Source organism: Lactuca saligna, chromosome 5 (assembly GCF_052625555.1).
Source record: "Lactuca saligna cultivar CGN05327 chromosome 5, ASM5262555v1, whole genome shotgun sequence".
Classification (NCBI taxonomy): Eukaryota; Viridiplantae; Streptophyta; class Magnoliopsida; order Asterales; family Asteraceae; genus Lactuca; species Lactuca saligna.
In genome coordinates, this window is record NC_136421.1 from 250820238 (window position 1) to 250892326 (window position 72089).

Genomic DNA, 72089 nt, shown 5'->3' on the forward strand with positions numbered 1-72089 from the left:
TCGAAACTTAGAAAAAAATCATAACTTCCTCATACGAAGTCAGAGTTGGGCGTTCTTTTTATGCACGCTCTTGGTTTATCGAACTCTACGACTTTCGTTTAGATCACTAAGGCTAAATATCACTCTAACAATAATTTCACTTTTTACATCATTCAGCGTTGCCGGTTTTGTCGCGAAACTTCGATAAGTCATAACTTCTTCGTTATAACTCGGATTTCGGCATTCTTTATATATTCGGAAACCTCATTTCAACTACTACAACATTATCCATAGACATAGAGCTTATCTAACATTTCATTTTGATACTTATTTTTATTCTTAGTTCAATAAAGTCACACAGTTAAGCACAAAACACATAATACTCAAATAATACACTTCTATTATTTCAAAACGGGTTACAAAGGTTAACCTAGACTATTTTATCAACATTAATGACAAGCACAAAAACACAGGTGTTACAATTCTCTCCACCTTAGAATGATTCCGTCCCCGGAATCACACATCAACGAACAAATGCGGGTGGCGACTCATCTTGTCACTCTTCGTCTCCCAGGTGAGATTTTGCCCATTCGTGTGTTTCCATCGGACAAGCACTAACTCGACCATCTTGCGTCGCAACTTCTTAGTCTTTCGGTCAACTAATGCCTCTGGTTCTTCAATCAACCTTTTGTTCTCATCGATTCTCAACTATGAAAGTGGAATCATGTTGGGAACTCCTCCCGTGAACTTCCTCAAATAACACACATGGAAAGTGTTATGAATTCCATTCAGTTCTTTTGGTAGTTCGAGCATGTAAGCTTGGTTCCCAATCATCTGAAGAAGTTTAAACAGTCCAATAAACCTTGGACTTAATTTTCCCCTTTTACCAAATCTTATAAGTCCCTTCCACAGCGAGACTTTAAGCAAAACCAAATCTCCAACTTCAAAAGTCATCGGTCTTCGCTTGTTGTCAGCATAGCTCTTTTGACGATCTTGAGCTACTAACATTCTTTCCCTAATTATTTTCAACTTTTCAGCGGTTTGATGAACCATCTCGGGTCCCATAAACTGCTTTTCCCCAGCCTCAAGCCAACAAGACAGCGTATGACACTTATGTCCGTACAAAGCTTGATAAGGTGTCATCTTTATGCTCGAGTGGAAACTATTATTGTAGGAAAATTCTACCAAAGGTAAATGTTCATCCCAATTACCTTGGAATTCCAGGGTACATGTTCTCAGCATATCTTCAAGTGTTTGTATCGTCCGTTCGCTCTGACCATTAGTCTGTGGATGGTAAGCTGTACTTAAACACAACTTGGTACCCAATTCCTCTTGTAGACTTTTCCAAAATCACGAGGTGAAACGGCTATCATGATCTGACACAATCGTTAACGGAACACCGTGAAGCGTCACAATTTCCTTCACATAAGAATTCGCAAGCTTTATAGACCATTTCTCCTTGGCTGCTATGAAATGCGCACTCTTAGTGAATAGATCAACGACCACCCAAATCATGTCATGACCACTTTTCGTTCTGGGCAGTTTAGTGACAAAATCCATAGCAAGTCTTCCCATTTTCCCATAGGCACAAGTAAAGGTTCTAAACTCCCATATGGTTTCTGATGTTTTGACTTGACTCTAGCACAAGTCACACACTTTGCCACATACTTTGCAACATCAAGCTTCATCGTCGGCCACCAGTAGTAGGGTTTCAGGTCCCTATACATTTTAGTGCTACCGGGATGAATCGAGTACATGATCTTGTGAGCTTCTTCCATCAAAAGATCTCTGACTCCTCCTGTCTTAGGTATCCAAATCCGATCTTGGAACACCTTCAGTCCATGACTATTTATACCGAACACCAACATTTTGCCCAAACGTTCCTCCTTTCGGTCATTCTTCTCAGAAGCTTCTTCTTGAGCTTTTTTTATACTCTCCACAATTGTCGAGACAACTTCTATTCTCAACGCTCTTGGCCTCTTCCTTTCAAGATTGACTTTCCGACTGAGAGCATCAGCAACAACATTAGCTTTACCAGGGTGGTAAAGTATCTCACAGTCGTAGTCCTTAAGTAACTCTAGCTAACGTCATTGCCTCATATTCAATTTATTCTGATTAAAGAGATATTGGAGACTCTTATGATCAGTGAAAAGTTTTCACTTCGTGTCATAGAGGTAATGCCTCCATATTTTCAGAGCGAAAACTACCGCTGCCAACTCCAAATCATGAGTCGGGTAGTTCTTTTCATGCTCTTTCAATTGTCGAGACGCATATGCGATCACCTTATCTCTTTGGGTCAAAACACAACCCAATCCAACCCCAGACGCATCGCTATAAACAGCGAAGTCTTCAACTCCATCGGGTAGAGAAAGTATCGGTGCCTCACATAGCTTCTTCTTTAGCTTCTCGAATGCTTCTTTATGCTTATCACTCCAAGCATTAGTAGCTCCTTTGTGTGTCAAAGTTGTTAATGGAGTAGCGATCGAATAAAATCCTTGGATAAACCTTCGGTAATATCCGGCTAATCCCAAAAAGCTTCGGATCTCTGTGGGACTTTTTGGTTGTTCCCACTTCATCACAGCTTCAATCATTGCTGGATCAACCATGACCCCTTCTTGGTTGACCACGTGACCCAAGAATTGGACTTCTCGAATCCAAAAATCACATTTTGGAGAACTTTGCATACAACTTCTCCTTCTTCAACACTTTCAACACTTCTCACAAGTGTCTGCCATGCTCCTCTTGGCTTTTCGAGTAAATCAGAATGTCATCTATGAACACTATTACAAAATTATCTAGGAATGGATTACAAACCCTATTCATAAAATCCATGAATGCTGCTGGAGCATTGGTTAGTCCAAACGACATAACCAAAAACTTGTAGTGCCCATATCGTGTTCTGAATGCAGTCTTCTCTATATCCCGCTCTCTTACTTTCAACTGATTATATCCTGACCTTAGGTCGATCTTTGAAATTTAACTTGAACCTTGTAGTTGATCGAATAGGTCATCAATCCTTGGCAATGGATACCTATTCTTTATCGTTGCCTTATCCAGCTCTCTATAATCGATGCACATCCTCATACTTCCATCTTTGTTCTTCACGAATAACACCGGAGCTCCCCAGAGTGATGAACTAGGTCTAATGAAACCTTTGTCCAATAACTCCTGAATTTGCATCATCAGCTCCTTCATCTCTATCGGTGCTAATCGGTAATGTGCTTTTTCTATTAGTGTCGTCCCTGGTAACAAGTCTATTCTAAACTCCACTTGTCTATCAGGTGGTAATCCAGGAAGATCTTCGGAAAATACTTTCGGATAATCACATACGACAGGAATGCTTTGTTGGATTAATGTCTAAGTCCATAACTATAATTGGTAAGACTTGACCCGACCCGGCATGGTCCATTTGGGTTGCATACCATCATGCACTTGGATAGACTATAATGAGAGAAATAAGACACTTATGGTTATTAATATATTATAAGTTCTAGTATATTAATAATAAGAATAATGAGATTATTTAATTAGTATTGATCAAGAATTAATCTAGGATTAATTAAGTGATCAAAAGAAGACTAATTAAATATATGGGTTGATTGTGTAAATCATCCATACTTGTATAGTGGGCTAATGCTCCATGGATTATCTAGTTGGGCCAAAACCCATATGATGCTCCATGGATGCTCCATGGTATATTTGAACCCATGGATCCAAGGAAATGGAAAGTCATGACAATTAGAGTTTACCCTAATTGTATAACTATATAAGCATCTTATTCTTGAGGAAAATCAGCCACTAGGACTAGTGAGACTAAGAAAGGGCAAGCCGATTTCATGAAGTGTAGAACTCTCTCAAGTTATTCTAAGTGTTTTGATGATTGTGAACCATTTGAGGTGTCACACTTGGGGAAATAGGCACTCAAGCTTCATGAAGACATTCTACATCAAAGAGGTATGTATTCTATCTTGTTATATTGATAGTTTTGTATTCTAGATTAGGATAATACCTTGGATGTTCATATTTGCATGTATAATAGAGAAAACATAGATCCAAGGTATTTAGGGTTGCATGTACACTTAGGAGTGTTAGAATGCTCATAACCCAACAGTGGTATCAGAGCCTAGGCTTGTTTTCTTGTTATACTTGCAAATGGAGCTGAAAAATTGAGTTTTGATGCTGTCAGCCCAGCAGACTCGCCGAGTCCATGAAGGGACTCGATGAGTCCAAGGCAAAATGCATCCAACTCGCCGAGCTTTGTTCATGCACTCGACGAGTTGGACCCCAGACAACATATCATCGAGGTTTTGGCTAGAAATGGACTAGGAACATTACCCTAAGTTGTTTTTGAACTTATAAACTTGTTTTTTATGTGGTAATGTTCATGCTAATCCATTTTCAAAAATAACTGTCAATAGATTCATGTTTTGTATTAGTTTAAAGGTTAGACTAATTACATGAAAAAGTTTGATTTGAATTATCTTGTTCTTATGAGTTGCTTAGATTAATAGAAAAGTTGAGTGAAAAAGTTGTTTTCAATCCAAATTAATCTAAGAGTTGATTCTAAAATGTGTTTTTGTAACTTGTCCTCAAGTTATATGAAAATGTCTCATTTAAGTTTCATAAAACTCATAAAAGTTGGCAAAGGTTACAAAAATGAAGAGTCTAGTTCTAATTAATTGGAGTTATGACTCCATAATTTGTCCTCAAGTTATGGAGGACCAAGAGTCTCTTCATTAAATAAAAAAAATAAAATAATGTAACCTTAATTAATTCCATAAGTTATAAAATAAAGAAAAGTTAATTCTTTATTATTTAAAGTCTTCCATAATTTGTCCTCAAGTTATGGAACTTGAAGAGTTTTTGGATTAAAACTACTTTAAATACATAAGTTATGGAATTAATTAGTTTTGAATAGTTTCAAAACTTGCCCTCAAGTTTTGGAATTTGTAAAGTTTTCTCTTATGAATACTTTAATTCCAAGTTAGCCCTTAGAATTTTAAGAGTTAAAATTCAACCCTTATACTTTATAATATTATAAGTTAATAATAATATATATGTATAAGAGTAAAGTCAGTCTTACCGCTAGTACGCCTCATTCACGAAGCCGGTCTATAAGGTGGGTATAAGGTTGTTGCCTATAAAATGGCAGCTTAATGGGTGTCCACTCTCACCCACCGCTTGCTTGACCGGTGGAGGGTCGTTAGCCGAACGGGTTTGACAGAACTATAATTCTCCCTTCATTAAAAGTATTAATGATAAATACTAAGTAACTAAACTCTTAATAATTCCCAATCTTAGTTACTTAGGAAAATGTGAATAAGGTGCTAATCCATGAAATTACACTTTACACTTTGTCTAAGTCGTTAGTGGAGCGTGTGTGGTTAACCGACACACTAACTCGTATTTAACAAGGTAGGCAAAGGGTAACTTAATGTTTATCATAGTATCGATGGAGCGTGTGTGGTTAACCGGCACATCGATTGAGGGGTAAACACTTAAGGGTACCAAGTAATTTGCATGGTTACTTCACACCTTGTTTTGTGATCCTCGGTATCCCAGTCACAAAACCTGAAGGGCACACTCGAGATTGAAACATGCCATTGAACAGTTCAATGAATCTCAAAGATCTAGGAGTTTCAAAAACCAATTAAAACTTAATAATACATTTCGTTTATCTTGGTGGAAATTGGTGAATCGTCATTCACCTACCTTCAAATATTTTATAGCTTGGATTACGACATACCTCTTCTAAGTTATAAAAATAGTTTGTTGGGTCCTAGCCTTAATATTTCATATTGGGTGTCATATTAAGGACTTTAAATCAACTATCTTGAATATCTCCCAAAACATGTCTGGTTTAGACATTTATGATCTTCCCAAATCTCTTGAAACAAGCTTTCCTAAATGAAGATGATGTCCCATGGAAATCATACTTCTTTCACCTCCTCAAATTATTCTCCCAACCCACAAGTTCAAAGTCACTCAAACCCTATTGGCAAGGCAAGGTCTAGGTGTGATCACATCTTGGAGATGTAGTCACATATTGACAAGCCGGGAGAGAAGGGTGTCAAAGTCTTGAGAAAGTTGGTGGTTCAACTACTTTCTAAGTCACATAGTGAGTTCTTTTGGAACACCTATGAAACAGACTATGACAAGACCCTTAATGATCTTATCTATTTGTTAAGATCAACTTCCTCAAAACTTTTTGGACATTGACAATGGTGACACTGTAAATCCAGAAAAAAAACATTTCTCTTCCCAAGGAAAGGGATTGACCATAGTCAACTAGGTTGACAAAATGGTAAAGAGAAAAGGCCAAGTCTGTAATAGTCCCGTGTACCATTATCAAAGGGTCCATATGTTTATATTGCCAAAGGAAGGTTATTAGTTGCGAAGCTGCCAAATTTACCTAAGGATGTTAAAGTCAATAAATTTGACTCTACTTTAGGTAAAGTCCACTATCTAACTCTGTTAAGTTTCTATTCTGAGATTCCTGATACATGATGTGACTGGGTCACATGGTAATGTTTTAAGAATCAAAGAGAAGTAAAGGAACTTAAAGAAAGAATATGCTGAATCTGATCGCATAGATGGATTTCTATCGCGTAGTTTGAAAATCGGATTCTTGAGCTACTTCTTAGGAGTTATGAGATATTGCTTAGGAATAGATAACAACAAGTTTTCATATGGATTGTAAGGATAAGTTTTTCCGCATAGTTTTAAAATAAAAGAAAATTTTTGATTTTAATTATTTTAAAATATCCTTACAATGGCATTTGAGGAAAGATTGTTGCTTATATGATTCCATTAATAGCAAGAGTGGAAATATGTAATTGATTCTTTCATTTGTGGTAATGTCTAAATTTACCAAATAAGGAAAGATTCTCATCATCCAAAGTCTCAATTGATCCAGGACTTGGAATCATGCAAGTTGTATAGCATGATGAATGAGAACTTTCAAGTATTGGAAAATTAAGACTAATTACTTGTTCACATGGATGTGTGAGTAATGTAATGGACTAAGGGATCGAGTACATAGTCATGTGCACTGATTAAGTCCACCACAAAAGATATAAGGCTATTCGTCATAGTTTACTAAAGCTCAGTAAATATGATTATACTTACAAGCTTAAGTGTAACTCTGAGACATTGGAAAAGGTTCCAACGTAAGGCAGAGCGAATAAGAAGAATCAAATTAGGCAGAAGGATAAAAGTTTCTCAAATCTGAAAAGATGGGAGAGTACTTTAGTATCAGTTTTGTGATCATCTTAATGATTAAGAAACCATATCAAAATTAGTTCTCTAAGGAAATCTTAGTGCATTCTTATGACTAAGAAGAGGAACTTGAATTGTTGAAATGGTTAAATCAAGAAGATGAGTCATACTTCGTTCCAATACAAGTCTTAGAGTCATACTCCAAGATTGTAATTTGAGTGACATGTCTTAAAGAAGGTTTAAAAACACTTATCAAATGTAAGCGTAAAAGTTTCCTACTCTTGTACATTTGAAATTGGTAAGTTGTGATGTTTTGGATAAAACAAAGACCAACTTAGGCCAAATGTGTGTAATGTTTGTCTTAATTAGAATCCACACTGTCTCTTGGATGTTTGACAAGGGAGTCTTATAGGTCAAGAGGACAGTGGGAGTCTTAAAGGTCTTGAAAGTCTCAAGAACTAATCAAGAATAAAACCTAAAGTCATTCACTAGCACACGACTTGAGGTTTATAACCTATCGTGTTGACATATTTGTGCCAATTCCAGTTAAAGTTGGCTTTGCATATGAGTTCTTAGAGTTCTCAGTTTGTTGCACAACAACTTGGAAGCAATGGCAGGCCCGTGAGCTGCCAGGTGGCAAGAAATTAAGATTGAGTTCAGTCCATATGAGTTTGGATTTGTCATTATCCTTGTCTTGTGACTATGGTTTTGACAATTCACATGGATAAGAACACATACACCATTAAATCTAAGTGTCATAAGGTTTCTCTCCGATTCATGAAAATGATGGTGAGGAAACACTTTCACTAAGTAGGTTTTAGTTAGATAGAAATTGTGATATTTGCATTCTCAAAGTCGTTAGTGGAGCGTGTGTGGTTTACCGACACACTAACCTGGACTTGTGAGAAGTGGTAAAAAGGTCTAACCATTATGATTACGGCATCCCTCTTCATAATTGTTTAGACACACATGTGAGCTATCTAAGAGAGGTGTATGATATTGATTAAGTCTTATCAAGGAAATCTAGTATCAGAAATCTGAACTTTGGTAAGAAAGTCAATAAAGTATTGATTTCTAGAAGTCCAACTGATTTCTGAGTACATGTCAAAGCTAGTAGGAGCATAAGTGTTATGCTAATAATCATCATGTTAGTGGGAGCATGATAATTATGATAAAGATTGCAAGTTAGCAATGTTAATTATAGAAAACAAAAGGTTTCAATTGGGAAAAAGTTGTTTTGCTATAATTAAGGGAGAGGAAATTATACTTCATCTCAAATCTATAAGCTTAGATTGTGAGGTTTTAATCATTTAGTCAAGGGTATATATATATATATATATATATATATATATATATATATATATATATATATATGAATTTCATGCTGGAATGGCTCAACATAAGGAAATTCTGTATATGGGTCCATTATTTGCGTTCTAAAATTCGATTATGATTACGACATCCCTTTTTCATAATCTGAATTATGAGAACTTGGCAAATAGAAATGGAAATGTTAAAGCAAAAGACTGGTTTAGTCTTTATGTGAGACATCATGAATCATGTCCCATATGCTTCAGATATAGGATCGATTACATGTGCTATATTCATCCTTTCTAAAATTTTCCAAATGCCTGGGGCGTTAAGAATGGAAAAGGTTTAGAACTGGATATGACTAAAAGGATTAAACAATTGTCGAGGACAATATAAGGTTTACCAAAGAATGGTTGCCTAAGGACAGTTGGAAGTATAGTGATAATTCTGGAAGGACCATATTGACATAATTTGTAAGGAGGCAACTCTTGTTCAGAAGTGATAGTCGAAATGGAATCTGGAAATGTTTCAAAGTTAGAATTTTCAATCTGTGTAAGATCAAGGAAACTTAATGCAAGAAGGATGGTTCCAAGGAGTTGATCTCCTTTGGAATGCTCTGTAATGATTGTTGTCAAGTCTTTCTGACTTTGTACATAACCATTACAAGAGGATCAATGCATATAAGTTTAGAATCTAAGAGATTTCAGTAAATGAAATGAATTTGGAATTCTTGCATTTGCAGTAAGGATTTGGGAGTGTGAAAAGAGAATCATTGAAGTTATGTTCAGTTGATCTAGTTCACAAAGTAAAGATCATAGACAAACATAGTATGCATACTTGGTGTATGGCATGACTAGTGTTTAGAAAACATAGTGTACATGCTTGGAGTATGGGACAACTATTGTTTTAAATTCAAGAATAAAGTTGATAGCTAAAACAGTATACAATAAATAATGTGTAATCCTATGGTGATAAATAAAAGGTGTTTTATTTATATTCATAAGTTCTGAGACCATATTGGATTCAATTATTATTGTGTTTCACTTTGCATGTTTTGACTTCCCGAATAAACTAGGTTATTCTTCCGGAATGACTAAGTTATTCAAACCATCCACAGTCGGTCATATGTTGGAAGTAGATATGAATTAAGACTGTCATGGGTTGGCTTGTAGAGGTCTAAGGTGTTGGACAAGGGTCTACAACACTCATGAGTGCTCATAAGTTTTGAGTATTGGATTCAACCCGCGCTCATTGGAATCACTTCATGGGTTTTATCACGAGTGATCATGAGACGTTAATATCTTATATTCTTCAAACCTAGAGATATGAGTTGTTACTATGAGTTGGTTGTACATTGATTGCACGAAAACGCATTTGGTAACTCGGTGCTATAAAACGTGCCTTTGTGTATGATTCAACAAGTAGTAGAACAAGCCATATGAGTCGAAGTTTATCCATTCCTTTTACCTTCGGGATAAAAGCGATATCTGTGGGCCCCTCGATGATTTGATGATGACAAATGGAAGTGCTCGGCCGGGCCAGGACTGATTTGATTTGTTCAATTAGTCAGTCGTCATAAATCGGAAATCGGGAAACAACAAATGGACAGAGAGAATGATTATAATCCAGGTCTCAGTCCATATGATATCTAGAATGGAGGAATATATGATCCCTTATCTAATAGACAAGTCATTGACAAAGGTCATAGTTTATCGACAAGGTCAGAGTTCGACAGAAGCTTTTGAGAGCTACGATTGCTAGTTGGTTCCTGAAGTCATACGCAATAATAGTTTTAGACTTATCCAAGTGGGAGACTGTTGGATTAATGTCTAAGTCCATAACTATAATTGGTAAGACTTGACCCGACCCGGCATGGTCCATTTGGGTTGCATACCATCATGCACTTGGATAGACTATAATGAGAGAAATAAGACACTTATGGTTATTAATATATTATAAGTTATAGTATATTAATAATAAGAATAATGAGATTATTTAATTAGTATTGATCAAGAATTAATCTAGGATTAATTAAGTGATCAAAAGAAGACTAATTAAATATATGGGTTGATTGTGTAAATCATCCATACTTGTATAGTGGGCTAATGCTCCATGGATTATCTAGTTGGGCCAAAACCCATATGATGCTCCATGGATGCTCCATGGTATATTTGAACCCATGGATCCAAGGAAATGGAAAGTCATGACAATTAGAGTTTACCCTAATTGTATAACTATATAAGCATCTTATTGTTGAGGAAAATCGGCCACTAGGACTAGTGAAACTAAGAAAGGGCTAGCCGATTTCATGAAGTGTAGAACTCTCTCAAGTTATTCTAAGTGTTTTGATGATTTTGAACCATTTGAGGTGTCACACTTGGGGCATTAGGCACTCAAGCTTCATGAAGACATTCTACATCAAAGAGGTATGTATTCTATCTTGTTATATTGATAGTTTTGTATGCTAGATTAGGATAATACCTTGGATGTTCATATTTGCATGTATAATAGAGAAAACATAGATCCAAGGTATTTCAGGTTGCATGTACACTTAGGAGTGTTAGAATGCTCATAACCCAACATGCTTCGCATCTCCTTTTTCTCCTTCTTAGCATCGATCACGAATGCTAGATACGATGTACATCCTTTGGCCAAACACTTTTTGGGTTTCATCAATGAAATGATTCCCGTATTTACTCTGTGTTTATCTCCATACACCATAAACGACTCTTTCCCAGGCGGGTTTACTTTGACTATCTTCTTCTTGCACAATATCTAGACGTCATTGGCGCTAAGCCAATCCTTTCCAAGCACGATGTCGAAACCGTTTAGTTCGATAGGCAATAATTCCTCGTGGAATTTATTACCATTCAAGTCAATTAAGATGTTTTTCATATGATGGCTAACATGTACAAACTTGCCACTAGCAACTTTGACTAATAAGGCATTATCTAGTCTATCAACAGGCAAAGCTAGTTTCTACCAAATTCATGCGATATAAATGAGTAGTTGGCTCCAAAATCAAATAAAATTTGGGCAGACAATTTGTTTACGAGAAAGGTACCTAAAGCGACATCAACTTCATCTTTAGCAACTTCCAGTGTCAACTGGAATGCTCTCGCCTTCAGCTTTGGCGGAATATTAGGTCTAGTTGCCTCCTTCTTCTTCGGGCAATCCCTTGAGATGTGACCTTCCTCACCGTAACCATAGCAAACTTTCTTGGTAAGTGTGCATTCGTTGGCATAGTGCCCTGAATTTCCACATTTAAAACATGTGGCCACTACCTCACATTTTCCATGATGCTTCTTCTTACAATTTTTTGCACCATTTCGCTTCCCCTCCTCCTCCTCTCGAACAAGACTTCGAGAACTTGTTTTTCTTGTTGGACCCTGAAGGTCTATTGAACTTCCTCTTTTCACTAACCTTTATCATTTCCAGACCCTTTTCCTTTTGCTAGGCCTCCACATTCTTAGCTGCTTGAACAACTATTTTCAGAGTGGTTGCCATCTTGACTGTCGAGCCAAAGTCGGCAGGCAGTCCATTTGCGAACCTCTCAATCTTGGAGAGTTATGTTGGCACTAGGTACGGAAATAACTTCATCTTCTCAGTAAATGCAGTAGTATAGTAATCTATGCTCATCCTCCCCTTCTTCAAGTTTTGGAACTCATTGTTCAGATCGATCTCTGAACAATACTGCACCCTTAACTGTTCCAAGAACTCCTCCCATGACATTTTCAGGGCTTCTGCTCGTGGTATAGTATCTGCCAACAACTTCCACCAACTCAAGACTCCAGTCTTTAGTTATCTAACTGCAAAGACAGTCTTCTATTTGTTGCTACAATCGCAACTTTCAAATACCATCTCCATTTCGGAGATCCAATCCATAATCTCAACAGGCTTCGGGCTTCCAGAAAGACTTGGCAGCTTGGCGCCCAAGAAATTTTTGTACATTCGCCCATCCTTGTTGTTTCTCCTTTCCGGTTCATTCCTTCGTTCTCCTTGAGTCCCAACTTGACTCACAATGCAACTATTGTTCCCTTCCTCCGATTGCTCGGGAATCAGTTCGGGTTCCTCAATAGGTAAGATAGGTTCGTCCCTATTATCATGCAACATCTGTCGCATTTTTCCCTTTGTTCGGCTAACATAGCCCGAATCATGGCTTGCACCCCAACCATTGTTATTGGTTCTGGTGCTGCTGCTACAACAGATATTTTCTCAATTACTGGCGGTTGATTCCTATTTTCATCCGCGTTTCCAACGCCACTTCTTGTTCTCACCATTTTTGATCTATACATCGATTAAGGTGAAATTAGATCCTCATTCACAATAGATATTCAAATCATCCTTATTACTCCGAAACATTTACATGCTAGTTCTAATACCATAGACATACGCTTAGAATCCTAAACACATAAAGTTTCCAGATTTAGTCGGCAACAGACCATAGATCCGATGTAATGACCCAATTTTCATAGCCAAAAATTTCATTTTTCAAATCAACACTTTGGAAAACATTTGGGAAATAAACATCATCATTTCATAAACATATTTCATGTCCGAAACCAAAACATAAAAACAACCATAATGTCATAGTACAAATCCCAGAATATCTCGTAGTGCAGAAAACAAAGACCGTGTGTGTGATATGCAGCTCCCGCGCCAACTCCTTCCCCTTCGCTGAAGAGGTACCTGAGACAACAACTGAAAACCGTAAGCACAAAGCTTAGTGAGTTCCCGTACCATACCACATACCAAACAATCACATAACATACATATATTGTCAGGCATATCTGGGTGCCCGACCTACCCCTTCGGTCCTCTCGAACGGATACTGACTAGCATATCTGGGTGCTGGTCTCCCCTTCGGTCCTCTCGACCAGATACTGACTAGCATACTTGGGTGCTGGTCTCCCCTTCGGTCCTCTCGACCGGACAGTGGGGACTATTTCACCCCTACCACTACCACGTAACATGTATCACATAGTCTATCTAACATGGTTGGGCATATCTGCCCCTTCGGTCCTATCGACCGGGATTCTGGGGACTATTTCCCCTACTGCCACTAACACATAGCATCATATCATACTAGCACATAAACATAACACAGGTAGTAGTTGCCCTAGACGAATATCACAGAGATAATCATCTAAACATACACTCCTACTAGTGGGTCGGCATTGTGGCCTTAGACCCACTGCTACTGGAAGGTAACTCACATCGTAGTAGCTGCTGAACTGTGTGGGAATCCTCTGACTGCTGCCGCTCCTGCTGCTTCGGAAATCCTCCGGCTACAATTCCCACAAAACACTCAGTCATAAACTGACATCTATTCTTAGGGTAAAATGACCATTTTACCCCTGACCAAGTCAAAGTCAAAGTCAACTTTTAGTTGACCTGACTCACCAAGTTGGCTCGCCAACTTGCTGAGTCCCTATCCTTCCATTAGACCTAAAACCCGTCTTTACTCGTCGAGCTAGGCGATGATTCGACGAGTTTTCCTTCTAAAAGAACACCGACTGAATCCACATCCGACTCGCCGAGTTGTATGAACAACTCGTTGGGTACCATGAATATTGCCTTGGACTCGTCGAGTCCGTTCGTGCACTCGCCGAGGACTATGAATTCCCAGAACACTTTGCTTAGTCCAGAATGTTGGGTCACTCCCCGGGACTCCTAAAACCCTTCGATGCTAAAGTGGTCCTTATGACCCTCAATGATATGGGACCAAAACCCCCAGACTCGCCGAGTCCAGGAATGAACTCGCCGAGTCTATCTCATTCCTTACCAAGAACTTCGATTTCTGATGTACAACACTTAACCAAATGATAGATCCAAGCCCCTAAACTCGATCTAGCACGTAAAGTTACAAACTTTACGTACATGCATGGGACATAAGAGCTTAAAAGGCTCTAAAATGGTTCTTTTCTTGCATGGGGCCTTCCTTGGTGCAAAAAGCAACCTAGATCTGGCTTGTGGCTCATAATATGACGTGATACAAAAGTCTAAACCACCAACCATGTTTGCAAACATGGTTGGCCACCAAAAATGGCTTAAAAAGCCCTAAACAACCTCAAAGAGGGATCTAACAAATGAATGAGCAAGGTTCAGACTTTATACCTTCCAAAGACTGCAAATGATGAACCAAAATCGAATCCTTCAGTCCCCTCTTGATCCTTCTATGCTCTTCCTTCTTCCTTAAGATCAAAACTCACAAGAATCACTCAAAAAACCTTAGATCTTCACAAAAACGGTTAGGGTTTGCTACGAGGAGCGTTTGGGAGCATAAAGGGGGAAAGGAGGCTGCATAAGGTCGTTTAAATAGGGTGCAAACCCCTGGATAAGGGTTTTTGTCCAAACAACGGCTACTCGCCGAGTCCGAGACCCGACTTGCCGAATCCGCAGCTCAAACCCCGCGCCTCATCCCGCTTCCACTCGGCGAGTCAGTCCTTCGACTCGCCGAGTCCAAGGCTAAAAATGCAAAAATAAAAGAAGACTTAATAACAGAGTACTTACCAAGAACCAGGTGCTACATTTGAACAATTAATATCATATATGGCAACATATAACATTTAGCACATAAAAACATTTTAGGCAACTTTCCTAAAATAAACTAGTGCTCGTGTCTGAAATATAGCAGACACACATCTAACAATCTTCACTTAGCATTCTAAGTTTAAGTCTAGAAATCCTACAAATTCCTAGTTCGATTAAACTAATGCTCTGATACCAACTGTGACATCCTCAAAATCTCGGCCAGAATCATTTATGCTTTTTAAAATAATTTCAGAGTAAATCCTTTTGATTTAAAAGAGTTGCGGAATTTTCACCAACCGACAATAACCCAATTACCCATTCCCGTTATCCTCATTTTATGTCCCTAAAACAACATCTATCTCAAGGGACCTAATCTAGGATTTTCATCGAGACGGACATTACTGCTAAGGGGTTTCCTCAACAATAGATATTCTAAAGGCAACCATAAGAGGGATAGAGTACATCGGTGAACACATCGTTCACAACACTTACATGTTATGAACCTGCTAGCCTTCCACTGGACTGTCTAGAAAGAGTCTGTGGTCGTCATCCATACTCCGCTAGATGACTAGGTCAACAGCAACAACACCGAGGCCTCTCATCTGTTTATCACACATCAACTATCTACCCACGTTCTACCCAACATATTAGTAGATAAAAATAAATATTTTTATACATAGTTTAAAACCAGTATAGCATGTTCAATCGATATATATTCCACATAACAAATGAGGCACACACACATAAACACGTATTTCATAGAGAATAAATCAGATCTATGAGATAGAAGAAAGTGAATATATATTCACACATATAACAACAAAATATACACATAACATGTATTTTATATAAAATACTTCATAATTATGCGTTAGAAGAAAGTAACTACACACTCACTTGATCAGAAGATGATCGGACAACACTACGACTTGTAGAAGTAGTATTCTTCGGGAGATCTGGAAGATCTTCACAAAAACTAGGCTTCTCGCGGGCAGAGCTTTGGCTCGGGAATTGCACTTCTTAGGATCTTTGGGGCTTTGGGACTTGCTTCGGGGCTCGGGAATGATACTAGGGCTTCGGGATATTTCTTGCACGAAAAACGATGCAAAAACGCGAGAGAAAAGGAAGAAATGAGCAAAGAACTCGGCTGCCCTCGACATCCTTTTATAGTGGCCTAAAACCCGATTTACGTTGGGCGTAATGGGGATAAGACCGCTGACTCCCCTCCCCTCCCCCCCCCCCCCCCATTGGATAATATCGGATATTTTTAATTAAATTTAAATACCGAAATAATTAAATAAACTTCAAAAATTCATATCGTCCTCTTACAAACTCCGTTTTCGACGTTATTTATATCCCCACGTAGGTGAGAATATGCTCTACAACTTTTGTTTAGACTCCGTTGGCTAATTTTGAATTTATTTTTATTATTTATTTTTAGTAGGCTATGACAGGAAAAACTCCGTTATAAAATCATAACTTTTTCATCCGACGTCCGTTTTCGCCTATCTTTTCATCGTTTCACTACAATTAACGAGATCTTCGATTCTCGTTTAGATTGTTTCGGCTAAAAACCTCTCGGTCTTAAATCGAGTATTCGGGCTGCATACTGCTAAGTCGAAACTTAGAAAAAAATCATAACTTCCTCATACGAAGTCAGATTTGGGCGTTCTTTTTATGCACGATCTCGGATTAACGAAATCTACGACTTTCGTTTAGATCACTAAGGCTAAATATCGCTCAAACGTAAATTTCACTTTTTACGTCATTCATCGTTGTCGGTTATGTTGCGAAACTTCGACAAGTCATAACTTCTTCGTTATAACTCGGATTTCGGCATTCTTTATATATTCGGAAACCTCATTTCAACTACTACAACATTATCCATAGATATCGAGCTTATCTAACATTTCATTTTGATGCTTATTTTTATTCTTAATTCAATTAAGTCACACAGTTAAGCAAAAAACACTTCTGTTATTTCAAAACGGGTTACAAAGGTTAACCTAGACTATTATATCAACATTAATGACAAGCCCAAAAACCTAGGCGTTACAATGAACCTGGGAAGTGATAGCTTTGGGGCTTATTTGGGAGTGTCCTTGCCTCAAACCTCAATTTTAGTTTGATTAGAGCTTGTTGAGCTTTGCATGCACGTAAAGTTGGAAACTTTATGTGTGAATCTGGCCCTAGGAGTCCAGATCTATGTATTGGAAGCAATGGAATGGCCTGAGATCGTCTGAATGAAGATATTACGTATGGACTCGGCGAGTTTGGGAGATGACTCAGCGAGTCGGGCTTGATATCAGTCTTGAGTCGCATAGTAACTTGGCGAGTCACATGGGTAGACTTGGCAAGTTGTATGAAGATGGGCAGGAACTCGACGAGTTGGAAGAACAACTCGGTAAGTCTGTTGAATATTGTCTTGGACTCGATGAGTCTGGTTGTGGAGTCCTAACCACTTTGGTTGAGCTGTGAATCGGTGAGTCGGGGGGGGGGGATGACTTGGTGAGTTGAGCAGGAAGGGACTCTGAGTTTGTTGGGCTCGACGAGTCTTGGAGCGACTCGACGAGTTGAGTCATGGCATGGGAGTTTCTGAGCATAGGAACTCGACGAGTCAACAGGTTGACTCGGCGAGTAGGGTCAACCAGGAAGGTTGACTTTGACTGAGGACTTTGACTTGGACCAAGGGTTGACCAATTTGACTTCCAAGGGTATGTTGGTAATTAATGGTGTTTATTGGTTTCGGTTATTTGGTAATGATCAGTGGTGGAGTTCGTGCTGGTGGTCGGAGCAGCGTGGTCTTATTTCTTCAAGTCGGCAGTTGCATGTGTGTTATCCTCACTATATCGACAGGGTCTAAGGCATCAAGGTCGGCCCTTCATCGGATGGAAATTCGAGTAGTTGTTATGTTATTGCTTTTCTATATGTTGCATCCCGGTAGTTAGGATGGTATATGTTAGAGACCTGGTTAAGGTCGAAATCCTGGTATATAGGATGATGCTATGTTAGTGACCGGTTAGGTCGGTATCCTGGTTAGAGTGTGCTATGTATGTGATCTGCTGGATCGGTTGATTAGTGATGGATTGCTATATGATTATATGTTTATGTGCACATGGTTGATTGGGGTTGGGTTGAGGTAGGTCCTGCTTTGTGCTGTAGGCCAACATACCCAGGGCGGACCGGATATCCCGAAGGCCCAGCGAGTGATCCGGATAGACTGTAGGCCCCATGAGGGCGAACCAGACGTGCCGAGGCTCGGAGAGTGGACCAGACCGACTGAAAGCCCGATGCGGGCGGACCAGTCATATTGTAGACTCAGAGAGTGGACCAGGTGGGTTGAAGGCCCGGTGCGGCGGACCAGTCACACAGTAGACCCGAAGTGCATGGCTGTTCTTTTATGATATGATATGTTATGTGTATGGTATATGTGGTTGGTATTTTGGGGGTAACTCACTAAGCTTTCAGGCTTACAATTTTCAGTGTATTGTTTCAAGTACTTTAGGAGATCGTGTGACATCCCCAAAATCTCGGCCAGAAAAGACTGATTTTCATTTATGCTTTTAAAATAAATTCAAAGTAAATCCTTTTGATTTGAAAGAGTTGCGGAATTTGTTCCCAAAAACAAAACATGATAAAACAATGTTTTACCAAAGCATTTCATAAAATAAATGTATTTTTCATTATATAGTCAAAACTCGGGGTGTCATGTTCCGATACAGACCAATAAGCATAAACGATAACATTACAAGTCATTCAAAAAATATATACATATACAGACTTGCAAAAAAAAACAACTTGATGGTTCATCCATCTTATGCCCTTGCGCCACTTCCTGTAATACAAATAAAACTGAGTGGGTCAGGCTTGGGAGCCGGGTGAGCTTATAGGGTTTTCAACCCACAATAAATAATTAAATTAATTATTATCAACCAACAATAACCCAGTTACCCATTCCCGTTATTCTCACTTTACGTCCCTAAAATAACTAACACAAGGGACCTAATCTAAGAATATTTTCATCGGGGTGACAACACATGCTGCGGGGGTTCCTCAGCAATATAAGTCAAATAAGGCAACCATGAGGGGGATGGAATACAACGAATGAACACCCAAGTTCATTAACACCTACAGGTTATGAGCTTGCTAGCGTTCCACTGGACTGTCTAGAAAAGTCCGTGGTCGTCATCTAAATTCCGCTAGATGACTGGATCAAAACAACAACGAGGCCTCTCATTTGTTTATTACACACCAACTATCTACCCATGTTCTACCCAACATATTAGTAGATAAAAACATACATTTTTATACATATTTTCAAAACCTGTATAGCATGCTTGATCAATACATTTTCCATATAACAGATGAGGCACACACACATAACACGTATTTCATATAGAAATAATCAGATCTGTAAGATAGAAGAAAGTGAATATACATTCACACACATAACAACAAAATATACACATAACACATATCTCGTATAAAATACTTCATAATTATACGTTAGGAGAAAGTAACAACGCACTCACACATATAAACAACAATATATTTAATACACTCAAACCATACTTGTATTATTATTGTGTTTATGAAAGGTAGTATACACTCACTTGATCAAAAGATGATCAGACAGCACTACGGCTTTTAGAAGTAGTAATCCTCAGCAGATCTGGAAGATCTTTACAAAAATCGAACTTCTCGCGGGCAGAGCTTCGGCTCGGAAACCGCACTTCTCGGGATCTCGGGACTTGCTTCGGGACTCGGGAATATTACCGGGGCTTCGAGGTATTTCTGGCACGCAAATCGAGGCAAAACGGGAGAGAGAGTGGAGAAAAATAGCAAAGAAGCCGGCTGCCCTGGCATCCTATTTATAGGAGGCTGGAGCCTCGGAGTACGCGGGGTGTACTGGTCCGAAATCGTCACTGCGTTCGTCATCCGAAGTCCTCGAGTACGAGTGTCGACATCTTCGCTGTACTCCGGATGAGTCCGGTGACTCGCCTTCGGATAAGGCCGGATTTTCCAATTAAAATTAAATACAAATTATTTAATAAACTTCGGAAATTCATATCTTCTTCATACGAACTCCGTTTTCGACGTTCTTTATATCCACGTGAAGGTGAGACTACGCTCTACAACTTTCGTTTAGACTCCATTGGCTAACTTTGAATTTATTTTTATTATTTATTTTTAATAGGCCGGGACAGAAATTTCATTATAAATTCATAACTTCTTCGTTTGATGTCCGTTCTTGCCTAACTTTTTATCGCTTGGATACTAAAAACGAGATCTTCGATTCTCGTTTAGATCACTAAGGCTAAATATCGCTCTTACGTAAATTTCACTTTTTACGTTATTCAGCGGTGCCGATTCTGTCGCGAAACTTCGACAGGTCATAACTTCTTCGTTATAACTCGGATTTCGGCATTCTTTATATCTTCGGAAACCTTGTTTCAACTGCTACAACATTATCTAAAGATATCAAGTTTATTATACACTTAAATTTTGACGCTTATTTTTATTCTTAATTAATCAAACCACATAATTAAGCAATTAAGCACAAAACACATAATACTCAAACAATACACTTCTATTATTTCAAAACGGGTTACAAAGGTTAACCTAGACTATCACATTGCTAAAAATGGCAAGCCCAGAAACACAGGCGTTACAGATCGTGGCAAGGTGAAGGCGTGATCGTACCGCTCATCGTGTTTTATGTATTTATGATGTGGTTCTGGGAAATACTCTGATAATCAATGAATTGAAAACCTTTTTGTAATGAATTAATGAATATGGGTTGTTTTTGAAAAGTTTAAATTGGTTGAAAATTTTTGGACGTTACAAGTTGGTATCAGAGCCTTGGTTTGAGTGAATTGGAGGAACATTCGTGTGAATCCAATCTCAAATCAAGGAGAGTTTTTAAAGAGAAATTAAAAATGGTTTTCAAAAATAAGTAAAAGAGGACGCAGAGGGTACGATCATCCGGAGCCAGTAAGTTACCCCAAAATTACCATACAAGTTATTTGTTTATGTGATATGTTAGAACAACATGCTAGTGTTAGGCTAGGGATCTTCAGGAATTGCATGATAGAGTTGCCTGATTTGTGATGCCTGCTAGCCTAGGGTCTCCTTTTATGAGAGTTTCAATGTTCCTCTAGGAGTGAGGATTGAGTGCTTGCCATGTTTGTTAGTGCTTGGGGCATTGTGATGATACTTGAGACAAATATGGGTAGGTGTGGAAGGTAGTATTGGCGAACTCCATGATCCACGAGTGTTTGTGCCAGGCGCTTGGCACTGTCAAAAGTAAGTGGATTTGCAGCTATTACGTTCCCTTGGATCTGAGGAGAGAGTCCCCATATGTACCTTTCCAGTTTCTTGCTTTCCGTGGTGACCATCCCGGAACACAGAACAACCAGGTCACTGAATAAGGCAGTGTATGCAGCAATATCAGAGTCCTTTATCGTCAAACCTCAGAGCTCTTGCTCTACCTTTTGCACCTTGCCCCTCGGGCTTCTTCATATCTAGACACATTGTGTTGGCTCCTCCAACACGCTATGTCCAATCCTGAAAAAGGAAATATATATATATATATATATATATATATATATATATATATATATATATATATATGGTGAGATATAAAATACATGCCTTGATTTTTGGTGGAGGATATACACAAACCATAAATATACTAAAAAAAATAATTTGCTATAATAAATGAAGAGTTTTTTTTTCCACTTGTCACACTCTTATTTAATTTGTCAAATGTCATTTTATGGTTATTTTGAATTAATTTTTTTTTCACATATCATTTGTAAGTTTTTCTATTTTTTAAAATTCCACATAATATTTAATAATTGCAATAAATATAGTAATAAATTGATATCAATGTCATTAATGAACTTACCTTATAATTTCAAAATTCTCAAAATTAAATCTACTTAGTTTGTTTATTTATTTATTTAAACTATTTGTTTAAAGTTAAAAGATAAAAAAAAACATTTCCATCATAATAATTCATTATTATTATTTTTTTTTATTTTCTTATAAATTCAAAGTTTTCTAATATTTACATATTTATATTTAATTTTTTTAATTAATACATCTTCTCTAATAAATGAAGGTTTTTTTTGCCACTTGTCATATTTTTATTCATTTTACCACATGTCATTTTGTGGTTATTTTGAATTAATTTTTATTCTATATGTAATTTTGTGGTTTTCCTATTTTATTAAATTCCACTAGGTGTGAGACCCATGTATTACATGTGTTTAATTAAAAAAAATAAATATAAAATTTTAACAAATTGAAAAGTTTGAATTATAAGAAAAATATGAAAATTTTGAATTATTAAAATTAATGAGACTTTAATGTATTGAATACATTACATATATAACTTTTTCTAATAAATACTTTACATATATATTACATTACACATTAAATGTGGAATTTTCATTTAATAAATGAAAAATACAATAAAATGACAAGTGGAAAATAGAAAATTTAAAAATTCTAGAAAATACCATATCAATTTATTATAGTAGACATGTCCAAATGAATGAGAAAAGGACATGTGGCAAAAAAAACCTTCATTTATTATAATAGATATGGTATTGAAATTTAATAATAAATACATATCAATTTCATTAACGGACTTTCGTTATAATTTCAAAATTTTAAAATAAAATCTCATTAATTTGTTTAGATTATTTTATCTTAATGATTTATTTAAAATAAAAAAAAACACTTTAATTTTAGTAATTCAATATTTTTCTTATAAATTTAAATTTCTTAAATGTTTATACATATTTAATTGTTTTAAATACACCCATGTAATACATGGGACATACACCTAGTGTAATATATGATAAAACTAATATACAAATATATATAGTCTAATACCATGGAACTAGAATCTCCACCTAAAACTTCCAAAAGTATTTTTTTGCGAAAATGGAAATAAGAAATGAAGTTTTTGGTCTTTTTATGCGTTGATCAAAACACATCATCATCGGTCAACAAGGCAAATGACTCCATGTGAAGTGCATGTCGTGTTACGTATCTTTGACTTTGAGGCAACATTTTACATGCATGGGAACTAATCAGTTTTTTAGCAATACTTTCCAAATTAGTGAGGATGTCTAAATCTCAAAGATCCCTTTATCACCACTTCCATGCATTAACTTGCAACCACATTATTTTGTAACACATTTTAGTGACCAATATACATATAGTAACACCTTTGTGTCATATTTTACAAACTTCCATACGCATTTAAGACTCATATGATATACAATTTTGTACATGTTAATTAGATCTGACAAACGTGTTGTACCGTGCCGGGTTATCGAATTGAAAAATTAAGCGGGTTAAGAGAGTTTCATCCTAACCCGACATGGCGACATGATTAATTGTCGTGTTGTGTCGTGTCAACCGATTTGTTTTGTGATGGGTTGCGGGTGAGGGTTTAAACCTTATAAATGTTTTGTGTCAATGTTAGGTTGAAACATTTTACAGGTCAAAAAAGTAGTTCATGAGGAGAAAATGAAAAATGAAAAATTGGAAAAAGTAGGAGGTAGAAGCGGAAATGTGGAATTTATATTAAATTTAGACTTTAGAGGACAAAGTAGAAAGAGGAGTCACGTCATGAAGCGGAGGAAGTGAGACAATGAGATTCATATTCTAATAAAAGAATAGTTTTAATCTTCTTTTGACAAACGTATTGTACCGTGCCGGGTTATCGAATTGAAAAATTAAGCGGGTTAAGAGAGTTTCATCCTAACCCGACATGGCGACATGATTAATTGTCGTGTTGTGTCGTGTCAACCGATTTGTTTTGTGATGGGTTGCGGGTGAGGGTTTAAACCTTATAAATGTTTTGTGTCAATGTTAGGTTGAAACATTTTACAGGTCAAAAAAGTAGTTCATGAGGAGAAAATGAAAAATGAAAAATTGGAAAAAGTAGGAAGTAGAAGCGGAAATGTGGGATTTATATTAAATTTAGACTTTAGAGGACAAAGTAGAAAGAGGAGTCACGTCATGAAGCGGAGGAAGTGAGACAATGAGATTCATATTCTAATAAAAGAATAGTTTTAATCTCCTTTTACATGTATCATCCTATTAAGCCTCTTAATTAATACATATTTTATTCATCTTTTGCCATGTATCACCATATTAGACCTCGTAATTAATGCATACCACTTGTCAATCTATTAATTCTCCATTTCAAATTTCAAAATTTAAATTTATCACTCTAATTAAATTAAATTAATAATATTAGAACAAAATTAAAATAAAATTAATACAAATTATACGTGATATAATATTTCATATATTCACTCCATATCTTTCTAAACACTCTCTTTCCGATTCTCTTAGTCTATCTCTTACATTCCTAGTTCTTTCAAGCACTTCATATTATATATATATATATATATATATATATATATATATATATATATATATATATATATTCTAATAAAAGAATAGTTTTAATCTCATTTTAATATGTGTCATTCTATTAGGCCTCTTAATTAATACATATTTTATTCATCTTTTGTCATGTGTCACCATATTAGGCATCCTAATTAATGTATACCACTTGTCAATCTATTAATTCTCCATTTTAAATTTCAAATTTTAAATTTATCACTCTAATTAAATTAAATTAATAATATTAGAATAAAATTAATACAAATTATACGTGGTATAATATTTCATATATTTATTTAAATTAACGATTATAATTTTATAGAATTAAAAAAATATCTTTTAATTAATAATTTATTTAAAATAATTAATTAATAATTTTTGAGTTCTCACTAAAAAAATTTAATTAATTTTGTAACCGTGGTTTTCACGGGTTATAAACTAGTTATAGAATATAAGAGAGAAAATAAAACATGAAAAATGAAGTATTGAGGCCAGGGCCGGTCCTAAAAAATGAAATATTCTTAAAGGCCCAGGACGAACAAGAAAAAAATGGCCATTGTCTTTATTATAATTTTGTATTTTTAAATAAAAATATATAATCAAAAAAATTAGATCCTGTGCAGCTGTCCACTTTACCCTCCCTCTAAGCCCCCCATGATTGAGGCGGAGGTAATGGATATGCCCGATTTATTAAAGAATTTAAAAACATTGTGTGTAAATAAAAATGTCATTTTTCGTGTTAGAAATTATCAACCCTAATATTATTTGTTCAATTTCATGTTATGTCAACCTATTTAATTAAACGAGTTTAAATATCTTACCCAAACTAAATATTTCGTGTTGAATTCTTATAAGTTAGCATATCGTGTAAGTTTTTACCATCTCTAATTTTAATTAAATTACTTCAAATTTGGTTTATATATAGTCGAAATAACCTCCAAGCAAACAAAAAAAAAGGTTTAGGTGCCAAAATAAGTTACAGCCGGAGCATTTAAAAAAAATCAAGATTGTTAAGATAATCTTTATATAGGTTTTTAGCACTATTTAGTATTTACACGATTTCGTGGCATTATAAAAACATAAGTTTTAAGCATTTGTAAAACACAATAATAATTCATATTGCCTTTTTGTGAATTTAATATATTATAACCATTAACCAACCAACACTTTTATAGCTAAAAGCAATAAAATTAAAAAGCAATATCAATTAATTTTATTAATAAAAAGGAGAAAAAAAGGAAATGCAACTCACATGTATAATTATTAATCCCTTGCATGAGAAAAGAAAAGTAAAAAAGCATTGTGGAATGCAGCAAGGCCAAGTTACTTTTTAACCTTTACCAAATCTCTTAAATCATTTTCATTTTGACTTCGCAAATTCCGTCGGTATCCCCATATAGTTGTTCCAAAAGGCCAATATAAGAAAGAAACCAATTATGTTATTATTAGATTTTTTTTAATTTTTATTACATTAGTTAATGTTGTTTTTTAAATGTTATTACATTAGTTAATGGTGTTTAAATAAACCACATGTCTTATTTATTTATTTAGTGGGTCTGCAAATTTATTTTTACTGTTAAAATCCTTTCTTTCTATACAAATAAAACCAAAAAGATAAAGTTAAAGAACTTTAGCTATAATTACCTTTTGTAAAAAAAAAAAAACATTATATACATATTTTATATACTAAACCCATATAGTCACTATTAACATACAAGAATAATACAACTCAACCATTCTTTCTAGCCAATGTATTTATGGTAATATTATATTCTGTTTGTGTTACATGTTTAAGCAAAAAAAGTCATTAATCATAGAAATATAACAATTTTAACTAATAATTACCACAATTAATTATTGACACAGTACGTATATATGATTGACATTTCACCATCATAAATACGCAAATCTTTTATCGTACCCATTCACAGGAAACATGAAGAGTGATGAGACTCATCATCTATCACACCATTTGTTTATTTTCCATTGAATATTCTATCAAGCAAAATGGTTTACCACATTTTAAAAATATATCCATCCCTATTCCCTAACAAGATATTATCGGTATTATGAAGGATTGTCAATTCACATACTTTTATAAAAAATGACACCCATTTGATATCTGTTAATTAAATCAGTTCAACAATTTTATCAGATCTAAAAAAAAACATATCAGATGATATATATGGTTAGATTAAACACATCTAATTATGATATTAAACAAATCTGATCGAATAAGATCTAACATCTTATCAAACCCACTAAAAAACATATCAATCAACTCTAAGTATATAATAACATTAATAATGCAATCAAATTACAACATAATCCTAGTCGTATCATATTATATAAATAATATGTATATTTGCAATTATTATGTATCTAATGTAATAGAAATAATAATAGTAATAGAATGAAATTATGAGAGAAACCAAGACGGATATATGAAATCCTAAAAACAGGAGCTCCACCACAAATAAAAATAAAAATCACTTGCGAAGGGCCCCGGAGACTGAAACCCACCCACTGGCACCACCCCCTTACTGTAAAAGTGTCAGATTTGCCGTGCAAAATTGAACCTACATACACAATCCACACACACCTTGTGATACAAATTATTGTGCATTACTTGCGACTTATTTCTTCAATATCCACTCAACAACTTCAATCCATATGTGGTCCTTTCATGTTTCATCAATCTCATATTTTTTTACAACATGTATATAACTAATAACTCACTCACTTATATATAATATATATAACTCACCCATCTACTATTTGATACAAATCAAAAGAAAAAGAAAAAACAATCGTAAATATATACGGTTATAGTTAGTATATCTATGTATGGGTCGAAAAGTATAGCATATTATGAAGCATTTGAAATATTTGTTAAGGAGATTTTGGATTGGTATGGCCAGGGTATAAAATCTCATTTCAAGAAAGACAAATGTGGAAGATAACCAATAAATGTGGGAAACCAGATAAAAAGACAAAACTTAAGAATGTGGTCCTTCGTCTTTAATTGGCTTTCTTTGGTGTATATATAAATATATATCATGATGAAATATGAATAGTAATACTGTTTAAAAATACGTATTTCTATACTTGAAACTTGTATATGTTGGTATGATTTGACATTAAGTATCAAATTCAAATTTGATCTTGTTAGCCCAAGGTGTCCCATATCATGCATGGTTTCACCAAAAGAGAACAAAGAAGATGTGGTCTCACTTTCAGGGTAGAGTGGTCCTTAAAAGTATGTGAACAATTTTAGTTGCTTCCCTAGCACAAACATGATACTTTGGTGTATGCCCCCATTCCCCAACATCCATATATAAAGATACATTATAAGCTATAAAATTTTAACCAAAGTGTTCAAAAGATGCACCCAAATTTTGACCTAAATCAACCCTTTTGGAGGAGGTTGAATATGGGTGTGGAGTGTGGTCAAACCCCAGCCTATCTTTAAACATCAATAATTACTTATCCTAGCTAGCTTAGAACTTACAAAAGGATGCAAATTATTTGAGGTACATGGACCAAAAGGAGGAACCTCAACAAAAATCCATCAACTAGAACACAAAGGATGTACAACCTTAGTTCACTCAAATTGGGACCATAATAATATTCATCTAGCTTCATCGAATGTGGTAGATGAGACTTTGGGCAGATGAACATAAACTTTTTGGATCCTAGATTGGCTACAAAAACAAAATTTGAACTTCACAAATATTACCTCCTAAATCCTACTCAATTGGAAAAAAATGTTGCTTTCCATCATGAATAAATTAAGTGTTGTAAAACTCCTGATTAGGTCCCGATTAATCTCTAGATGATACTCGATCGATTAGAGGGCGCCTAACAATTAATCTCTACATATACAATGAGTGAACTAATAAAAAATGATGAAATTTTAACATTTTGAAAAGTTAAATTTCAATAGAAACTATTTGATGAATGATTAGTGTTGTATTAATTATATTAACATATTTTGTTATAATATTAGTCATATTTGTGAACTTTGTTATGATAATAATCATATTTAATGTTTTTATTATTCAACAAATTAGTAATTAATGGTCTCCGGTAATTTATGCTTAGCCGATTAATATCTTAACTTCAGTCCACCTACTAGCTAACGTCGAACGTTTCTTACACCCTTATGAATAATATATACATTATTAAATAACAATACAAATAAAGCACATTACTTAAAATTTTATCTTGGTTGAGGGAGGCATGCAAATCAAATCTTAATGAGATAGACATTAGCCATCCTAATGAACATTGTAGATGTAAACTATGATGTTGTGTTAATAGGATAGAGATCTGAATGGGTCGAACGCTTTGAATGAAAACATGTTTTTTTAGACATCTGAATGAATATGATTAATGATAAAATAACCATTTTATCTTTTTAGACTATTTTCTATTAACTAAATATTCAGATTTTATAACATCTAAACCAACTTGCTGAATAATTATAAAAAATATAAAACATCAAATAACATCCAAACTAAACATAAAATTTTTCAAAATCCCAATTAAACATATATCATTTCAATTCTATGACAACATGTTAAAATCCAAATAAAATCTCATAAATAAAATTTAAAACAACTGAAACTATCCATATTAATTTTGTAATTTATCCTTCAATTCATGGTTGATCTATCTTGTACTTCCATACTTCAATGATCTCATAATTCTTAGGGGTTGTTTGGGATTGAGTATGAAGAGTACTAATTGTATTTATTTTTTGAAAAGTCAATAAGCTTAAAATATTCCATGAAACCCTCTCTAACTTTAGAAAATTTTTTATATTAGTCCCTTTAACAAGGTTATCTTTATAGATTCAAAATATTTCATTATTGGTCTTACGACTAACTTTGTTAACTAATAGCAGATAACATTAGTGAAATAACCACATGATCCATATTTTTGTAACCATGTTCCTTTTATCAAAAAAATAATAACCTTAACCTCCTAACCTCATCAATAAACTCCTCTCCCTACACTATCTTATCTAAATCCAAAAACATCTCTTTTCCCCTCTCCCCACCATATCTTCACCCATACAACAACACCCGTCTCCTCTCCCTTCTCTAAATATAATGGCTACGCCTCTTCTACTAACATGACTATTGTTGTAGATCATGTCTTGTTGGTGACTTGGACCCAATGTTGTGAAACTCGCTGAGTTAGCCAATTACTCCTCCGAGTACTCGCTACTCGGTCCCTTACCAATGCGAGTTGCAAAATCTCGAGTATTCCCCGATCGGCCCTTTACTGAACTGAGCAATGTTGTAAAACTCGGTCAACTCGGTGATTAATATTGTATAATATAATTAATGATTTACTATTTAACACACTCACATGTGATTATTAGTACATATATATCTTAAATTTTCAGTAATTATTTACGAAGTAAGACCATTATGTGTTTTTCAGTTTTTGTGTATTCATATGTATCTAATTTTGTTAAATATTTCTATCAACTTATGATTTTAGTATATTTATAATGTCCCTAAAAATATTTCTACATGAATTACCGAATCCGAGTACTCGTTACTCGGTAGTCGGTCGAGCAGGTACCGACTAACGAGCTCTACAACCTTGGCTGGACCTAGACAAGCCCTCCCTGTTCCAAACACCAATCCTACCTTTCCATCGCTGGAAGCAATTCATGATCAAAATCTTTAACGTTGTCCAAAATCTGCCACATTAACGACCTCCCCTATTTTGGATGAAAAAGACAGTCACATCACCGATCTTGTTCTTCAAGATGGATAAAATCATATATAGAAACCATTAAATAATACTTACGGTGAACCTCTTTATACTGAAACATAAAAAATCATTTTGTTTTTTTTATTTTTAGTTTTATCTTTAGGCTTATTTTTATTGGGGAAAAAAATCAAATATATCAAAATGCCTCTTTTTTTACTTTTATAAATATACATCAGTATTAATGTATAAGCAATGAGATTTTTTATTTCAAAGTTTAGTAGATTCACATTAAAATATGAACGGAATCGATTTTTTACGAAGATAATGCCATTGTGAATGATTATTTTACTTAATTATTTCAACAATTATTAATCATTCACTAATTACTTGTTAACAAATAATTTTTTTATAGTTAATATTCAATGTAAATGATCATCATATATATATATATATATATATATATATATATATATATATATATATATATATATATATATATATATATATATATACACACACACACACTAGCCGTTACCCGCGCCAAGCGACGGGTGTAACAATGGTGATTGAATACTGAAAGATGAATTAAACCTTAGAAATGAAAACGTCAGCGATATATATCCAAGATTTGTGAACATAAATTACGAGATTTGGGGAAATACGGAGATAAGGAATGAACCGGGTCAAAATAGCCTAAAAATAAGGGATAAGAGATTTGATATTTTCAACTGTTTACCATATGTACTCTACTCTTTTTGTAATGCATAAACTGATTGTACAAATACATTGTATGTTTGTACGACTTAAAATTCAGCATTTAACCAAAAATGTTTTATAAGATAATTAATATATATATATATATATATATATATATATATATATATATATATATATATATATATATATATATATATATATATATATATATATATATATATATTGAATTTGCATGTGAATTCGAATAAATATTAACATGCACATGTGAATCTAACTAAATTTACATATGACTTCGACTAATTTCACAGCTAAATCTAAATCATACACTTTGAATTTTTTTTATCATTGCAATATTTTGATCACAAAAGAATAAATTAACTGGGATTCATAAGTGCAATTACTCAAATTCACATGTGAATGATTGAGAATTGTTGCAAAATTTTATCACAATTGTCAGTTTAATATAAATTAATATGTGTTAAATTAGATATAATTCAGATTTACAATGTAAATTTGAATTAGCTGAAATTAAAAATGAAAAGTTAATGTTCACATATGAATTTAACAGAGTTGAAATGTATTTTTTTAAAAATAGACTTAGAAGAGATTTTCATTTGAGTCTAAACACATTGAAAAAAGTATATATTGCGGTATAGATGTTTATTTATAAAATGCCAAAAACTTGTGAATTTTGATATATACAATTTTTCAATAAAAAATATGTTATAAAAACAAAAAATGAAATGAGTTTTTGTTATAATCTATTACATATACATCCAACTAATAAATATACATCATAATGTCATTGTCTTTGGTTGTTGATATGTTGTATTGTGATACTTATAATTGGTCTCTTGGTTCCTTGGTTTTTGTTTGTTCTTTATTGAAACTATATATATATATATATATATATATATATATATATATATATATATATATATATATATATATATATATATATATATATATATATATATCCTGTTAATAAATAAATATAATTTTAACACATGTTATTTTTTCATTAACTTGTATACATTTCATTTTTTGGTATTTTTGAATAATTGTTTTATCCATTTGTCATTTGTCATTTTTTTTATATTTTCTTAATTTTTTTTCTTAATTAACACATCATATTTACAACTCAATTAATAACTGTATTAATTGAAAATAACCAATAAATTACAATATTATTATTCATATAGTATTTATTATGTTTCCTTTTAAACTGAAATTTTAAATTTTAAATTTTAAATTTCAAATCTAAAATTTCAAATTTAAATAAAATTTTATTTAAACTTTCATATTTAATTTTTTGTTTTATCAAACATGTATAACATACGGGTCTCACATGTAGTGTGTGTGTGTGTGTATATATATATATATATACACACACACACAGTATTTTCTAATGTTATCTTTGAACGATTAGTTTACTTATAAAATTATATATTGAAAATCATTTAGTTTTAAGTTTCATTAATATTTTTAAAGAAATTTTTTATTTATTTTAATTTAGTTATTAATGTGGGAGTGAGTACCAAGTTTGAAATAGGATCGTATTATACTAAACTCCTCCTTCCCTAACCCTTATCCATTCACTTGTCACTTAACTACTCCTTCAACCCACCACATCGGCGACTTGCACGTCAACATCGCCACCATCTAGGGGGTAAGAGAGACACAAGGGTCAAAGAGGTAGTGATTCATCTTTCAACAGTTAATGAAAGTTATTCTACGGATAAATAAATTGTTGAAGAACAAATCATAATAGATCGTTGAGATGAAATTTGTTATTTGGTTCATAGAACAATAAAAGAAATCATCATGGATTGCGATGTTGTAGCGTAAATAAAAAAAAATACCATCAATTGATAGGTTAATGGTCCAATAATAACAATTTACTTGTATTAATACCTATATCTTTATTGTTCCTATATTGGATCGGCGATAATCTTTTTCATTTGTCATAATTGGGGATGGGATGAAAGTATCATAGCCTAAGATCCTTTAGATTAAGGATGTTTGGATGATTGTAATGTGAGGTATTTAGATGGGCCCAAGGTAACACTTGACTTTAAAATCATGAAAAGTGGAAGAGATTTACCCTGTGGTTAGAAGAAAAATAATAGGATGGTGTTTCATCATGTTTTGATTTCATTTTAGACTTCTAGATTGTCGAATTTTTATCGGTGTTTAGATTTTCCTGATGATTTCATCTAAAGGATTCGAGAAGGTCTTTAACGTATAGTGGAGGTGACTCATGGTGGAAAATTTAAGGTATACATATTAGGTCTAGTGGAGCCATATAGCATATTAAAAGTATGTGTTTTTCCCCAGTATTTTGGCCATTATTGGACTATTGTTAGAGTCTAGTTTAGGGCTCTAGTTGTTAAATCACAAATTCGTTCTTTCTTATGTATGATGATGTTTGCCATCTTGATAGATTCATAGATATTTATGTTATGTTTGGATTCTTTTGAATTTTGACCAATTTTAAAAAATATTGTTCTATATAGAATGGCGATGATACCACTTACGAAGTTGCTAACTTTGTAAAATGGCCCAGGGCTAACTAGTATTGGGTCTTAATTAGGCCTAGTCCTTAAAATGTATAATTGGGCCCTAATATACGTTACAAAAAAATATAATTGTTGTAAATTTAATAAAGTAATCGAGTTTTTTGGGGGAATAGAAAACGAAAAGTGTAATAATTATATTTTGGAAAATCGTCATCAATCGAGTAGATCAAGATTTGAGACAAAATAAAGGTCTAATGTTACCTTATTTTAAAACATGGAAGGAAGTTTGGACCTCGGATATAAAGTTAATGAGAATGAAAAGTTTATTTAGGCTTAATCATTCAAATAGAGAAGAATTGTTACACTATGAATTTATGAACCTCTTTCTTAAAGGCCATTCTAGGAAATGTAGTCTTGATGCATAAGTCAACAAACAACTTAAATGTTAAAAGGAACGCATATGGACCATTTGTGTAAATTTATCATAGTTTGAACATTGTTTTGGACTCCAAAGGATGAAATCTAAGCTGTTGTTTGTTTTTTTGAAACAAAAACAATTCTGCAATCATCTTCAGTAGAAGAGGTGGATTAAATGGTTGCAACCTATAATAAAAAATTTGTTTGTTTTTTAACCTCTGTAGGGTGTTGTAATAAATTGAAATTAACTATACAATAATTAAAAATAAATCTAAAAAAATATTTAATTTAGTCATATGAAAATCAAATATAAAGATCAATGTGATGATATGATTGTTAAAGAGATCTAGATAAAAGAATTTAACATAAAATTTTCTAAATAACAATAAATAAATTTGTTAATTTAGCTAAAAATATGTTTATTTTTGTTAAAATTTTAAAGACGGTGATTATTTTTCCGGTTAACTTTAATAAATTTATTAATTTTAATGATTAACTTTATAATTTCTTAATATATAGCTATAGACAATATAACGCAAAAAAAAAAAAATTATATGAAATTTACCAAACGGTTTTGAAATTATGTAAACTATACTCCAATTGTTTATAATATTCTTTAAATATTATTAAAATAATAAAAATGTTAAAAAAAAATTAAAACAAATCTATATTTGATAATATAACTTAAAGTAAGTGAGAAGTGGTTTGAAGAGGATGGTCAAGTGTTGCACCATGTATCACACGAACGACAGTTTTTAAGTTAGAAGTCTTCTAAAAAATAAACAACTACAAAAGACCGAGTTTTGCGCGGTGCAGCAAGAAATGGTCAAAAATGACTTTTCTGAAAAATCAAAGAACACCTTGATGAAAATTGCAAAGATTTCACACCAACGCTTGAGATATATGATTTAAAGGAAGACTAGGGATAACGACAAGATCAAGTTAGAAGTTCGTTAAACTAACTTCTTAAGGTGGATGGATATTAATATTCTCCCGTTTGGGATATATGAAATCCATATTTGTTAAATGGTTTGATTAACTTTTTTGAAGAGTCAAGTAATATGGATTTATTTAGTTTTTTATAATATATAACATATATTTGTATCATATCTATTAAAGACAATTAATAATTGTTTTGAAGTTTATTGTTAGATTTCAGAATTTCTTGTTGCTCATCAAAACGGTTTCTACTACTCGAAGTTGACGATTTACATTCTTCCTTTTATTTGGTTTTGTCTTTTCTCACTGGACGGGTAGGTGGTGGAATCTCAACTGTGTTGTCGTCATTAAGGTCGAACCAGGGCATAAGCATGTGACGACATAATTTAGTCGAAATCATATGTTTTTTTTTTTTATCTTTTAGAATCACCCACATGTGCTTCATCCATTCATAATGCACACCATTTGAACAATCTTTAACAATATTTCAAAACTCAATATGTTTGAAACTTTTCAAATCGGAACATTTTGAGCACCTTATTTAAAATGGTTGCATCACTTTGACCACTTTATTGTCATTGGCTTTTTCAACCTGTTAAACAAAACAACAAATAATGTTACATCTTTATTTATATTACCCTATTTCATGTATATTTTGTCATTTTTTTGGTAATCACATTTATCCATTTCTTTAAGGAAACGTTTAAGAACTCGATTCAAAAAGATCAGACCTTTTTGGTCCTTGTTGACCTTAGAGTCCTCCTATATGTCAACTCATGCATGTGTTAACATCTTTCTTACTTTCGAATCTCAATCTCTATTAGGGATGTCCATCTTTAAGACTCGGCTTGCGTTTTGATTTGGGATTGGAGTTCAGATTGGCTTTCTTTCTGGAGCATATTCGAAGGGTTCGAATTCAATAGGGTGACTTTGGTTTGTGTTAGAAGTGACCATACTACAATGTCATATCGCCACAGTGGAATACGTTTTCAGACCGATTTCATGCAATTGGAGATTTCAATAGTTATTTATTTATTATTTATTATTTATTATTTTAGGATTGGTTTATGCTAACTCAAGAAGATGCATTTACTATTTTCAATCATATAATTCCAATACGTAGGCATGTAAACGAACTGAACGAACCGTTCGTGAACTGTTCGACGGAAAGTTCGTTTATTTTGTTTATTTAATAAACAAATAAACATGAATACAAGTTCTTGTTCATTTGGTTAAATGAACGAACATGAGCATTGGTCTCATTCTTTCAACTATGTTCATTAATGTTCGTTTATGTTCGTTCATGTAAGTTCATCTTATATTCATATATGTTCAATTGTGTTTGATTACATTAATATATCATATATTTAATTATATTCATTTATCTTCGTTTATTTATATTCGTTTAGCATGCTTACGAACATAAATAAATAAACATGAGCAATATAATTTATTAAATGAACAAACATAAACAAGAAAACTGATTCGTTTATCAATTCATATTTGTTCGTTTGTTCGGTTAACTTAAACAAACGAACATGAACAACTTGCATTTGTGTTCGTTTGATTTGTTTACAATTATACCAATAAGAAGCGAAAGTATAGCAACATGCAAGTGATTTTGGGTATTTCCAAAGTAATTTAAAATATCCTTTTCAACACTTTTTTAATTAGGTTTTTTTAGAAGGCTCGAATAATAATATTACATGACGACTTGTAATTTACTACACGGTTTAATAAAGATATTTTGTTTTTGTTAAATGTCTAAATTCTTATGCAACAATTAAGATGACACATAAAGGTAACACATGATTGGAAAATATTTAATATTTAATTTGCTAAACAAGGTTTAATCAAAATAATTTATAAGTAACAATATAAATCAACAATTAATTAATTAAAAAATATTTATTTATTTTGTTTTTTTTAATAGTCAATCAAAAAAGTTTATTCTACAATTTCGGTTCTAATAAATGATAGGGTAAATTATATGAATGTCTCCATGGTTTAGGATAATTTGTTCTATTAGTCCTTAATTCTTTTTTTTTTTTGTTCGGATGGTCTATTATACTTTATTTTGTTACATTATCATACGTAAAAAGGGTTTTTGCCCCTAATTAATTTGTTTTTAACAAAATTTTATTTATTTAGTTACAATAATTTTATAAAGAGAGCAATGTCCTACACTTAATCCATAATCCTCTTTATACCTGCATCGTTAAACATTTGCTACTGTATCATTTGCCCATCCTCATCATCGTTGTCTCTATCCATAGCCACTAGAGCATCTTTCGTGCATGTTTTAGCTCTGGAAAATTGAGATTAAAAAAATAAAAAATAAAATAAAAAAAATAAAAATAAAACCCTTCATTACAACAAGCTACATCTTTTCGTATCTTTGATTATTAGAAAACATTTAAATAGCTTTTAGTGATTTAGCTTGCTTCTACAGTTTGCACATGATAAACCTAATGAAAATCAAAACAAAAATTTTCAAATGATAAACCTAATCAAAATCTAAACCAAATAATTTCCACATGATGGACCTAACGATAAACTTCTAGAGTAAATTACATGAATCGTCCTTTATGTATATATGCCAAAAAGCACATTTAATCTTTATTTTAAAAAATTAATTCGAATCGTCCTTTATTTATTATAAACTTGTGTGCTTCAACCCTACTAATATGAAATAACTATTTTGTCCTTATTAATTTCTTTTTCCATTTCCTTTTATTTATATTATCATTTTTAGATTAAATAAAAAAGAAAATAAAAAAGTACCCCCTTCCGTTTCCCCAACTCCTACCTTCATCTCCTCATTATCATCAATTCCCACCATCGGCGCCCCATCACCATATCATCTTGAAGCCTTAAAACCTGCAACAAGATTCAACCATCTTCTCCATAGATTATCCACTCCATGAAACCAGATGTTCATAATCATTGCTCCACCACCATCAACATTTACCTGTTCTCAATCCGCAACAAATCAACAAATCATAAGGCAACAAGGAAGCTGTGATTTAGTTGGTTATGGTTTGTTGATCAAAATGAGAAGAGGGAAAGGCCCACAATCATCACAAGTCACGACTGTTGGGCAGCCTGATCTCCGACACCCATTCCCCATCTGTCTATTACTCCCTTCAGCGACTCTAATGGTGCGTTTGGTAGAGAGAAATGGAATTACTGCAGAGAATGAAAATACAGAGAAAGAGAATTAAGCTGGAGAAAGAGAATTGACTCCCCTGTTTGGTAGAACTGTGAATCCACTAGGAAAATGTTTTTTAGAATCATTTCTCTTGTTTGGTTGTATTAATCAATGAAATGGAAATGAGTTTTTTTTACCTTGTTTATTCATTTTCAAAAAACATTTTTCATAAAAATGCATTATGATATACATCTTAATTAGTCAAAATATGCATCTTTTATGTTATTAATTTTTTTTAAATATTAATTGTTACTAAATAATTTATTTTCTAATAAATTAATATTACTTTTTATACATCTTGTATTGGAAAACATATTTCTAATATAAAAGAATAATTTACAAATAGATTTTTAAAGAAATATGCAAATCTTAAATTCAAAAACTATGTCCAATGTATGTGCAACAAGTATAACTCAATATTTCTAACAACTAAAAAAACATAACTATGTCTAATAGAGAATGTGCAAAGAATCAATTTCAATATTCGTTAAAAAAACATAACTTAAAATAACTTAATCATGATATTGAGTCATCCCCAATCATTTCCATGTAACATATCTTTTATTCTTCTGTCATCTTAAAAAACGTCCGGGCACGAAATTGATCTTTGCTAAGCATGTCAATCGCCTTAATTCCTTGTTTGACATTGGTATTTGGCATGCGTTGTGTATCTTCGATAACTTTATATATCATATCACATGATTTTTTATTTTCTTGCCTTCCTATATTGTATATTTTTTTCATTAAGTTTTTCACCAACCACCTTGAAAGTCTCTTTCATTTCTTTCGGTGCTTCCTTTTAAGAGCTTTATATGTCATCCATTGGAGGCCTTTTGCGTTTATATTGACATGAGCAGTTTGTTGCGTCTCTTCAACAATCTCTTCCAACCCCTCCACATCAACATGTAAGTTTCTTTGTGTCTCTTCAGTCACATCTTCACCATGATCAGTAGCTCCATGACCAGTAACTCTAACTTTCTCGAAGATTTTACATAGGTTATCAAATTGGGGAAATGGTTTATCGCGAAAACATGCAACACCTTTATGACTCTACAAGAATGGCACAAAATTAATTGGTTACTATTCATTTACAATATGTTTTAATGGTGCTAAAAATACTACAAACATAATCACTATAGTACATTTATGTACTCATCCCAAACTTCAACATCGGCAGTAACACAACATTTATCTGTATCTCAACTGAATCCACTCGTGTTTGTTCCATATACCATGTCGTGCACGATGTTGAAATGGTTTTTCCATGTCTTCATCCTAGATTTAATATCAGGCTCTGCTTTTAAACCCGAGTTAGGAAGACTTACATCTAGTAATTGTTGCACTGCCTTCAAATAACCGGGTTTGAATCTGTTGTCGGCAACACCATATTTTCCGGATACATGTAACTCCAGCAATGTTTCAATTAACTTTGCATCCTCTTCAGTAGTCCATGTATTTTTGTTTTGCCCTGTCATGTCTACAAAAAAATTTACATAATAGATGCTTGAAATAGTAATTCAATTTAACAATGAAGTTTGGCGTTTGAAATAGTAATTTAACTTAATTGGTTAAGTTTGGGGATGTCTAACTCAACCAAAACTTAACCATATAAGCGGTTTTTTATGCTAAAACATACACAAGACAGAGGAGTACAATGTGAAAAAAAAATTGCATCATTCCGAGCTTGTATGAAGCTTTTATTATGGTTCAAAGTTTGACACAATTTATAAAAGGTGCAGAAATATCATACAACAATCATAATAGCCACTGTTTGTGGCTGTATAACTCAACCAAAACTTAACCAATTAAGCTGTTTTTTGATGCTAAAACATAGACAAGACAGAAGAGTACAATTTGAAAAAAAAAAGTGCATCATTCCGAGCTTGTATGAAAGTATTATGATGGTTCAGAGTCGGACAAAATTTATAAAAGGTGTTGAAATATCATACAACAATAATAACAACCCATGTTTGTGGTTGTATAACTCAACCAAAACTTAACCAATTAAGTTGTTTTTTATTCTAAAATGCAGAAAAGACATAAGGGTACAATTTGAAAAAAAATTGCATCATTCTAAGCTTGTATGAAGCTTTTATGATGGTTCAAAGTTGGACAAAATTTCTAAAAAGTGTTGAAATATCATACAACAATCATAATAGCCCCTGTTTGTGGTTGTATAACTCAACCAAAACTTAACCAATTAAGCTGTTTTTTTATTCCAAAATGTAGATAAGATAGAGGAGTACGGTTTGAGAAAAAAATCGCATCATTTTGAGCTTGTATGAAGCTTTTATGATGGTTCAAAGTTGGACAAAATTTCTAAAAAGTACTGAATAGTTAAAAAAGAATCATAACATCCCCTGTTTACGGTTGTATAACTTAGCCAAAACTTAACCAATTCAGCTATGTTTTTATCCTAACATGTAGACAAGACAAAGGGCAACCATCTCGTAAAAAGAAACGCCCCATTCCGAAATCGTATGCATATTTTTTGATGGTTCAAAGTTAGACATTTATAATTTATTTATGTGAAACATACTAAGTATACAATTTGCACAACAAAATTGTCATAGACTTTTCTTATAATTTGGTCCCCTAATTACCATTTCAATTGCAAGATTAATATATTGAAAAACATAATTCATGAATTTTAATTCAAAAGCAAGCATAATTGAAAAACAAAATGACTTCGTTTGAATTTCAATTCAAAAGATTAATATATTGAAAAACCATGAGTCGTTGAAAAATAAAGACAAAATTTGACCTACGCAAAATCATAGCAAAATTAAAACTGAATAGTGCAGTCTTACCTTTGATTGGAATAAACTGGTGCCAAACTCGACTAAGAAGGTGCTGCAAAGACCCAATGAAGCGTGAATCGATCAACACAAATCGTATACGGCGTGTGTAGGACAATGGGAATAATTTGTATCACTTACGTGGGGCGACTGCATGAAAATCCAATGCTTCGTTTGAAAAATCAGGATCTGCATCTAACGGGAATCAAATTGGGGGGGGGGGGGGGGTAAAATGATTTTTCCGCTTTTTTTTTTTTCTGATTCTCGACGCACGCCCCTTTTTGTTTTCTTTAATTTTCTCTCTTAAAAATAGAGAATTGTTTTAATGGAAAAGAAATTGGTTTATTTCTAAATTCCTTACTTTTTACATTAACCAAACAAGAGAAAGAGAATCAATTCCTTTTCCTTGGTTTTATTTCCCTGTACCAAACATCCTTTAAAAGAATACTTTGACCCATCTATTCCCTCTTTCTCTCTTTCATGCATTTTCTATTCGTCTGTGTGTGAGATCGACGTTGTGTGTGCGGAGTTGATGTCACAACCCAAAATTTTTAGAACTAACGTGGTCTAAACCCTAACCAAGTACAAGTAAAACCACATTGCAATCCTTGTTGCAATGTATCCTCAAATGCCTTAAGGGCATGTTTTTAAGTTAATAACTAAGTATGGTTAGAAACCTAAGTTGATTTACACTAATATATGTCAACATAACTTAAAAGTTAAAAGTTTAAAACATGAAATAACCTCCCATATATGAGTTTTCGGTCTAAGATCCAAGGATCTTTTAGTTTTTGGTCCAATAGTTATAGAAGCAATAGCTTTACGGCTTGGAAATAAAGATCAAATGGTGTTTTCAGTCCATGTGTGACCGAAATCTCAATTGTGAAAAGGTTATGACCGAAAACATCTCTAAAAGCCCAATTAGAAACCGAAAACCCAAAGCTAGAGACCCTTTAAGGCCAAAACCCCCTCTTATTTATAAGTGTCTTGCCGCAAACCCAATTTATTTCTCAATGTCCCAATCGTAAGCACTTCCACTTTTGCTCTCAAGTAGGGATGTCAACGGGGCCAATCGGGAGCGGAAATAGCTGCCCCCGCTCCCACCCCGAAATCAGTTGGTACCCCCGCTCCCGGCTCCCCCGCTTACATAGCCCCCGGTCCCACCCCCGGTTACCTCCATCGCTCCCGGTCCCGCCCCCGGTTCCCCCGGTTTATAGGCTTAAATTCGATTTTTTTTTTCTAAACAACTACTATGGTTTAGACTAAAAATATTATTTTTAACAACTTTAAAAGCTTAAAACCTAATCTTTAGAAACTAAAAAATTAAAAATCCAACATTACGAACCCAACATTACAAAATGATAATTCTAACAATCTTATAAATATAAAACACGACAAATCCAATACTACAAATATAAAATACTAACATGTACAAAATTATATGATCAATTCACTACCTCTTTAATATCCATTAATTGGAAATGGTAAAGTAAAACATAACCTAAACCTAAAATTAGAAAATCTATTTTGTATTTGTATTTTATATTAAATATATATTTTTTACATAAATGTACAAGCGGGACCCCCGCAGGAGTACGGGACGGAAATACCAATTCCCGCCCCCGATCCCGAAAATAAGTGGGGTTTAATTTTGCCCCCGCTCCCAGTTTTTTTAAAAATTTAGTCCCGTACGGGTTCGAGGTCTCACGGGGGTTTTTGACATCCCTACTCTCAAGTATCATCCGTAAACCTCATATCTTCAAGGGATTTCTACCCGGATCTTCTTTTTTCCACCAAGAACATTCATCAATATCTTCAAATCTTCAAGCTTCTAACCAAAAACACCCAAACACTCACCGCAAACTCCTCCTTGCTCACCGAAAACGCCTAGAGCTATTCCACATAATTCCTAAGGCATTTATAAGTATTTCTCATAAGTGTTGTCTAACACTTTAATTATTATTTAAATCATTATTATTTAAACTAATATCTTATTAATTTAAATACGATATCGTTTATAAATATTATTAGGATACGGCTAAATCACGTATTCTAACACGGGGATCCTTCGCAATCAATTTGCGTCCGAACTAGCACACACATTCGAGGTGAGTTCATACCCCTAGTTTTCACGATTTTTAAATTGTTTTAGGGGGGGGGGGGGGGGGGGATACAAGTAAAACACAAGTAATCTTGTGTTTAAAAATATAAATTGCTTATTATATTTTCTTACCATAATATACAGTTAAACGTGTATTTTACTAAATACATAAAATATTGTTATTATTGAATTTACAAATGATTTAAAAAAAACATGTTAAGACGCAACGAATTTCAAACAAACACGAAAACAAACTTATAAACTATAATATGTATAATTTATGGAACAAAGATACTATTTTACAAAGTACAGGTTAACATATAAACAAAAAGGGTTTTCAGTTATTACTTATCAACACTTTGAATCAATTTGTGAGACGTCTTCGTGTACTTATCTAAGTACGGGTAAAAGTATTGACTTATAGTCATAATCTCTTGTAGGGAGAGCGAGATATTTGTGTATAGATCTATTTGAGATTGACAATCTCACACCTCGACTGTTAGCTACAGTTAGACCGACAGGCCTGGGGTGACAAATGTCGTTAACATTCCGATGCCTGAAGAACGTCGCAATCAGCCGACTGGGTTAGTATGGTCATAAGAACTCACAAGGTGAAAACAACAACATATTTACGAATAATATAGTTTCAAATAATTTTCTTTGAATATTAACTTTACATTCGGATTTCAGAGAAAACACAACTTCAACTAGTTTTACTTACGAATAAAACTACGTATCATTAAGTTAGTATGACAATTATACTTGTACTTTTCAGTATTGGAACGTTTAAGACTACATAACGATTTTATGGAAAATACAAGATTTTCTAGGATAACCATTATTTTACCCATAGATAGTTTACAATTCAACTTTCTGAAAACAAATGCGATTACTTATAAAAAACAATGCTTTACAATAGAGTGGGTGAAACTAGGAACATTTTTACAAAAGACTCGGTACTTATTTACAAACTAGTATAACATAAATGACCATTAATTGTTAATTCTATGATTCTTTAGCATATACATCAGAGTTATATATAAATAATATCCGATAGACAGTGAAATGTATGATTTTCGTCTTTCTTCCTATTTCTTGTTTGGTTGTGGGCTTAAGGAAGAATTACTCAATTGATTGTATGTTTGTTATTGATTTCTTTTAATTGTACACACTAAGCAATCATAGGAGATAAGAGTATGGATCATACAAATTAAACGAATCAGAAGCTCAAATCACAGAGTACAAACATAAGAAACTTATACTTCTTGGTCTCAAAGTACTAAGAGTATAACTTATTCACTAAGAAAATCTTGGATTTTCTGGAAGAACACACGAACATTTACAATGAACAAAGAACTTATTTTCTAAAACAAAAATGTTTATGAACCCACCAACTTTAATTTTGATACTTTTTCAAATCACTTGTATTCTCAGGAAAGTTAGTAGACAAGTACCATCTTGGGCATTACGCGATGAGTCATAGTAGCTTTACGTCTTATCTTTTGCTATAATTTTAATGTTAAACAAGTAATGTTTTGAACACAATGTAAATACTATGTTATCAATACAATGGTTGTTGTTACTTTGATTACTATTATGCAATTGTTGTGATACTGTACATGGCGTCCTCCGCCCCCGAACATTTCCGTCGTTCCAATTTACGGGTGTGATAGTTGCCGGGGCTACCACTACCATGTTCTTCCTTATTTTGCATCTGGGTTTTTGCACTTAGCTTAGGCTTTGGCTTTGATTTTTGGACTTTCATTTTAGACACATTTTGGTTTTGGATGGTATCATTTGATTTGGTGTGGTAGGGGTTGTCAAAGGTGAAAGGCGGCGCCTGGTGATTGTCAGAGTTGAGAAAGAGGAAAAGGAAGAGAAAGAAATGAGGTGGTGGTTAGGGGCAACGGTTTCAGGGGCAGTTTTTACTAGGTGATCGGTGTGGTACAAACAAAACCTAGTTCCCGCGTACATAATAGTAAATTTTTTGGTTTTCTTTTACCAATTGTGCCACTACGTAAAAAAACCGGAAACTATGTAAAAAAATTGGCGACTACGTAAAAAAATTGCCACTCGAGAAAGACATCCAAATTGTTCGAAGTGCTTCATGAACCGCATAACATCATCTTGCATCACCTGCCAAAAATGCTTGATAAAACACACGATAAAACCATCGGTCCCCGGTGCTTTCTTGCCACCACAACTCCAGACAGCCTCCTTGACTTCTTCTAACTCGAATGGATTCTCTAAAAAGCATCTATCCACATCAGAAAAGTTTCAAGAAGTTGGGATTACCAAGAGCGGGACGAGAACTCCTGCACTCGAGAAATTTATCCATGAAAAATTTCCAAGTTTCAAGCTTAATTGACTCTACATCAGTGATCCAACATCCGTTGACCATGATACCGTGAATGTTATTCCTCCTATTTTTTTATTTTGATGGAATTGTGAAAGAAACTGGAATTCTCATCACCATCGCAGATCCAATTGTTTCTAGCTTTTTGTATCATGTCATTCTTAGCCAAACGATGTTTACAATCCCTCCTCTCACTGGTCTCGGCCACAGACAGCAAGCTGCTTTCTACTTTCTGCAACGAGCTCAAGTTCATCAATCCTTTGTTTACAAAGACGCAGCCTAACAAAATGAAAGAAAAAATACTTATAAATAAAAGGTACCATATAAAATTAACATTGTCAATTTGTCGGAACAATTAAAATGGAGTATATTCCAACTATGTAATAAATGAAGTTACGAGCTACGAGTTATTTTTCCCACTCTAAAATAAACATTCAGTTTCTTCTTCTGAGAAAAATTAATAATAATTTTGCATAACTATTAAAATATTTCCAACATTATATAAAATATTATATTTTAAATTATATATTCTGTTCATTTTAAAAATTATTCTAATAAAATTAACATTTGAAAAGTTGTTATATTAATAGCGAAGAGGTTCACCAACTTTTCTTAATATGCCCTTTTTTTGTGAATCCCAACTCCATACACCACTCTTGCAGATTATAATACACTAAATATTCAGAGAATCATGTTGCACAAAATCTTGATACTATTTTATAATATGATATTTCAATATTTAAATTATTGTTTTTAAATCAAAAATTTTAAATGTCATTCATTTCCATTAATAGCTATTTGCACAAATTAAATTTAATGAGTTTATATATATATATATATATATATATATATATATATATATATATATATATATATATATATATATATATATATATATATATATATATATATATATATATATATATTATTGTTTTTAAATCAAAATTTTTAAATGTCATTCATTTCCATTAATAGCTATTTGCACAAATTAAATTTAATGAGTTTATATATATATATATATATATATATATATATATATATATATATATATATATATATATATATATATATATATATATATATACTAGTAGTATACCCGCGCAAAGCGCCGGGGCGTGTAAATTTTTTCGGTGATATGTTTCCTCTACAAAAATGTTATGTTACAAAAGAAAGTATATGTCGAAGATAAAATAATCAAACTATGGTGTTATTTGGGAGATGAAGTCATTTTTTGTTCCTGGACGGTGAGCTTTATAGCAGAGGAGAGAACAAAGAAGTATATGCGGTTGGAGGGATATTTGAATCAACATGCTAAATTTAAGGATATCTAAAAGGATTCAAAATTTGAATGAATCTGGAATTTGAGAGAACCATATCAAATTGCTGAGAAATATAAGGAGATTTGATGATAAATTTTTGAATTCAAAATATGGTCAAAATTTAATATTATTTTATTAATGGTTACTTGTACTATCAGCTTCATCATTTGGACGTTTTAAAAAAATATTATTATTATAATCAATCTATTTTTAGAAATAGTTAGATTTCTTTTATAAGATAGTAAAGATATATATACTGAACGGCGGATTAGTATATGTCTGACATAGAACCCAGAACTTTCTTGTTAGTAACTCCTTGTCAGACACTATGTTAGTCAAGTGGACTAGCCCTAATTTGTTAAATTTAATAAATTTAATAAGTGTTAATAGTTGTTATTTGAAACCGATGGAAAATAAACAATCCTGTATCATGCTTTTATAAAATAAAGAAAAAAATGAATGGCCCATGGTTTGTCAAAACATGATAATTCACTATAACTATAGAAGATGGTATTTTGTTTTATTTTTAGCGTGATTACTGATTAGTCCTTATAGTTTCTAAAAATTGATCGCCTAATTTTTTTATTGCCATATAGTAAAAAGATGTTTTTACCATTTAAAGTAGGATCTTGTTCGATAAAATAAGTTAGATTATTGTTTATTGTTTGGTAAAACCACAAAGATATCTTATTTTAGCTTATAAGCTGCATTCAATAATTTTTGACAAGTTTATAAGATTTTGAGTAAATTACATGAATGGTCTTTTAAGGTTTTCGGTAATTTGTACGTTTGGTCCCTAACTTATTTTTTCAACTCAGAAGGTTCCTACACTTTGTTTTTGTTGTGTGTTTGGCCCCTGTTTTGCCTAAAAAGACTATTTATCCTTGATTTTTTAATTTATTTAAATAATGTGAGGTATGTAATATAACATGAGGTGAGGTGGAAGTAGGTTGGAGTGTTTATTTAAATAAATTAAAAAATCAAGGATAAAATAGTCTTTTGAAGTAAGACATGGACCAAGTGCGCAACAAAAATAAACAGTAAGGATCTCCGAATTAAAAAAAATAGGTTATGGATCAAACGTGGCAATCACCATAAACCATAGGGACCATTCATGTAATTTACTAATAACTTTTTTTTAAATTATTTCAAATATGGGGATATGGAATATACATTACAGCCCCACCTAAGCTTAGGTACTAAACCTCTAAAATATGTCGTTTTAACATGCTAAATTTGTCCGGTTTGGTTTCACTTGGTAAATATATCATCCTCCATAACATTTCTTTCTTTCATTATTATTTTACCATCTTTGTTTTCTTTCCTCAATTATCGTTTATTACTTCACCCAATTGAACATTACTAAACCCTAAACCCTAAATTTAAACCCTAAATCTAATCCATAAACCCTAAAGCTTAAACCCTAACCTTAAACCCTAAACCCTAAGCTTAAACCTTAAACCCTAAATCTAAAACCTAAACCCTAAACCTAAACCCTAAACCCTATTGTGTCGATCTTGAATTTACATCTTGAAGTATTAACCGTGAATTCATTAACCGTGATCTTTATATAGTAAAACAATGTATTTTCAAGAGGTTTAGTACCTAAGCTTAGGTGGGGCTGTAATGTATATTCCCTTTTCCCTTCAAATATACTCTTAGTTATATCTATTCTTTTTTACTTTTAGTCATATATACATGTTCATTTATGTTATTTTACATAAAAATCTAATATTTTTATCAAATGTTATTAATTTAATAACTTAGTTTATCATCTATCAAATAATATTTTAGGCTTTTAGCTAAAGTTTAGTTTTCAACTAATATACCAAAAATGACCTAACTTTGATACATGTCTCTAATTCTAGTATGGTAATATCATATGATAATATTGATCTCATTTACAAATTTTAATATCAATACCTTTTTACGGGGAATTATATAAATATTATAGATAAAATTGCAAAAATGGTTCCTATGGTATGCATTTTTTTTAGATTTTGATACAAACTTTAATTTTTTGGATTAGTGGTCCTTCTGATCAACTATGGTTTTGGTTTTGGTTAATTGATAAACTGAAATGATTATTGTGGTATGCATTTTTTTTATCAAAACCTTAATTTTTTTTTTGGGATTGGTGGTCCTTTTGAGCAATTTTGATTGTGGTTTTGGTGGATCGGTAAACTGAAATGACTAGTATGCCATCGTGATCTTTTTTTTATGTTTTTTCTATTTAATTTAATGTTTTATTAAATTAAAATATGGGCACACCTCTCTCTCTCTCTCTCTCTCTATATATATATATATATATATATATATATATATATATATATATATATATATATATATATATATATATTCTCCCCCTCTCCCTCCAACGTATAACCCCATATCCTTTTTTCTTTTTACCTAAGAAGAACAATTCATCTTCTTCATCTCTTCCTTCTTAATCAAAATTTCACATCCATCTATCGAGTTATCACTTACAACTACTGCATGTGTATTATTGTTTCTGGGTTTATATTTGATTCAAAATGAAAGCCATCCCGAAAGAAAAGTTTTATCCTATCAGAGGTGGCTGTGAATCACACCTCCATCGGTAGATATTTAATATCAAAATTAGCATTATAACGCATTTAAGATTGATGTATTATTTTAATACACCAGTTTTTTATTTATAATTCCTAGTCTGTTGTATCCAAACTATACCTTACAGACAGTGAACCTGATCGAGTGTATTATAGTTTTGATAAGCAAGGATGTCGAACTCAAGGGGAGCGGTTGTGAATTAATATTAGAATTTTTATTATAGGTTATACTAAATAAATGAAATCAGTAAAAATGAGTTTTTATTATAAAAACTCAATTAAATCAACAACTAAACTAACTAGACAAAGTGAATGAAAAGAAAATCACTTCGAATACTTTGGTTCAGACTGGATTTCATCTCAAAATAATGGTTAATTACCTTAGTGCAATAATATTTTATTCTTTATTCATTTATTCCTAAATTGATTTAAGTATTTGGTCCATACACAAATACTATTAGACTATAAGGGCTTTTAATTTCATCATCATCAAATTAATCATCCTTAAATTCATTGTTTAGTTCATATCATGCAAGATTCAATTTTTATTAATCCTAAAGGTTATTAGAATTAAATCATGCTAAGAATGGTAATCCAAAACATGCACACATATTAAAAGTTCATAGCTTTACTAACCTAACCTTAATTAGGTTTTGATCTAATACTAGTCACAATCATTTTATGGTAATAAAACAACTATGATTCAAGAATATACAACTAATTGGTCTTCTAATCACATAAACTCAACAATAGGTAATAAAACAATGATCTTTAACACATATGGATCTTTAATAAAAATTGAAACAATAAATTAAATAAGAATAACCAAACCAAATATGCAATTTAATCCAAAATCTCATGATTCTTCTAATATTTAACAAAAAGCAAAAGGTTTTAACACTTAAATTCAAATAATAAAAACAAAAGGAACACAATTGGAGAATTAATCGTGATCATAAAGCAAACTGAATGATCCCCGACATGAATTTGTTCTCGAATCCTTCAGATGATCTTCACTCCATATCAATTTAATGGCTCTATGACCGTCTTATAAACCCTTAAAACTACACTTTTGGGGTTTATTTTTCATAGGGAATGAATTACGGTTAAATATATGTCATTAAGGCTAATTTTTGGCTCTATTTATTTGTTTCATCATCGCCATGGTGTGAAGAAAAACTTACCACGTTGTGGGAACTGCATTCAGAATGTTCAAGATTTTTTAAATTTTCCACGCTGTGGAAATGACTTTGCCACGACATGGAAACTGTGAACTTGGATTTTTGACAAACATGAAAGTCATCCGAAATTTTGTCTGGTTTTTAGAACATCTTGAATCAAATCAATCAGAGTTACGAGTCATGGGATATTGTCAAAACACTGATGAGGGGTCAAGTTGTCCAACAACATCCTTTTGTATCTTTTTAGCTCATTTATCTTCCTTTTGCATTCCAGGCTTCGATTTAACTGTGACATATCATATATCTTAAAATATACCATTTTTACACAAATATATTAGGATAATGACTTAAAATACATAATTAAATAAGCCCATATCAAAGATCCATGGGATGAAAAACCTAAGGGTGGCAAATAGGGCCATCGTGTCATGTTTTTGTCTGACACGACACGACACGATAATATTTTTTGTAACACGAACGCGACATGACATGATATCGTATTTTTTCAAGTAACACGAAAATGAACCGATTTAAAAATAACAAACACCATATGACACGAACAAGATGACATAATATAACAATTAATTTGTTTAATTAATACTTAATCATACATAACACAATAAACACGACAAACACGAAAAACACGACTGACAAATACTAAATCGTGTCAATTTTGTATCGAATTTTGAACACGAACACGACACGACATGACGTCGTGTTTTTTATACATGACACGAACACGAATTCAAATTACAGTTTTGTCCTGATTTCGTTTCGTGTCGTGTATTTTTGTCGTGTCGTGTCATCAATTGTCACCCCTAGAAAAACCAATACGTGTATTGGTGTTGATGTTGTTAACAAACTCTAGATTAATAACAGATAAAGTGTACTCCACTTGACCAACAACTTGCAAGGATGGGGATAAGGAGTTTGGACGTCATCCCCTTAATCATCAGGTCGGATCTATAGTAAAAATCTATACCCATTTATGAATTAAACATGTGTTAATCGGAGATTGCATCTGCATCTGGATCTAAACTTGTTAGATTTTAATCAGAGATTACATCTAGGTTTAAACCGCTGCATCTAGAAACTTGCATCTATGTCTAAAGTCGTCGCGTAAAGTTTTGGAATTTGGTTTAGTTTGTGAATCCATATCAAAATTTAGAGTTGGTAGACGATGGAGTATCAACCAGACAAAAGTTTTGGGTTTGTAGCAGTATGAAGGCATGCAAGCTTCAATCATATCTTTCACTTTAACATCATGGGAAAGAAACCAACCCATGGAATGGATTCCTTTAGCAATCAAAACATTAGGTCTTTTTTTAATCAATCTAAATAACATAAGACAATTAATTCCAAGGCTTTGAAGACCATGGATTTGGGTATGATGGACTCAAAAGGTTACAACCTTAGAGCTGAGTGATTCTCCAAAATAGCCCTAGATTCTTTTTTTTGCTTATACCCATTTCAAGGAAGAGGGCAAACAGTGACGTTCCTATGTGACATGAGAGAGAGAGAGAGAGAGAGAGAGAAAGAGAGAGAGAGAGAGAGAGAGAGAGACCCATTTTTATTTTTAATAATAATAATAATTTTAAAAAAATAAAAGAAAAAAGGAAAAATAAATATATTAAGAGTAAAATCATCCTTTTAGTTTCAACAATGACCAAAACCACAAACAAACTTTATCAATAAAAAGATTTAGAGGTTTATTTTATTTAATTTTATTTTTATTATTATTATTATTATTTTTTTTTGCTAAAAAACTTAACTATTTTTGTATTTTTATCAAGACAAAATTGCAAAAATGGTCCCAATGGTTGGTAAATTTATGTGTTTTTGGTCCAAAACGAAATGTTGGTGCACCACTGGTCCAACATTGGATCTTTTTAGTGATTTTGGTCCCTTTACACTTAAAATTACTTTTATGCCTTTTTAATTTATATTTTTCATTTTCTGTAACTGCTGAAATGCCTTAATTAAATTAATTTTAATTATGTTTAACTTAAAACAACAAAAATAAAATAAAAACTCAAACCACCCTCTCATTTATGTTATAGTACCAAGTAGGAAAGAATCAAAATCATCACAACCACTCTCCTATCATCCGTCTTTGTAACCATTGTCGGCAGATTCCATTCTCGCCGGAGTTACTTGGTTCGCCACCATCACCATCTCAACTCTACCTGCCTTACACCACCCGAATTTACTTATTTCTATCTTTTTTTAAACATGCATAAACACACTGTCAAGAATGCACACTCACCCTCTCACAAAACACCCACACCGAAAACCACATAAAACAGGCTGGAAAACAGCAACCACCTGCTCCCCTTCTTCCCTATATCTAAACCAAGTGATATTAGTGGTGATCAAAGCCTAAAATTAAAACCAAACATCATGCTTAGAAAAAACCTAGAAACTAAACTCAAATATCATTGATGAAATTATATAACAGGCAAGCCACAAGAACATTATCCCTTTCCCTTCCTACAACTCCAATGATTTTTGTAAAGCCATTCATTACCACTGCATCCTTTGCCACCACAAGCTCCTTCCTATAACTTCCTTTGTCCAGTTTTCAAATCTGATATCTTTGACTCCAATAACTATTTTCGATAGAATTTTTATCTTTACCCCTTGTAAAAACTTATTGATTACAATCAAGCAATCATATTTCACAAAAGCCCTCTCTTCTCTTCCTAATTCATGTATTAATTTCCTAAACTTTATAAAATCCATCTCCATGTAAACACAGTGAAAGAAATAATAAGAAGAAACTAGAATTGAGAGATATATAAATCATCTCCAAATTATTTGGTGAATAACTGAGTTGGATTAATTAGGGATCTAGAAAATAATGGAATACCGAGAGAAATGATTCCCTTGACTCTATCTGGCCGGAAAAGACTAGATGTCAAGCGACTATTGTGCCCCAATCGTGTCCCACCACAAACACCTCATATGATAGGGATTTTTATGGATGTGAATCTATCGAGGTAGGAAGATGTGGTGACGATGGTTGATTGAAGTTTTTGACGTGACAATGGTCGACGATGGTGGAGGCAATGGGTTGAAGGCCGAGGGTGTTTTGAAGTTTGGTGATGGATCTTTAACAACATTAGAGGGAGAGAGAGAGAGAGAGAGAGAGAGAGGGGGGGGGGGGGATGGGGTGTTGACTTAAGAGGGGTTGATGAGTTTTTTTTATTTTTTTTAATTAAAATAATTGGAACTCAAATTAAAAAAAATTAAAAAAAACAAGGTAAGGATATAATCATCATTTTAGGATATGAACCAAAAACACAAAAAATATAAAGAATCAACACTCTACAATATATCCAATTTTGAAGGAATAGCACACAACATTTGGCTTTGTACCAAAATGAAATAAATTTACCAACAAGACCATTTTTACAATTTTATCTTTTATCAATTGTATAAAAATTGTAAAATTCCTCAATATCCAAGAGGGTAATGGCAACTGGTGTCAGAACCCCACAACCCAATCACAACTACCAAAACCTCCCCAATAAAAACTCTCGCTTTCAACACCACTAAATACTTCATTCCCTCCATTTAATCTTTCGATTATCATGACCACCTCCATCACCACCACCATCACCTCTGTGTTCATCATCATCCTCCTTCTCCTCCTATCCACCGACGCCACTACCACCACCCTCGACTCCGATGTCTCCGCCCTCAAAGCCATAAAAGCCGCCATCGATCCCACCACCATCCCTTCTTACTCTTGCTTAGCCTCCTGGAATTTCACCTCTGATCCTTGCTCCTACCATCACGTCGACCACTTCCTCTGCGGCCTCTCCTGCTCCGGCAATCGAGTCACCCAACTCACCTTCGATCGCGCCGGTTACGTCGGAACTCTCTCCCCACTCGTTTCCAAACTCACCCAACTCATCACAATCGACATCTCTGACAACAAATTCTCCGGCCCAATCCCCACTTCCCTCTTCTCTCTCCCCAATCTCCAAACACTTAACCTCCGATCTAATTCCTTCTCCGGCACCATCCCATCAGACATTTCAAATCTCAAATCAATCCAAGCCCTAGACATCTCTCACAATTCACTATCCGGGTCGTTGCCAAACACATTGAGTTCACTCCCTTTGACGCGTCTTGACCTCAGTTTCAATAACCTCACCGGACCAATCCCTAAACTCCCCAAAAACCTACTCGAACTCGCAATTAAATCCAATTCGCTATCTGGGTTCCTACCAAAACCGTCATTTAACGACCTGACCCAACTGGAAGTTGTGGAACTCAGTGATAACTCGCTCACCGGAACAATCCCCGGCTGGTTCTTGCTCCAACAATCTCTTCAGCAAGTCAATCTAGCCAATAACGGATTCACAGGTATTGAGATCTCAAAACCCATTAATAGCAATCTCATCGCCGTCGATATCGGGTACAACAAAATCGTCGGGTACCTACCGGTGACCTTGTCGGCGTATCCTGTGTTGTCGTCTTTGTCACTCCGATACAACCAGCTACGTGGACCGATTCCGCCGGAGTTCAGCCAAAAGGCGACGTTGAAGAGGTTGTTTTTGGACGGAAATTACCTAAGCGGGTTGCCACCGAAGGAGTTTTTCTCGAAAACGTCGTCGGTTTCAGGGAGCTTAGGTGACAATTGCCTGAAGAATTGTCCGATATCTTCGCAGCTTTGCTTGAAATCGCAGAAATCATCGTCGATTTGCCAGCAAGCATATGGTGGGAAAGGGAAACAAAAGTCATAGTGTCAGTCCATGTTTTCTGTTTCCTTTTTAGTTTATTAACTTTTAGTGGTAGAATTAAATAAAGTTTATATTTGTACCACACCACTCTATTTTATTGTATCCTATATAGTATATATCTTTTACCTTTGTTTTTTACTATTAAATTTTTAAATGCTATTTAACATAATAGGAATAATTTTTTTTAAATATAATTAAGTACTAAAACAACCGATTTAGTTAAAAAAAGAAATTGAAATATCGTTTCTGTCTTTTCTTGTACACTAAGCCACATGGTATGCAAAAGAGAATTTGACACATTTCTTGTCCTTAAAAGGGCCTAATGAGTATTGATTCACACAAGAGTCAAAAACAAGAACGAATGTAATTTGACACCTTTCTTGTCCTTAAAAGGGCCTAATGAGTATTGATTCACACAAGAGTCAAAAACAAGAACATTGAAACCGCATTCTCTTCTATTCCACGTAGATACCAATTCATATTTTTTTTCTCATTTTATCAATTTGAAACCACAATGTGGGAGTCGAAAAACGGTTCGGCTATAGAAAAGAAAAGAAAAAGAAAGAAAAATGATTGGTTGAGAGAGAGAAAAGGGGAGTGCACCCTTGGAAGGCTGTAGTGCGGCCTAGACTGTACCTGGACCGCACCGAGAAGGCGGTGTGTGTGATGATGTGGTGGGTGGAGTGCGGCCTAGCCCGTACTCATTCTCTCTAGTCTAATAGAAAAGTTAAAAACTACACTCGTTTGCCGGTCTTTTTAGGTTTAAGTTTTAACATTGAGAGTTTTTTTTTCAAAAAAAATTATTAGAAAATTTTCTAATAAATTGTAAAAAACATAGCGAATATATATATATATATATATATATATATATATATATATATATATATATATATATATATATATATATATATATATATATATATATATATATATATATATATGGCTAAAAGGTTTCAATAAAAGTATTTGAAATTTTAAGAAAATTTTATAAAAATAGTCAAATTTGTTAATTACTTGACGCCAGAAATTATGGTTTTTCTAAAACTAGCCAACGAAACCACGAAATAGACAAACACGCCTCCGGTTTCGTCAAACAATCTATAGAATCATCTAACCATATAAGATTTCATATTTGCTATAAAAAAAAATCGGTTGACCATTTCTTCCAAACATGAAATCATATAAATGGCATAAGACCATCTGTGTTTTCTTTTAATCTCACTTTATGATTTCAACGTTCATTTTAATCTCATACAAAACAATATCACAAGATGCCACATAAAAATAAAATACGAAAAAAAATCATTCAAAATCGAAAAAAATGAACGAAAGCACAGATAATATGACTATCTACGAATGCACAAGTTGCTAACGCACATTATGTGAATTAAAACTTGTACAACCATAGACAGATCATGATATTTGTGGTTTTGTTATTTTGTTTTGTTTTTTTAATTTCAAACAAGAAGCATAAAAAATACTACTAACATTTCAGCCTATATTATAAAAAAAAAAACAAACACCAAAGCTATACATAAGATTATTTACAACAATGTTAATCAAGAATTCTATCTTCTGTAAAATTTTCGTATCTTTGAATTTGAAAATGAGATTGAATTCTTTCAGGGAATTAAAAAAAAAAAAAAACACCATATATTTTCACTCTGTTGACAAAAAAAATCACAATTATTTATTTATTTTCCAATATAACCATTGAAACTGATAAAACATTGCAAAATAGTTTTGTAGCCGGTTAGTGTTGGTTTTAAGGATTTAATTGCAAAATAATAATAATAATAATAATAATAATAATAAAATCATGGATGAGTTTTTTCGTTAATAAAATTAAAGTTTAAGAACTTTTTAAGGAGATTTTCTCTGAAGAACCCTCATATTTATTTTTTAAAAAACTCAAAATAAAAAAATTATTTTTATTAAAAAACACAATAATTATAATCTATATACTATTTTTGGAATTTTTTGTGATTCTCTTTAACAAATATTATTATTATTATCATAGAGATATCATATATATCTTATATAACTTAAGAGGACTTTGTTAATTTATTGCAAGAAGTGTATTTCTAGGGTAAATGTTATTTCAGTGTTAAATTTTATGTTTTGGGTGTAAAATGTTTACCATAAAACAACAACTTATCGAAAATCCTTTTACAAAATTGCAACTTACCGAATATCATTTCATAATCGAATGATACCTCAAAAAATAAAAGTTTATCAGAGATTGTTATTCCTAAATAGAGATCCATTATACACACCATACGACCTAGAAATACACTTCTTACAACAAATCAACAAAAACTTGTTTTTATGTTCATTAATATCTCATATTTGTCAAAAAAAAAAAAAATCATTCTAACCTTTTTTCAGGGTTTACACCCTTTAATCTGATAACCGTTGTCATAAAAACCCTCATATTTACACAACACCACCACCACACTTCTTTGCCACCAACAACACCATCTTCACCATAAAATATTGATAGCCCCCATTAACACCATCTCCGACCCACCTTTTGCATTCTCCGTCTCTAACCAGTGTTCTAAAAGGCGCATCATGGCGTGAGGCGTGGCTTCGCTGTTACGAAAAGTCTCATAACATTGGTGTTAGGCGTGACATGTGGTAAGGCGCGATATGGCGCGCCATGTCGCGTTATGACGTGTTACGACACATGTTTTTTCGTTTGAGACACAGGTTTTTGCTATTTGTTATGTCTATTCTAATCGGAGATACAAATATTGTGGTTTTTGTTAACTTTTTATTATTAGTTATTGATCTAATATTTTTAAAAAGTAGTTATATTTTATATAAATTTATATTTATGTGGTAATATAATTTTAAATTAATACAAAATCGCCATCTTACATCACGTTTTGAAAAATATCATGGCTCGTTAAGCTTGAGGTTTGACCTTACCGCCACGCCACGCCTCACGCTATTTAGAACCTTGTCTCTGACCCACCATCACCACCATTGTTCGCCTACTGTCATTTATCTTTACTACTTGATAAAAAAACTTATAATGATAAAACTTACCTAAATGTAAGGTATTAATGAATACAAAGTTGGACTCATGACATAATCATACACTTCATGTAAATATGGTGTTTTTATGATAATAACTCTAATATAAGAGTTATAATTTGTCGTAATGAGTGCGTTTTCTTGGCCACATATATCCTGAATCTCTATTTATAAATTGTATTTAGATGTTTTCTTTATGATTGTAATAATTATATTAATTAAATAGAATCAGAAAAACAATATATAAATTATCATTATTGTTTTTTTTTAATACAAAAATAATTTTTTTTTAGTGAAAGTGATACAATTGGTTATTTTATTTTTTTAATAAATAAATATAAGATTTCTTATATCATATTTTTTAATTATATTTTATTTAACAATTAAGTATATTTTGGTTTTAAATGTTTTTTGTTTACTAATTAATTATCTTTTAATTGTTTAATGATAATTTACTTATAAAATATAAATTCTATAACGCTTGTATAATATTTTCAATCCTTATTATATCTTTATAATATGTCATAGTAACTTTTTGGATTTATATCATTAAATTCCTAAGTTTTATACATGTAATTGGGAAAAGCCCTAATATTTTTTTGTAGTGTTATGGTCATAATTTTCTCGTAGAGTTTTCACTCTAGTACACTTAATCAATTTCATGGTTTACTACGTTACCTTTTTTGCAAAATTGTAACACCTCAAATTTCAAACCAAAATTTTCATTTTCAAATTACCCAAAATAGTGTTCATAAACCAAACCATCAGAAAATCACAAGTATCAAATACAAATCATCACTGCAAATATCAGAGTGCCACAAAATGTCCAATAACAAAATCTCCCAGAGGGTGTGGACAATCAGTCATTCGGTTTCCTGCGATCCTTAGAAGTACCTACAACACATATAATAAACAATTATAAGCACAAAGCTTAGTGAGTTCCCCAAAATACCACATACAACACACCACAAATAAAAAATTATAGGTTATCGGCAACCCTAGAGACCACCAAAAGTCTCAGTGGGCGAACAGCACGCCCTATGGGTTATCAGCAACCCTAGAGACTACCCAAACTCTCAACACATATACAGTAATAGTAGGTAGACCCAACTGGTCAGTCTTAATACATATAATCATCACATACACGCTAATAGCACTCAGACCAAGTTGGTTATCATACGTGTATATATTGATGGGTTTTGATACATGCTAATAGCCTGGTCAGTCTCAACACATATAATCATCACATACACGCTAATAGCACTCAGACCCCGTTGTTATCATATGTGTATATATTGATGGGTTTTGATACAAAATATAAGTTTGTTTTTCACAAAAACCGACAATGGAAGACTTTAAAAGTAACAAGTTTATTTTTAGTTCATAACAAAACCAAACCATCGATGATCCATTTATAGAGGTTAGAATGATATCAAAACAACAATAGGATGTTTTAGAGATAACCTTTGAATCCTTTGAACTCACTTGGTTTTGGGGAGTTGATGAAGATGTAAAGAATAAAGAACATGGTATTCTCTATCAGTATCCACCATCAAGATTAAGGCACTTGGAATGCTAGTTCCTTCTTGTATAAAGTACTTATTAAGCATTTAAGTGCTTAACTCAAATAAGTACTAAAGGAGAAGCACTTTGAACCACCAAATAATTGAATGATCTTCAAAAGAAAATCAAGAGGAATAGCACTTTGCTACTTACGGTTCTAGTGAGAAGAAAGGAAGAAGAAGAGAGTGTTTTCACTAGCCAAAAACAAGCTCCATGTACTCTCTTATATAATCTATGAAAAGTAAAGGCAACCCCATTAATTAATAAAAAGTAATCACCTTACTTTAGAGGCATAGGGGACATAGGAAGAAGGTTGACAAGCAACTTACCATGCTTGTCCAAACTTTCGGCCAAAGAGTGAAAGAAAGAGACAAAATGTCTCCTAACTTCATCATGCTACAAAAGAATTAGTTTAAATTTTATAAACTCAAAGTTTATAAAATATAAAGTTTGTCTTTAAGTAAAAGACAAAAGGACTCAGCTAGTCCAAAAGGGTGTGCATGACTTATTAATTCATACCATATGAAATAATAACTAGTAATACTCTCTTATAATTATTTTCATAAAAAAATAACTATTCCCTAATTAAAATACAAGAATTGATATTATTTATTAATAATCATATTAATAATAAATATACAAAACGTGCCAACTTGATAAAGGTGTGACCCTAGAAGATCATATATTATTAGTAATATCACTCCATAATGATTATTAGGCATATAGATTCAATAATCTCTCACTTGCACAAGATTCATTACAGACTGATATAGACAGTAAGTAGTGTCTAGCAACGGGCTACTACCCCTAACAACATATGAAGGGTATCATCTCATCAACAACCAATTCCATGAGCTCTAAGATACAATTGTGACTAAAGGTATGGTATGAATTAGTTCTTTGTCTCAAACATCATGTTGAACATGAGATATGGATTGTGATCAATCTCATTTAGTGTTCAACTTTTAGTATAGCCTTAGATGTCTAATTCTCAACGAATAAGAGGGAAAAATCCCATCTTGACTACATACTCCCATCAATGTAGTTCATATCATACCTAATGATGGCCCTTATGACTGCCTTTAACAGAACAACGTTAAAGCATGTCAAAGCACAACAATTCTTACACTTTAAGTCCCAAATATGTATCTCAAGTCTAAGAATAAAAGATACAACCTTGATCAAAACATCACTATTGACTACGATCCATAAAGTGATTTTGATGCAGGTCAAGTCCAATACTTATTCTCCTAATCAAGTACCTATGAAGTTGGTAGCAGCTCTTGGTATTCTCATCTCCATGAGAATCCACCAATCCACTAATATTAGTCTTACCTTATAGATGCTCCCATAACTATGAACGACTATGGACATTTAGGATAACCTAGTTATTCAAGGATTTAAACATTACTAATATAGAACACAACAATTATTTAATGAATGACTCATATCCAATATCTCAACTTATTATAATATATGTTGTCTTTGTTGTTCCAGTATCCAAATACTTAATTTCAATCAAATACATATACTTATATCAACAAGGTCTTATAACACCAGCTTGACTTTCATACTTTAGCTAATGAAGTAGCTTTGTTAAGTAGATCTGACAAACTTGATTTGTATAAACTTTGTGAATACAAACATTTTCAATTTTATATATAACTCATATATAAAGAAAACTACTGAGAGTGAATTAGATGCTTAAATATGACTTAGATACCAATACTTGCGTAATGGGATTACTCATAGTGATAATGAATTATACATTAAGCATCTTTGTATGTGGTTCTCCAAACCATAATGTACCCTAACTCTGATGTGTAATTGTAATTAAAATCTACATGGAAACACTATCCATGTATCTTTTTATTCCTTCATAATGAGGACACGCTCGATTGTGATTAAGAATCATCTCAATCCATTTGAATGTTTAGCACATGTGTAAGAGCTTTAAACATAGCTTTCTTTCAAATACTCTGCAAATTAGGAATATATCTCTAGTTCTAGAAAGTACTTTATAATATTCCTATAAGTCACATAATGACACATTCTTGGATTATACTGGTATCATTCGTCATGCTCTAAGCATGCAACTTATTTGGCCTTTATGCATAATCATGAAAGATTTGATTACTCCAATTACAGTAGCATATGAAATACAATCATCACTCCCACCAAGGGTAAGAATCTAATCCTTAGTCCTTCGCATGTACTTGAGAATGTTCTTTACCGCAGTCTAGTGAGCCTTGCCAAGGTTCCCCTGATATCTGCTGACCATGCTCAAAGCAAAGGCCACATCAGGGTGGGTACAAGTCATAGCATACATAATCGAGCCAACAACAGAAGCATATGGTAATCGACTCATCTCAGCTATCTCAGCCTCTGTACTTGGGCTCTGAGTCTTACTCAATTTGGCGTTAATCTGGATCGGCAAGTCACCTTTCTTGGAGTTCTGCATGTTAAGCCTCTTTAACACCTTGTCCAAGTAGGTACTCTGACTAAGTCCAATTAGTCTTTTACTCCTATCTCTCAATATCCTTACCCTAGGATATAGGCAGCTTCTCTAAGGTCCTGCATTGTGAAACTCTTCCTAAGCCAGGATTTAATCTCCTGCAAAGTTGGGATGTCATTTCGTATGAGTAGTATGTCATCCACATACAGTACCAAAAAGCTAATTATACTCCTACTAGCTCTGACATATACACATGACTTATCCTCACTTCTCGAAAAACCAAACTCTTTGACTTTCTCATCAAAACAAAGATTCCAACTTCGAGATGCTTGTTTTAATATATAAATGGATTTCTCAAGCTTTCACACTCTATCAGGGTACTTTGCATTGACAAAACCCGCTGGCTGACTCATGCAAACATCTTCAGCGAGATTTCCATTAAGGATAGCGGTTTTGACATCCATTTGCCATATTTCATAATCATGAAATGCAGAAATGGCGAGCATAACCCTAATAGACTTAATCTTTGCTACTGGTGAGAAGGTTTCATCATAGTTAACTCCTTGAGTTTGAGTGAAGCCCTTCGCAACCAATCGCACCCTATAAGTGTGCACTTTCCTATCCATGTCGGTCTTCTATTTAAAGATCCATTTGCACCCAACTATCTTACCACTCGGTACATTATCAACCAAGTCCCAAACTTGATTGTCATACATGGACTGAATCTCGTTGTCCATAGCCTCTTTCCATTCAGCAGACTCAGGGCCTACCATGGCTTCCCTATAGCTGTTACGTTCATCCAAATTTACCAGTGTACTATCACTGATAAATGTATCACCTTCCGCAGTAATATAGAAATCGTAATAATGCTCAGACGAATTTCTAACTTTAGTGGAATGCCTTAGAGGTACAGACTCGTCAATTGGCTCAACATGAGTTTCCTCCCCAGGTTAATTGCTAGTGTTTGAGGTTCCTTCACCACTTGACTCCCGAAGCTCTTCAAGGTTAAGTTGCCTCCCACTGTTTCCTCGGATTATAAATTTTCTCTCACGAAAGACTCTTCTCCTTGCCACAAAGACCACATTCTCATTGGGTCTATAGAAGAGGTAACCAAAGGATTTCTATGGATAGCCGATGAAAATACAATGCTCACTACGAGGTTCGAGCTTATCATAAGTCTCGCGCCTCATGAAAGCCTCGCAACCCCAAATCTTGATGTAGTCTAAAGTGGGAACTTTCCCAGTCCATATCTCGTTAGGTGTTTTGGCAACCTTCTTGGTAGGGACTAGATTAAGGATATGGGCGGCAGTCTCAAAGGCATACCCCCAAAATGAGATTGGTAATGAAGCTCAACTCATCATGGAACGAACCATTCCCAACAAGGTCCGATTGCACCTCTCAGCCACACCTTTAAATTATGGTGTCCTAGGAGGTGTCAATTGTGAAACAATTCAACACTCCTTAAGATAGTGAATGAACTCTGTACTAACATACTCTCCACCTCGATCATATTAAAGCATCTTAATGTTCCTGCCCAATTGATTCTCCACTTCATGTTTAAACTCTTTGAACTTTTCAAAGGTTTCTGACTTATGCTTGATTAAGTAGACATACCCATATCTACTGTAATCATTAGTGAAAGTCACATAGAAGCGGCTAGCATCCTTTGTGGCAGTTCTAAAGGGTCCACACACATCTGTGTATATGAGGTCCAACAAACCTTCACCCCTATCACAAGTACTAGTGAAGGGTGACTTTGTCATTTTTCCAAGCAAACAAGACTCGTAACTATCATTCGACTTTAAGTCAAATGATTCCAAGACTCCAACTTTTGGAGTTGGCATATGCGCTTCTTGTTAACATGTCCAAGATGACAATGCCACAAGGATGCTTTTTCCAAACTAGTAGAAGAATCAATATGCAACACATTATTTCGTAAGTTGTCGACAACCGACACAGTTTCATATACACCAATACAAGTTAATGCTTTAAAATAAAGAACATTATTATAAAAATCATTAATACCACCACATTCATTATCAAATGAAAAACTGGATTCTTGTTTGTACAAACCGTGAAAAAAATAATATTTGTCGCCATTTCAAACGAGTAACAACATTTATTCAAACCTAATATTAACCCACTACTCAGCAACAAAGAATAAACTCCAATATTGGTGACAGGTGAAGCTTTTCTTTTCCCCATGATCAAGTTTATCTTTCCGTGCTCCACATCCTTACTTCTTCTTAGGCCTTGCAAATCAGAACATATATGAATACCACAATCTGTATCAAGAACCTAAAAATTAGTATATGGTGAGTTATTAGACAATATAGTGTAAATACCTACATGGGTAGCCTTAACCTTTCCATCCTTAACATCTTGCAGGTACTTGGGGTAGTTTCGTTTTTAGTGCCCCTTATCATAACAATAGAAGCATTCAACTTCTTTTGGGTTGGAAGAGGGAGTGACAGAACCACCTTTGGTTCCACTCAAAAAGGAGCCATCAAGAGACTTTCCCTTGGTACCCTTCGAAGGGGTCTTCCTCTTTTTCCCTTTACCTTGCCCGATTGTCAAAACAAGGGCAGTGTTAGGAGTAGGAGTGGTAACAACTGATTTACCTTTGAGACCACTTTCAGCAGTCTTCAAAAGTCCTTGAAGCTTGCTGAGTGTGACCTCCTCCTTGTTCATATGATGGGTCATTCGGAACTTATCATAACCAGTAGGTAAGGAGTGCAGTATGATGTCAATAGCCAACTCCTCAAGGAATTTCACATTCAACTTTAGCAAACGGTCCACAAAGCTTTGCATTTTCTACATGTGGCTCATGATGGATTCACCATCCTTCATTCGGGTTGTTATCATGGAAGAGATAATTCCATACTCTCGTGACGAGCACTCTGATGGTATTTATCTATCAGGTCCATGTGCATCTCAAAAGGGTAAAAGTCCTCATAGGATTTTTGGAGTTCACCTGTCATTGTGGATGACATGATACATGCCACCTTGGTAGCATCTCTCTCATGAGCCCTAAAGTCAGCGATTTCCTGTGGAGTAGCAGACGACTCATCAATTTCCTTCAGCTCCTTTCCGAGGACATATTCCTTGTGCTCGTAACGCATGACCATCCTGGTGTTCCTGATCCAATCATTAAAGTTTGAACCATCAAAGATCATTCTCCCACAAAGATTCATGAGAGAAAAGGAGCCGATAGGGTTTGAGCCAGAAGCATTGTTGGAAGACATCTAAAAAGAAGAAAGATAAGTTTAGATTAGATAAAGAGTCCTTAATAAGATACCCAAATGTAATATTAAGGCTAGGACCCAACACAATACTTTATAACTTGGAAGAGGGATGTCGTAATCCAAGCTATAAAATATTTGAAGGTAGGCGAATGGCGATTCATCAATTTCCACCATGAAAAATGAAATAGGTATTAGGTTTTAATTGGATTGAAATTCCTATATTCTTTTGAGATTCATTGAACTTTTCAATGGCATGTTTAAATCTCGATTGTGCCCTTTCAGGTTTGTGACTGGGATGCCGAGGATCACAAATAAGTTGTGAATAACCACACAAATTAACTGGTACCCTTAAATTTATCACCTAATCGATGTGTCGGTTAACCACATGCGCTCCACCGATCTATGATAAACATTAAGTTACCCTTTTTCCACTCTTACTAGTCCAAGTTAGTGTTCCGATTAACCACACATGCTCCACCAACGACTTGGTAAGGTACAAAGTGTAATTTCATGGGTTAGCACCAAATTCACATTTTCCTAAAGTAACTAAGATTGAGAATTTTTAAAAGATTTAGTTACTTTATGATCATCATTATACTTAAAGAGAATTATAGTCCTATCGTACTCGTTCGACTAACAACTCTCCACCAGTCAAGGAAGCGGTGGGTGAGAGTGGACACCCATTAAGCTGCCATTTCATAGGCAACAACCTTATATCCCATATAGACCGGCTTCTTGAATGAGGCATACTAATGGTAAGAATAACTTGATCTTATATATATATATATATATATATATATATATATATATATATATATATATATATATATATATACATATATATATAAAATTAACTTATAATACTATAAAATATAAGGGTTGAATTTTAAACTTTTTAAAACTCTAGGGATTGGAATTAAAGTGTATGTGAGACTTTACAAATTTCAAAACTTGAGGGCAAGTTTTGAAACTATTCAAAACTTTTCGTTTCTATAACTTATGAGTCTTAATGGTTTTAAAGAAAGACTTTTGGAATTACATAACTTGACAAGTTATGGAGTCCATTAATTGGCATTTAGATCAAGAAGTACACTAACAAACGATTTGCAAATAATTCCTATGATCTACGAAAACTCATAAGCATGAACATACATATCAAAAAATTTCAAGAATCACATAACCATATATAAAGCTTGAAACTTTGATAATAACCTATGAAAATGGATTAGCATAATCATTACCACATCAAAAACAGATTTAACAAGTCCAAAACAGTTTAGAGTAATGATTCTAGTCCATTTCCAACAACAAAACTCAAAATTCTTTACACAGGGCCTCCTACTTTCCAAGTTCAATAACCTACTCGAAGAGTAGGATGAGTTTTCACTTGGGCTCGTCGAGTCCCCCCCATGGACTCGGCGAGTCCACTGATCAGTGAGCACAATTTTGACTTTTTCCAGCAATTTGCATCAAGTATAATGAAAACAAGCCTAGGCTCTTATACCACTAATGTGTTTTGAGCATTCTAACACTCCTATGGTGTACATGAAAACCCTAGAAACCTTGGATCTATGTTTTCTCTATTATACATGCAAATATGATTTTTCCAAAGTTCATATCCTAACTAGCATATCATGGTGTACTTGTAATATAAAACGTAGTAGGATAACATACCTTTTCTTGTGTTTGATTGCTTGGAGCTTTAAGAGCCTAGCACCAATAATATGAATGCCTCAAATGGAATAACAAATCACCAAAACAACTTGGAAGATTTTGAGTGTCACAACCAGGAAATTCTATGCTCTTGTAAACATTGTCATTAACAACAATTGTAACTCAACATGATAATGCACATGATATTATTCAACAACAAACTCTCATCAAGATCCAATTGTAAAGTTCGGAACTCATACAAAACTTTTCAAAAAGGAAAAATTAGGGTTTTAAAACCCTAAGAATCCCAACATAAGTCTGTTTTGGAGTAAGATTTCCTTATTGGACCTAATGGGCCAATAAGCTTTTAATATGATTGTTTTGGGCTTAGAACACTTAAATGAGCTTTAATTGGACCCTCCTTCATGAGATTTAACATTTTGGGCCATATTGGGCCTAAAATAGAATAAATTGTTCTAATGGGCCTTGTTGGGCCATAACTAATTTAATTAGCCCTAATGGGCCATAAAACCCATTATTTCCTTGTAAATCCCAACAAAATCAGCCCATACACATAAATATATATACACACATTCATACACATATATATACATATACATATATATATATATATATATATATATATATATATATATATGTACATGCAAAAAAAAGAAAAAAAAAAGGGATTTATGGGGATTATAATGCCTTGACACCTCATTTTTGTTTAGGGGAGTAATTAGGAAATTACTCAACATGTAACTAAGCACTCTCATGTTCCCATGCACTCACCTCTCTCTTCTTCTTATTATTACCTCTCAGCCGAGAGCACCAAACACCCACACCAAATCCATTTTTTTCAAACACATCCAACTCTCTCTAGAAACATTCTCAGTTGTTCTTAAGATCTTCGAGATTTAGAGCTAACTCAAGCAGGTTTGCCACCTAAAAGTCATCACTCTTTGGTATGTTCTTTCATATTCAAGTGTTATAACTCCATTTCATGTTAAGAAACTCCTTCTAATCAAGTATGTGTAATAACACTCTTAGAAACTTCCTAAGAGGCTTGTTCAAGACCGAAAAACCACACCATCTTCTTTATCTTTCCTTCTAAAATCGAGACCCCAAGCCCAAGGTGAATTCATACCCCCTCGTTTTCGGTTTTTACTTGTATTTGGGGGGAGAATACAAGTGTTATGTGTTGATCTAGGTGTATGCATGTTATGTGTGATTTCTTTGGTTTTTGTTGAGAAATATGATAATACTTGTTATAAATGAGAAGGACTCATAAAAAAAAAGCATATTAAACATCATACTCCAAGGATCTAAGTGTTTTTATTTAAAAGAAAGGAAAAACAAAGCAAAAGATTGTATAAGTATAATTTTTGCAAAAATAACAAAGTAGTTGGAAAGAGGATGACATATTTGGTTATATAAGGATGAAAATTGTAAATACTATCTTATAATTGGGTTTTTATGATAACAATACTTTTCAAGGGGCCAAAAATATAAATTCTAGCATTTGGGCCTAAATAATGGGCCCCACGGTTTTGGGCCCAAAAATGCGAAAATTTTAAACACTAAGGGCTAAATTGTCATTAATTCAAAATTCGAGTCTAGAACTAGAAATGGGTGGAAATCAAGGCTAAAAATGACATTTCTTGTTAAGTTGGACTAAAAATGCAAAGTTTTTGGAAATTGGGCCAAAAATGTAAAACTTGCGAAATTTGGGCCAAAATGTTAACTTTTTACAATTAAGCGCTGAAAATGTTCAATATTATATTTTTGGACTGAAATCACAATTTAAATAATGTTTTGGGCCGAAAATACCAAGAAAGGTGATTTAAGGATCAAAAATGTTATTTTTCATCAAAAAGGACTAAAAATGTAAATTTGATTAAGAAAGGGCTAAAAATGTAACTTTACATGAAAAATGTACTGAAATGGTTAAATAAATATTTTAGGGTTAAATATGTTAATATTAAAACAATTGGTCCAAAGATATTAAGTTTATAACGCATGGATTTATATATATATATATATATATATATATATATATATATATATATATATATATATGTGTGTGTGTGTGTGTGTGTGTGTGTGTTTATAACTAAAAATGTCGTTACAATCAAAAGTCAAGTGTTTTACTATTGAAAGTAAATACCAAGTATAAAACTAATTCTATAATACAAACATATCGAAGAACGGAGAAATGATATAATGCTTGGGCTTAGTATTCCTATTCGTGCTTATTGGGCCCAATATAATCAAAACATGTTTATTGGGCTTTCGGTGACCCAATTACATGCCTACGGGACCCTCAATGACTTTTATATGCTATTGGGCCTTAGTAGCCCATTTGTATTGCTAGTATGGGAAAAATCAAACATATGTTTGATGGACTAACGTGTCCATCAGCATACTCGACAACCTATAAATATCATCCACGACTAGTGGGCCACAGTTGTCCTTTCTCTTGCCTGTTAGGCTTTATTCATATTCATGTGAACATCAAGCGGGTTGTAAACAATGCTATTCAAATTCATGGGGTAATAATTGGGATTTAGTGAGAAATATCGGTCGGCACCAATAAGTGTCGGTCGTAGCCTGTAAGTTGTAACCAGATTCTCCTAGTGGGAGAGCGAGACTTTGTGTATAGATCTATACGGGGGGTGACTCCCCCATACCTGAGTTGTTCGCTACAATTAGACTCGACCAACCTAGGGTGACAAAAATCTTGATCAAAACATGCATTGTAAAAATGCCAAGACAGGCGAAATAGTCATTATCATGCATGGTTATAACGTCTCACATAGAGATCCATTACCGTTTTATCAATCATGGGAAACCAATTTCATACACCGTGGCTGTTCGATGTGGTTATGCGAGAATACAAAAATTATACTACTGTTTTGAATCGGAAAATATTGGATTTTCTGGGAAATTTATATCATTTATTTTTAACTCATCAAATGTAATAAAATGAGCACTTTTGAGAAAGTCATACACTTATTCATGTTTGAAATCACGTATACATTTACATATATTGGATCATCACATCACATCGTAAACAGGTTTTATTTCAGAAAATATCGGATTTTCTGGGTTATTCAACAATACAAATCATTTTTATATCAAATATGCTTATGAACTCACCAACATTATATATATTGACCCGTTTTCTAATAACTTGTATTCTCAGGTAACAGATAAGCAGAAGATGATTATCATGCGTGTTAGGACTTCAGTTTTGTAACTTTCAAACAATATACTTACAATTATGTAATATTTGTTCAGTGTACTTGATGTGAACTATGTCAGTTGTTCTATGTAATGTTGGTGATGTATGTGTTTGTTTCATGTATATTCATTGTAATGGTATTCACTTGTTAGTCGCGAAAGCCTTCGGAGGTTTCCACCGTCCGGTTCGAGGGTGTGACATTGAGAGAGTATGAAGCACTCTAGAAATCGGCCCACCCTTGTTATCTCACACACTAATGCCATTTCATGTGCCAAAGACCTTTTTATATAGTGTGGTGGATTAGGGTTACATCCATGTAAACCCTAATACCCATGACCTTTCATTTCCATAGGATCCATGGGCTAAAAACTCCATGGACTATCCATGTAAGCTTAGCCCATCATGAATGAACTTTGGCCCATTCTATATATTTTAGAGTCCATATTTAATTAGTTTCTTTTGATCGCTAAATTAATTCCAAATTAACTCTTGATCAATATTAATTAAATAATATGATTTCATATTAATATATTATAACTTATAATATATTAATAAATCATAAACATATTATTCTCAAAAGATTATCCATACATATTGTTTCAGTGGAGTGCAACCCAAATTGACCATGTTGGGTTGGGTCAAGTACATACCAAATATAGTTACGAACTAAGACACCTTATCCAACAAATACCACACACAACACAACACAAATAAATAGTTATGGGTTATCGGTAACCCTGGACACCACCGGAAGTCTCAATGGCGAAGAACACACCCTATGGGTTATCAGCAACCATAGAGATTACCCAAAGTCTCAACACATATAATCAACACATACATGAAAATAGCACTCAGACCCAACTATATATATATTCCGTTATTCTACCACATAGGTAAGAATAACTGAGGAGACTCACCTGATACCGATGACTGGTAAATCTCACTCACGAACTGTCGGAACAAGACTCCACCTAATAAACACATCAAGTAACCCTAGTTAATTAAGGTTATAACCCGACTCATGGGTCCAATCTCACGACTACTCCCCTGAAGGGTAAAAAGACCATTTTACCCTTCCATGGTACACCTCCTAAGCGGAAATACAACTCGAGTTAGCACTCATCATGGACGGGCCTGGCTACACGGGGCGTAGCCAAGAGTACACCCAACATACTCTATCTGGTCCATATTTAACAACTTTTACGTCTTAATACTTTAAGACACTTATCCCAACTTCTGATTTGACCACTATAGAATGTCTTAACCCATAAAGTTAATGACTTTAAGCCTTTGCATGGCTAGATGGGGTCAAAACACAAAACCTTAACTTCTACAACACTTTAAGTCACTTAACTCATGCATAGGCCAAGGGAAACGATCAAGCAACCATTTTTATGAATCTAAACACACTAATACATGTAAAAGGACAACCAATATGCTTTGGGGTACTCCATACTCACAAAGTTCCAAGATTTGGGACAAAAAGCTCATAAAACCCATCTGAAGAGATCTTGAAAGAACATCAGCAATGTATGGAGTTTATACATTAACAAGATACACAAAGTGAGGTAGGCTATGGATGTTGGGTTTTGAGCATTCTAACACTCCTAAGTGTACATGCAACCCTAAATACCTTGGATATATGTTTTCTCTATTATACATGCAAATAAGAATATCCAAGGTATTATCCTAATCTATCATACAAAACATGAATATAACAAGATAGAATACATACCTCTTTGATGTAGAAAGTCTTCATGAAGCTTGAGTGCCTAGCCCC

At 33.4% G+C, this 72089-nt stretch overlaps 1 protein-coding gene and 1 pseudogene across 1 annotated transcript; one reads left to right on the top strand and one right to left on the bottom strand.

The window, feature by feature from the left end:
- Nucleotides 1-38790: 38790 nt before the first annotated feature.
- On the bottom strand, nucleotides 38791-39488 carry LOC145046509 (uncharacterized; annotated as a pseudogene).
- A 14358-nt stretch (nucleotides 39489-53846) lies between these two features.
- Nucleotides 53847-55245, top strand: LOC145047338 (protein STRUBBELIG-RECEPTOR FAMILY 7-like). The gene has a single exon (XM_078995593.1). The coding sequence runs from the start codon at nucleotides 53950-53952 to the stop codon at nucleotides 55108-55110; it is 1161 nt and encodes a 386-aa protein (XP_078851719.1). The 5' UTR covers nucleotides 53847-53949; the 3' UTR covers nucleotides 55111-55245.
- The last annotated feature ends 16844 nt before the right edge of the window (nucleotides 55246-72089 follow it).

Excerpts from the sequence above, each read along its gene's own strand:
- LOC145047338 (XM_078995593.1), top strand. The coding sequence starts at position 53,950 with ATGACCACCTCCATCACCACCACCATCACCTCTGTGTTCATCATCATC.